Raw genomic sequence first — 71,769 nt, forward strand, 5'->3', positions numbered from 1 at the left:
CCGTAAGGCCCTATTCATTTATTCATTCTAACAAACTCGTTCCGTTCAAGAATTCAACAAGGTTTTATACCGATCCGATAGGAATGAAATCTCCTCAGAACTCTCCATTGATACCGAAGAAAATATAGATTAAACATAATCTCAACCAAATGGTATATAGATACAATCAAAATCAATGAAATTTCAATAAAAAGAAAATAGATTATACGGGCTAACGAGTAGATTTTAAATAAATTAAATGTTTCATTTTGAATATAAATTGATAGATTATATTATTTCAAAATTTTATTGATCAATTTGAGTTAGATTTGGCTAATCCCCATAAATGTTATATACGTATATATACGTTTTTCTCATGCTAAAACAAATAAGAAAATTACTCTAAAAAAAAAAAGCAAACAAGAAATTAGGATAAGAGGCGCTTCAATGAAATTGTAAGAGAACCCAGTAAATTGATAACAGGACCCAATCGCCATCCTCAGGCAAATTCAGAGTCGGCCCTCGATTTTCTCCTCCATCATCACCTCCACCCATCGCTATCTACGGATAATCAGGTAATTCTTTCAATCCTAATTCCATTTTCACTTCTTTTATTTTGTTTGTTGGACCACTGGTTAATAGAGTGGATTTCACCAACTTTATTTGCCTGCTTTTCATGTTTGTATGTTATGGCCCAGCATTTTCTTGCTGCAAATTGTGACCTTTTTGGCTTTTACTATCTTGAAGTAGATTTTTATAAAGTTCCAAATATTACTTGTTTGTTATACCATTTAATGTAGTATTTGGTTTCTTGATCGTGGCATACTAGAATAATAGAACAGTTTATACTGTTTTGATTAGAAATGGGAAGCTGCTCTTGTTTTGTGTATTTTGATGATGTTATGTTGAGGCATTGCGATTGAATGGGATACCTAGATTTCGTTACTTTCAAAATCGCTATCTCGGGGATAAATTCGGCGTGCGAGGCTGTTCTTTCTTGTTAGAAATTTTGTTGATGGACTCATGATTAGCTTAGCTGTGCTGTCCCAAGAACAGGCTCCATGTTAGCTTAAGATTACTAAGCGACTCCGCATTAAACTACCTGTCATTTTAGTAAATTATATTATTATGGAAAAACAATTCATTAAAATAATAACAATTGGAGGCTGACTGATAGTATATGATGTTGCTAGCAGATTAGGGAAGGGAATGGCTTTGGTTATGGAGCTATCAGTATGCTCTGCCCCAATTAAGTCAAATTCACCTTCCCCTTCCTTCCCCCTTTTGCAGCATGATTATCTCCAATCCACCTTAGCTACTCTTTTGTAATTAATCTACTTCATTTTATTTTGTTATTATCTTTGTTGTTGTTGTCAAAATGCTACTACGTCAATTCCCAGGCTTTTGTACCTGGAAAACATTTAATATTCACCCCCAATCAGCGGCATCCGGGAAGGAGTGATCCCTTAGCTAAGTGCCGTGAGTTTTGTGTTATGGCGTGTTTCTTCAATTCCAGTACCATTCAACCACCCATACTCAAGGTAAGCGCTATTCTTAATATCTTATCTTCTGTATCATTGTGGCGTATTTTCTGCTCGCAAGCGCACGGTTGTCAAGTTTTAATATAAGAGAGTAAAGTATCATTGTTGCATATTTCCTGCTCACAAGCGCACGGTTGTCAAGTTTTAATATAAGAGAGTAAAGTATCGTTCGTACGAGTAGTGTATATATAAAAGTATATCAGTGCTTGTAATTAAAATAATTAAGACTTTGTCTAGAAGAATCAATAAGAGGTTTAGTTTACTGAAAACGAATTAATTTGAAATGAATATTAATCGAATCACCGAATTGAGCAAATATCAACGAGAGAAAGTATGTAGAAGAATGATTTCACTTAATTTCCACGATAACTATTCCCAGTTGAATTTGTATTCAAGAACTCCGATCATTTAATAGCGAAGAACACTTAATTATTTTATTCCCCTTTCTCAAGTGACGAATAAAGTGTATCATTCAAACTTCGATTCAAATATTCCTAATAAAAATCTAAGTTCAAATGATATATGCAAACGATGATCTTATCTAAACCCCGCTAAAGTTATACGCCTTCCGAACGGTATAAACATTTAACGATGTGTCTTTAATGATCTATAATTCTAGTCCCTCTCCCGAGTTGTAGAATCAATATGATAACAATCAATTTATGACCAGTAAATTGAAGTCGATAAGAACTAGAGAACACAATTAAATCAACAAGAATTCAATCATATAAACAACTAAGTCAAAATTATCGTGTCAACGAAGCTACATCATCATCTAGATTTGAAAAGTTAGTGCATAACGAAATCTAAACAAAAACAAAGCATTTTTGAAGATTTAGACATCTCACGCAAGAAATTAAAGGCGGAAGATTAGATAACAAATCAGAAATGGCGTCTCTGTCCCCAGATTCGTCGTTCTTCGTCGTTGAGATCAATCATGGCGTTCCAATACCTTCTCCAATGTGTCCTCTTGTCTCTCACGTCTTTTTTCTCCCAAAAACGGCTTCCCCCTCTCTGAAACCCTATTCTTCTTTTTATCATTCTCCCGAGCCCGTAAACTAAAGCCCAATTGTCTTTCCGCGCAGGCATTAGCGCCGCGGCGCTGCTTGAGTAGCGCTTAGGCGCCCGTAAAATCCACGTGTAGCGTCGCGGCGCTAGTAATGTAGCTGCGGCGCTTCTTTTTCTCCTACACAATATTGGTGATCTTTTCTATCTAATGAACGGGGAGTCTGCTTTAAAATCATCCACTAGTCCATCAACAGTTCAACATCAAAAATACGTCTAATCGTCATCAATCATCCAATAGTTGTTCATCTCCTGCACGACACGAAAATAACAAATACCACGCATAATTCCGTCCGAAACTAACATAATTAAAATGGATTCTCATATAAAATAAGTGCAATTCTTGCACTTATCAATCATGTTTTGTGGTCACTTGTAATTTGGTATCTGTTATATGATTTTCATTTTTTTTCTCCCATTTCTTTTCTTTAGTGCATCTGAATTTCATTTCTTTAATACGTCTTGACAGGAATATCAAGTATTTATTTGGTTTCTTTTCAGCAGACTGAACCCTTGCGGCTTTTGTAGATTTTGATTTGTTGTAAAAGAGTTTCAGGCTTGTTAGAAACTTAGATCGCTCTGTCTTGCTCCAGATCCATTGCATTGAATTGAAGTTGAAGTGTATATATGAGTTTATTTATAGTAATTAGGTGGTCAGAATTTTTTCTCCAACTATGTTTCACGGATCTTTTTTAGCCCTATTCTTATGCCAATAGTTTCACCTTCGAGTAGGTTAACCAAAAAAATCTAGTCACTGGGCAGTTTTAACTTATATTTAAACCTCTCCTCGACGCTAGTTTGGTTGCATTGTGGGGGGGCTAAGTTTTGCAAAAGCACTTTGATATTGTTAAAAACACTTGTAAATAGAAACAAACATGATGTTACCTCTCTTTTAAAATATCAGAGATAATATATCAGTTGTATTTTTCAGTTACATAGGAAGGTAAAGTGCAATGCACCATATGTAGCATATAAAAAAGAACATAATTTAACTTTAGATATGTAATTTGAAAATTATTTTGGGTGTTGGTCATTGAATAGAGTAATGGACTTGCGTGTTCAGAAACACAATCCCTTGCTAAGTTTTTCTTGGTCTATTTCCATTTTTGGCACACGTTTGCTCACTGAACACCAACAAATGCAGATGCCTGCCACAGTTCGAGCTCCGGTATTTTTCTCCAAACAAAGGTTTTTTGAGAAAAAAATCGCAGACCTCGACAAATGCACAAACATCAACGAACTAAAACAACTCCATGCTCTCATTTACAAATATAATCTTCATATAGATCCCTTTGTGGCTCTGAAACTCGTCTCAGCTTTATCACTTTGCTGCCAAACGGGGTTGGCCATCAATGTGTTTGATCAAGTTCCTTGCCCAGATGCTCGTTTATGTAATACTTTAATCAAAGCTCATTTACGAAATTCTGATTCATTGAAAGCTTTTGATGTTTTCAGTGAAATGCTGAGATCTGGAATTTCTCCAGACAACTGGACTTATCTTTTTCTTCTGAAGGCATGTTCACGGTTTGAATGTGTGAGAATGATTCATGCCCATGTGGAAAAACTCAATCTTTATTTGGATTTATTTGTATGTAATTCATTGATTGATGCGTACTTGAAGTGTGGGATAGTGGGTATAAGAGCGGCCAGGAATGTGTTTGATGCGATGGATGAGAAGGATGTTGTTACCTATAATTCGATGATTAATGGGCTTGTGAGGACAGGTAAGTTGAGTGAAGCTAAGCATATGTTTGACGAAATGCCACAGAGAGATAAGGTGAGTTGGAACACGATATTGGATGGTTATGTGAAGGCTGGAAAGATGAGCGAGGCATTTGCACTGTTTGAGAGGATGCCATTGAGGGATGTAATCTCATGGTCTATTGTTATATCAGGCTATGCAAAACTGGGTGATATCGAAATGGCTAGGGTATTGTTTGATAAAATGCCAGTGAAAAATTTGGTTCCTTGGACAATAATCATATCTGGATATGCTGAAATGGGGCTTTTGAAGGAGGCAATAGAGTTGTATGATAAAATGGAGGAGGGAGGGTTCAATTTGGATGATGGAACTTTTGTTAGTATTTTATCTGCTAGTGCTGAATCTGGTTCAGTAGGTTTAGGGAAGAGAGTTCATCAGTCTATAATAAAGAGTAGACATAAGTGTAGTATCCTGGTGAGTAATGCCTTGATTGACATGTATGGAAAGTGTGGCATCTTGCACAAGGCATGGGGTGTTTTTAATGCGATGGAAAGAAAAGATGTAATAACCTGGAACGCCATGATCCATGGACTGGCAATGCATGGATATGAACGGAAGGCTCTTCAGCTTTTCGCTAGGATGAAACAAGAGGGCTGTACACCAGATAAAGTGACATTTGTCGGTGTCTTATCTGCTTGTAGTCACGCCGGTATGGTTAAGGAGGGGATTTGTTATTTTTATGGTATGGAAAAAGATTATGGGATTGTTCCTGAGATTCAGCATTATGGTTGCCTAATTGATCTTTTAGGTCGTGGTGGGTGTCTAAGGGAAGCTTTTCGGCTTGTGCATGACATGCCATTTGAACCAAATGTTGTTATTTGGGGTTCTCTGTTAGGTGCTTGTCGAATGCACAATGATGCATTCCTTGCTGAGAAGGTACTCAATCAATTAATGAAACTCGAGCCAGTTACTGCTGGAAATTTGTCGCTGTTGTCAAATATATATGCTGCGTCTGGAGATTGGGGAAATGTCTCAAACACAAGAATGCAGATGCGAAAGGCAGACGACAAAAATCCATCTGGAGTTAGTTCGATAGAGTTGGATGATGGATCTCATTAATTCACTATTATGTACGTGACTCATCATGAATCAAAGAGTATATATTAGTTGGTCAATGGGATGAGCCAGCATCTTAAAAAGATTGATTATGCAACAGATGCTTGTGTCTAAAAACTTTGTTATGTCCCAGATATCAAACGCTTGTAGAGCAGAAATCTGCAGATTTACTTGTTTCTACATCTTGTCATTTTTCTTGCAAAACCAGAGAATATAGGGCAAGATCATCCGACTAAGTCAATAACTTAAAAGTCTTGAATTGCTGATCTTTTTCCTCTAGAAACCTTGGCGGTCCCTAATATATATACTCTTGATGTGGATCTGAAAGTCCTCGCACACAGCCTTTTCAGTGCTTATTTGATCAGGTATGAATTTGCAGCTATGGAACATCCATATCGTGTTATTTTTTGTACAGATGGATGAAGTTTTGCACATGGCAAATATATATTCAAGTACTGAAAGTGTAAATCGAACTTCTGTAGATGTGCAAGTTATAAACGTATGCACTACGATCTACCATATTATAGTACTGATGGGGAGGCTTCATTTACTCGGCCCTTCATCCTGGACGTAACCTTCTCTTTTGGTATGAGAGTTATATCTCTTTGTACACCCTGTGGGGAGTGTGTCTCTTCAGTCACCCATTGTAGAATGTTGATATTCAAGTCCCAAACAACCGGTTAATTAAGTGATGAGTGGGCTTGAAGCATTTACCACATTTTGTTGATATAGATTCTATGATGTTCACATGTACAAGAGAGATGTTTTGTTTAGAAATGATCTTCTGGGAACGTTCGTTTGGCAATGATCTCTGGTTCAGGGTTCGGAATTTGTTGGGAATCAAGTTTTCTATGTTAACCAGTATGTTGAAGTGGATCGAAAACAACGTATCGTGGGATTATGGAACATTAGAGCTTGTATTCCAGGTACAACTTATAATGTCTGGGTCGCACGCAGCGCTATATTGTTTGATGGAATCGACCATCCCATTGCCATTACCTTTGGGAAAATTCGAGTTCATGTTCTAGGATTTTTGTACTTAATTGTATTCCTTAGATACTCATTTTGATTTACTGATTTAGGATGTATTTGCACCTATGATTTCTATCATGGATGTTCTGAGTGGTTGTATTTTATTTCTTTGTAGTACTTTTTCTTTGATCTGCAAATTTATTTATCAATAAGAAAGGGATTGCAAGATTAATTTACCTCTCAGAATTTCCTTGTGAGAAAGGGATATAATTTTCTTTTATGATTTTTGCATTCACCTTTAACGTATTTATAATATTTGATATTTACAAGGTCGATTTTAACCATTTTTGTGTCTGAGTCTAATTTTAAAAAATATCCATAAATCGTAACGTGTGTTAATATTTTTTTAGTTCCACAACTTTTTCGAATTAAATCAATATATTAAAGATAAAATAAAAAATCAAACAATACACAATAGTCAAAATATTTTTATTATAATTAAATAATAATATTAAACATGTTCAAAATAATCACTAAAAAATCGTTTTTATAGTTTTAAAACGGAAAATACTAATTCAGTCTATATAATCATGTTTTAATTAGTTTATTTTTCAATTGATAACATAGGCAATAAATTCAAATTTTCTTGTGATATGGATGATTGGAGAAAAGTTTCGATAAAATTTTAACTTTAAGAAACTTCGTTCTACATTTGCTATTGTAACCAGGATAGTTAACAAGATTTTATAAGTAATGTGAGAAACATACATACACTTTCTTAAGGTAATTCACTATATGTTAATGAGCACTTCAATAATGTCAACTCCGAAAATAAATCATTTTCATTAATATCATAACAACCTCGATGAGTCAACAAATAAGTTTTATATTTGCCAATTTATTGTTTTATATAATAAATTTAGAAAATAAAAAAAGATTTTTTTGTTTATACTTGGTTCAGAAAAAATAATTTTATATTAGAAAAAATTATAAAAGACCCAAATTTAATAAATTTTATAAATAAATCTATCAAGAGACTTATAAATAATAAAAAAAAAATTATATTTGAACTTGAAAAATAAAATTTTGTGATAAGTAAAGAAAATCTTGTTCTCTCACTAAATCTAATATTTACATTAAATTTTTATGGCACATTGTGATACAAATTTAAGAGTTTAGAACAAGCCATAAATCATACTACTTTTAATAATTATCAAATAATTAAAAAATAAATAAGGTAAAATATCATAAGATACACTTAACATATTGATCATGACTCTCGATCATCTTTGTATCATATAATGTTTTATATTATATATATAAAAAATAAAATCACATATTATCACCAAATCGTATATCTTAAAAAAATTTCACTAACCGTCATAATAAAAAAAATAAATCAATAAATTACATAAATAATTTTATTTAATATTCCAATTAATTTGTTAATAATTAAATTTATTGTAAAAGCATCTTTTTAACATATATAATTAAAATTTACATTCTAATTATTTATTTTATTAAAAAAATACATAATTTTATTAAAATTAAATTTCAAGGATAAATTTGTCAATTTTTCACAAAATATCAATTTAACCTAAAATATTTTATAAAATTATAAAATCGCACTCGTGACCAAATAATTCAAGTTCGTCGACTAAGACTGCTCGTGCACCGCCCCTTGCTCGAGGTCCACTGGCAGCTACGACGGGTAACCTATTCCTAGGGTAGAGGAGTGTACTGCCTAAAACTGATTTTAGCGCCACGCACGTGCGCTAACCAAAACTATTCAAGGCAGCCACACCCAGATTTCTTTTCAAAATCTGATTTTTAGGGCAGCTTATTTCTAGAATTTCTTAAGTGATTAGAAACAAAAGACTCAACACTATTCAAACAATAAACAATACGAATCATACAGACGAGAACTTAGGCTCTGATACCACTGTTGAAATACTGTTTTCTCACGCTCAAGACGTAGCAAAAGTTAATAAATTTATATCGAGTCAATTTGCATTACTATATAAATAGGGTTTTTCAAAATTATGGTCTCCTAAAAAAGGCAAAAACTTGTGTGAGACGGTCTCACGGGTCGTATTTGTGAGTCGGATCTCTTTTTTGTTTTATTTATGTAAAAGTATTACTTTTTATTGTGAATATGGATAAGGTTGACCCGTCTCACAAATTAAGATCCGTGAGACGGTCTCATGCTAAAAAAATGGGTGACAGTCGATGACTTTCATACCTCTTAATAGGAACGACCTCAGATGCTTACATTTATTATTAAGTACGAAAATACACCACATGAGATAGATAAATGTCAAATTCCTTAAATATCTCTATATATTTTCGTCATTTAAAACCATTTGAAATAATATAATTTATATATTTATACTTTTCATTGAAAAAATGAATAAATTGTTGTGCATATATTCAGATCCAAAAACCTCAAATATATCATTATAAGAGAAATTGAACATCTGCATACCTCGTATTTGCCCTTATTTCAAACTTGTCCGACTCATAACTAGACTACATCACTAAAAAAATTAATCAAGCTCGCGTATTTGATTGATCTCGTCGTTTTTTTAAAGGGTGAAATTCATCCATATAATATGATCAATTAATTGATATTGAATTTGTAAAATGAATTTTTATTAAAAAAAAATAAAAATAAAAGACTCATATGATCCAATAGTTTCAAATAAATGACTTAAACTCTTTAGAACAAATGAACACTTTTTATTTTCTTGTTTTTTCAGTATTTCTGGTCCATTTCTACATTTCAAACATAACACAAGACTTTGTATCCATTGTAAGAAGCCAGTATGAACTATGAATTATGGTGGTGAAAAAATTCCAATAAGTTAATCTATTTAAATTTGGTGATTTAATAATTTGTTTTTATTTTATTACATAGTTTGGTTGAAAATTATTTTTTAAGAAAAATATTTTATTATTTTAGTTTCAACCCCTCTTCTTAAAAATCATTATATATATTAATTGATTTTTCTAAACTATGTAATTATATAAGATATTTTAATTATTTAAGTTCAAAAATCTATTAAGCCAACCCAATAAATTAATTATAAATCTCAAAAAACCTCTATATACCGTCTCACAAGTCAATTTTGTGAAACGAATCTTCAACTCGATCCAATATGTAAAAATTATTATTTTTTATGCAAAAATTATTACTTTTCTATATGAACAAAGCCAATCTATCTCACGAATATAGATTTGTGAAACTATCTCACGTAAAACTTACCAATTCTAAATTGCCTTATATGTACAATTTAGAAATATAAATTGATCAATTATATTATTCTTAGTTGGATTTGGCCAATACTCATAGATTTAATATATTATTAATTCAAATATCAAATTTACTAAAATTAGAACACGTGAGAAAATGTGACGAGAAGTATAAGGATGACAATTTTTTTCACAGGTTTAGAATCCCGTGAGGAAAACGCGAAATGGAGACGGCGATCCCTGATTTTTCGGGTTGGAGTTCGGGTTCGATGATTTTTTAAAATCTCTAAAATAGTTTAGGACAGATATGAATATATTATCTTCATATCCGAATCTGCCATAAAATAATAATAACAATATTAAAATATTAATATTAATATTGATATTAATATTTTTAATAATAATAATAGATAATAATAATTTTTGGTTCAGAAAATCTCGAAACCAACTCGTATTCTATTTCATTAATATTTTTGAAACAGAAACGAACGTCAGACGAATATATGATGCTACGGACCCGTCCCCGCCCAGTACTATTGCCATCCTTAAAGAGACAATTCAATGAAATTAGCAAAGTACCCAAAAAATATACATAATTCTACCGGAACCCTTCAACTTTCTGTAATTAAGAACAATGGTACCCAAATCTTTCTTTCGCTGCAACCACGCAGCAAATTCCAAATCGGCCCACAATTTTTAGGGTTTTTCACTCCATCGCCCCCTTCCCCAAACCTCCACTCTCTCTACACATAATCAGGTAAAGTCTAAATTCCCAATTCAATTTTCCCTTTATTTATTTGTTTGCTTGTGCCGCTGATTGATATGGTGGATTCACAAACTTTGCCTGCCTGCATTTCATGTTTTTATGTTATTGCCCAGCGCATTTTCATGATGCAAATAGTAATCTGTTTGGCTTTTAATATCAAGAAGTAGAATTTAAAATGACCCTGATGTTGCTTTGAGTGATATGACTGAACTTAAACTAATGACTTGAGGAGAAGATTGCACCATAGAAAATGGAAATGTTGAAATTTATGTTGTATTTGTTTTGTCTGTGATGCCCATTCTGATTACAGAACTTTGTATAAATCTAAAAACAAGAAATCATTTCAGGACTGTGATAAATAAGATTGCCAATAGTTGATATCTAGAATATGAAATACACAACAAAATGAAGTTTTTGGAAGTAGCTACAAAAATAATGGTAACTTTTGAATGAGGACGATACTAAAAGTAGACTAGATAAAATTAATGTGGCATGGCGTTCCCCTTAACTTAAAACAGTTATGATCAAGGCTGAAATTATGGAAACTTTTACTCAATTTTGAAAGCATCTTCCCAGGTGGCGTCTTTAGGAAACGAATTAGACTAGTGATTGAGCCACTGAACAACTGGTTTATTGTTCTTTTTCTCCACCTGACTATCAACCACCGAAAGTCTTTGATATTCTTGGATCAAAGGAAAGTGTGATTGTTGAACATTAGATGGGAGCAACCGAGCAACTTCCATTTAGAGAAATAAACATGAATGCCGGGATGAGTTTTAGAATTACAAGGTAAGTCAAGTTGATAAGCCGCTTGGCCGATCTTTTGGATCACTTTGTAGGGACCATAAAATCAAAGAGAAAACTACCTATTGGAGGATTAGGCTACAAAAGTCTGTTTAAAAGGCTTTAACTTGAGATAGGTTCACATACATTCACCAATTTCAAAGTCTACTTTAGTCTAGGTTTTGTCAGCAGACATCTTCATTCTATTTCGAGCTTCTCACAATTGAGGAGACACGCTGTTGTATTTCTTTCATTCGAGACCCGATCTACTGGTCCCACTAATGTTTTTCTAACAATTAGCTGAGTAGGATAGGTGGATGCTAACCATAGAGAACTTCAACTGATGTGACCTTAGAAAAGAAATGCAACAAAATATTATACCACCATTTAGCTTGTGGCAACCATCTAGTCTCTGTCTCTTGGCTCGTCAGTGCACACAGATCTCAAGAACTGGTCCAAGCATTTATTTGATGTTTAAGTCTGACCTTCAATTTTGGGATGGTATGATGGATTGATCAAACCCAAATTAGTGAAAAGTTGCTACCAAACTGATTTTAAAAGCAAGAGCTGTATCACTCTAAAATGGATATTGGCTAGTCATGTAACTTGTAGATATTCTCAAAGAACAATTTAGAGACATCTTAGCTGTATGAGGGTGTGTCAATGCAAAAAAGAACGAGCACATTTGCTTAATCCATCCACTACAACCATAATAACTTCCTTACCATGCGACCTAGATGACCCCTTGACAAAATCCATAGAGATTTGAAACCATATTTTCTTAGGTAATGGTAATGGATGCAAAATGCCAGGAAAATCAGCATTTATAGTCTTGTTTCACTCACTAGAACAACATTCATTCACAAAATCTACTGATTTCCTTTTTCATATTTTTTCCAATAAAAAGATATATATTTTTTACATGAAACATTTATATCATGAAGATAAAAATTAAGAGGTACAAATACATTGGCCATGCCCATGAGATTTACAAGAACATTAACTCCTTGAACCGACAACTAACCACCTGACATGTAACATACACAAATTACTCAGAACCTCATACAACGATGAACAAAAATCTGTGTTTTCTGAAATATGTCATCAACTCTTTGTTCTTCATTTTTATATTGCTCAAATTCCACATTCGTATTAGTGGCGTGCTGGATAATTCTTGTAATCTTATTACTTGTTTGTCATACCAATTCTTTCAGCACCTGACTTTATCTTCCAACCCTTACTTTGTTCCGCCCTCTAATTCCTCCATCACGACTAGTTGCCAAGATCCTGCTTCAGCACCAATTCTAATGACCCAAGGAGAAGATTGCCAATGGAAAGGAAAATTCTAAAATATCTATTGATGTTTTTTCTGATTCCCATTGTGTTTACTAACTTAGTATAAGTAGAAAAACAAGAAACAACTCATTAAGGCAATAAATACCTTGGTAAAAATGAACAAACAAACAAATACCCTAGTCAATTGCTGATGTATAGACATTGGAACTACACCATAGTTATTTAAGATGCAAGGCGCATTAAAGTGCTAGGGTACCCTGGAGCCTGATATGGAAAGCGCAAGACAAAGCGCATGCTTTATTGAAGTAAAACGCATTTAACATAAATTTTAAAATTCAATATATATAAAGTGATTTATACTATAATATTACATAAATTAAATATTTTTCACAAAGATAACAAACATTATAAATAAAAATTCATTAATAGATAATATAATGTATATCATGACCAGAAAAAAAATTAAATTATCTAAAGTTCATTAGTAAATTATCAATTCATAGTATATTAAAAAAAACTTCAAATATCTAACTCATCAAATTCATCTCCAATGTCTGCAACTATATCGTCGTCGTCCAAAACAATGATGAGTCATGTGTGTAGAAGAAATTAGATTAAAAAGTTTGTATAAAGGATTACAGTATCATCTAAATCATCAAATTCTTCATCATCCCGCTCAATAATCATCGTCATTGTAACAGAAGGAAGATTAGAGTAAAAGTTTGAATAGAGGACTTATGAACTTTTTGTTAAAAAAGTCTTGCATATATGAGTGACAATAGGGTTTTTTAATCATTAAATAGCCACGGGCTTTGCTAATTGGGCTTCAAAATCGGTTGAGTTCGAGTAAATTTTTATTCACACACAAAATATCAGCCCACATCTTTAAAGCACACGCTGTTGCGCCTCTCAGAGCCTCGCGCCTAGGATGAAGCGCACGCTTTAAGCGCGCTGGTTTCAATTGCTTCGCTTGGGTAATAACCCAGGCGCAATGGGTGCGCCCGGCTGGGCCTGTCGCCTAGGCGCACGCTTTTAATAACTATGAACTACACAACAAACTTAATGGAAAATATAAAACTAAAAACAGATTAAAATAAAGATGCCATAACATTTATTATTTAGTTTAGTTGGTTGTTGATCTTGGCTATGGGGTTCTCTCACACAATCTCCCCCCTCCCTCAAACATAAAGTAATACTAAATTAACTGAAATATTTTTGTCATTTCAATTTTGCTGTTATGTCAAAGGCATTGTGATTGCATGAGCTACCTAAATTTCTTTACTTTCAAAATTACCATCCCAGGAATAAATTTGGTGTGCGCAATTCTTTCCTGTGGAATGATCGCGCAAGTTCTCATGATCAGCTTAGGGGCCAGAAATGTAGTTTATTTGTTATTTCATTTTGTTCATTGGCGTTATTGTCACCACTTCTGCTCGTTCTTCACTGCAGATACATGCCACACCATTTGGAATCGTAGTATACTACTTTTACTTGCCATCATCTGTAAGAAATTTTAAACGCGGTTCACTTTCTAGTTGATGAGAAACCTACTTTTCCTCATAGTGTTGCTACTATTATACTTTCCCTAACTTTTAATTTACACTTTCTCTATGCCCCTAAACAAAGAAAGCATGAAAGAGGGTTATTTTTTATTCAGTTCCTTGTTTTCTGTTGGCGGCAGGCCGTGTTACATGTGAAGAATTTTGAACTAATACGTAACATCGAATTTTTCATGCAGGGTTGTGTTTTCAACAACGGACGAGGCTGTACTCTATTTTTATCTTATACTTTGACTTTTTCAGGATACACATCATGGGAAAGGGAAAGCTTATACTGATATGTCAGTCTGGTGGTGAGTTAATAACTAATGGTGATGGCAACTTGTCATATGAAGGGGGAGAAGCAAATGCTGTAAATATCAGCCATGGAACTTTGTTTGATGATCTCAAATTAAAGCTAGCTGAAATGTCTAATTTAGATCATAAAACAATTTCTGTCAAGTATTTCCTCCCAGGAAACAAGAGAAATCTCATCACATTGAGAAATGACAAAGACCTAAAGAGAATGATTGACTTTCATGCGAATTCAGTTACCGCTGATATTTTTGTTGATGGAAAAGAAGGATTTGACCCCACTGTGATAAAAGCACACTCTAGCAGGCAAGTTATTGTAGTACATCTCATTTTCATATTCTTCAAAGTTCAAACATAGCATTCTGAAGTTTTCCCTATGATTCCCAAGTGTTACTATCAAACCACGCTAGTTGAAAATTGATTTTTGTTGATTTTTTACCATTTCTTTTATTCTCAGCATTTTTTAGTCTTTAGTTTCAATTCATGGACTCTGTGGCACTTGTCTTGTGTAGTTATTTTTTTAATTTTTTTGCGTATCACTGTGTGAATGATATCCACAGGGATATTGGTATGAAGCTGGCTGAAACAGTAAATCATGTTTCTACACCCTTGGTTGCTGCTAATACAGTTGTCCATGATGGTAAACCTTTGGATTCCCATGAGAACAGTGTACCTGAGGATGCTAACCGACTAGTTGATGTCCCGATCAATTCTGCAGCAAGTGCTGAAAAAAGCGTAGACAGCTCAAACCACAGTCAATCATGTCCAGTCTCACCCCTGTCTTCTGAAAATGAAGCTGACAATGATTCTGATTACAAGCCACGTCTAGTTGCTGCAGTTGATGGTGCCCAGAGTTCAGCTGGTTTTGAAATGGATAGCAGTCCAGCAGATACTGTAAAGAAACGGCGGCGCAATGCCTCATGGATGATTGGTGTCCATGGTCCGACTATTGTTGCAGTTAACGATACTGATAGGGGACAAAGACAGCTGAAGAAAAATATCAAAGATCATCGTACTTTAACTGTCAACGACAAGATGAAAGGCCAAGGAAATGCTATTCATGGAACTGATGGTGACAGTCTAGCTGCTGTTGCTTTATGTAATGATGATTTACCCGAAAAATTAGTTGCCTCATGGAAAGATTGCATAACTGGCGTGGGTCAGGATTTCAAAAGTGTGAAAGAGTTCCGGGAGGCACTGCAAAAGTATGCTGTAGCTCACCGCTTTGTTTATAAGCTAAAAAAGAACGACACTAATCGTGCAAGTGGCATGTGTGTTGATGAAGGCTGTTCTTGGACTGTACATGCATCTTGGGTTCCTGCTTCTCAGACATTTAGGATAAAAAAGTTCAACAATTTACATAATTGTGGAGGAGAGTCTTGGAAAAATGCTCATCCGGCAAAGAATTTGTTGGTAAGTGTCATAAAGGACAAGTTACGAGATTCCCCACATCACAAACCCAATGATATTGCTAAAAGCATTTCACAGGACTTAGGAATTGAACTGAAGTATACACAAGTAAGGCGTGGGATGGAGGACGCACGGGAGCAACTTCAGGGTTCATATAAAGAGTCATATGATCGGTTGCCTTGGTTCTGCGAAAAGTTTGTGGAGACAAATCCTGGTAGTTCTGTCAAGCTGGTGACTAATGATGAGAAACAACTGCAATGCCTTTTTGTTTCTTTTTATTCCTGTACACAGAGCTTCCTGAATTTTTGCCGTCCCATTCTTTTTCTCAATTCCACATCTTTGAATTCCAAGTACCAAGAAAGTTTGTTGACAGCTACTGCAGTTGATGCAGATGATGGATCCTTTCTAGTTGCACTGGCCATAGTTGCTGGAGAAAATGATAACAACTGGCTTTGGTTTCTGGAGCAACTGAAATCTGCGGTCTCAACATCCCCACCCATAACTTTTGTCTCAGAGAGGGAAAAGGAACTAAATAAGTTAGTGCAAGCGGTGTATGAGAATGCTCACCATGGTTATTCCATGTATCATCTTCTAGAAAGTTTCAAGAGGAACTTGAAGGGTCCATTTCATGGAGAAGGAAGAGGTGTTTTACCTGGAAAATTTTTGGCTGCAGCACGTGCACTTAGATCCAGCAGTTTCAAGAAGTTCACTGAGGAGATCAAACAGATTTCTTTGAATGCTTATGATTGGGTTATGCAGAGTGAGGCAGAGCATTTTACTAGTTTTTCATTTAAAGGGGAACCATACAACTATATTATTCACAATGTGGCAGAACCATACACTAAGCTGGTCGATGAAGTAAGAGAATCAACAATAATGCAGAAGATAGGAGCACTGATGGACATGATGGTAAAACTGATAAATGCTCGTCAAAAAGAGTCGAGTACATGGACGACGAGACTGACACCATCCAAAGAGAGAAGGTTACAAGAAGCAGCCTTAAGAGCTCATGGCCTTAGAGTGTTCATCTCCTCCAATACACTATTTGAAGTTCATGATGATTCTACTCACGTCGTCAATATTGAGAAATGGGAATGTACATGCTTAGAATGGATGCAAAGGGGGCTGCCTTGTCGCCATGCTATTGCTGTTTGCAACTCTGCCGGGATGATCATGTATGACTATTGTTCTAGGCACTTCACAGCTGAGAGTTACCGGATGACATATTCGAAATCCATAAATCCTATTCCTGACATTGGTGCACAAATGGTAAAAGAAGAGGGTGATTCAAGTTCTGCACAGGTGCTGCCTCCTGCGCAGTATCAACAGAATAAGGAACATATTAAAACATGGGATCCAGATAAAAGGACGGTCACTTGTTCGAGGTGCAAAGAACCTGGACACAATAGATCTTCTTGTAAGGCTACCCTCACCCTTTAGGCAGGCTTATTTTTGGAAATTTGCTGTTGTACATCTTGTATAATCAACCATAAGTTAGAGACAAACTCTTATAAAATATTGCTATTGATATGATACTGGATTTTGATTTCTGCAGTGATTGTTGATTCTTAGAATTGTCCATATAGTTAGTAGGTTCACCCTTCAGTTCTACGGAAAATTTTTAAAAAAAATAATCTAATTTGTTATAATAAATGGGTATTGAATATTTTATTCATACTAATGAACGTCGTTAATGCGATATATAAAATAATGATTATTATGAATATGAATCGTGATCATAATCATTAATAAATCGAGTTGATCACTAAAATTTTGTTATGGTTATGTAATTTGTAGATATAATATATGATTTTTTTTTTGAATTTTTAAAGTAAATTAAATATTGTAATTACAATTTATCTGAATGGATAGGATAATTTTTTAAAAATTAATTGATGAGGATCTCAACCGTTATATGTCATTGATAACAACTTAGAAGTTTAAGTTGTGTTTAACATGAATTTGAATTATTTCTTTCCAATTAATTGAAAGATATTTATGTCATCATATAACATGAGATGGATATCCGTTTTAGAATTGTATATTTAATAAAATAAAATAGTTGGCATAATGATAAATAAAATTAGAGCTTTAAAAAAAATGAATGAAATTACTGGTATCAAATATTTTGAATCCTAAAAAGCATATTATTTTGGATTAAAATATAAGATGTAAATAGATTTATTTTTCATAGCGAGGAAAATTGAATTAAAATTTAATATTGATAGGAAAATATATATTTTTTCTTTTATGTCTATTATTAGTAGGGATGGCAATTTCCTCCGAACCCGTTGGAGGATCCGATACTCGACCCGAATAGAAGAGGGTATGGAGGAATTTTTAGACCCGATTAAATAATTGGGTAATCGGGTATGGGGATTTTCGGGTTCGGGTATGGAGACGGGTTTAATATAATCCGACCCACACCCGACCCGAATACCTGTTTAAATTAATATATATATATATATATTAATTATATTTATTTATATTAAAGATTCATATAGTAATTATATTTATTTTTTCTATAAAATTTATTTTGAAAATTTTTATCATTAATAATTTTTCTTATTGTTTATTTAAATAATTTTTTAAATATTCATAACTTGAAACAATTTAAATTTGAAAAAATTCAATTATATATGATAATAGAGTATTTGGATAGGGTATGAGTATCCGATAATCCGATGGGTATGAGGATGTGGAAGAAATTCAATACCCGATGGGTATGGGATGGGTATGGGGATGAATTTAATAAATGGGTATGAGGATGGATGTATGAAATCCGACTCATACCCTACCCATCGTCATCCCTAATTATTAGGGGTGTAAAAATCAGACACGACCCACCAACCCGACACGGTTCAACCCGAAAAAAATCAGGTTTGGGTTTAAGTTTGGGGTTTTCAGGTTCGGGGTCAGATCGGATTGGACCCAATAACTGACTCGAAAAAATGATCGGGTTGGGTTAGGTTCGGGTCAACTCGAGTTAACCCGAAAATTTTAATTTTTTTAAAAAATATCATTAATAAATATTGCCTAAATTTTTATATATTGTATGTCTGAAAAAATATTTATTGTATATTTACATCATAAATTTTCATAATTTAATATTTATTTTCAACATTTTTTTATATTTTTTAAACAATTGTTTATTTGATTTAGTAAATATATTTTATTTTTATACCATTAGAATTTCAAATTCAAATCATATATACGAGAAAGATTTTTTTATTATATATTTGAATTAAAATATTATTATTATTTTTCTGATTTTTATTTAATTTTCTTTAAAAAAAATTTAAAAAATTCAAATCGAGTTGATTCGGATTCAGGTTCTTGTTGAGAGTTTTCGGATTGACTCGGGTTCGAATTGAACAATTTTTGAATAATACTATTGCTCAATCCGACTTAAGTCACCCGAATTGACACTTTTATGATTATTCTCTCTATTTTTTAATGAAAAATAATAAAAAAAATTAAATAAATAGAGAGAAATCGAGAGAGATCCACGCGCCCACCCTCACGTGATATCACGTGCTTTACCTACCGCCAAGGCTGAAGAAGCAAAACTAAAGCAAAAAACGGAAGTAGTTGGTTAGTTGGTCAAGGACAGCTCCGATGATGAACTCAACCACTTCGACGGCGGGAGGTGTTGCTGGGGGCGTGATCAGTTGCAAAGCAGCGGTGGCGTGGGCCGCCGGAGAGCCATTGGTGATTGAGGAAGTGCAGCTCAGCCCTCCTGGACCCTTGGAGATCCGCATTAAAGTCGTGTCCACTTCTCTCTGCCGCAGCGATCTCACTGCCTGGATCTCTGAGGTAATGCATTCGTTGATCCTTGTGATTAGTTGCTGCTTTATGCATTAGAAAATGTGGTGAATCATTCATCGCATCTGTTTCCACTTCCACTGTTGATACATGACATGCTGCTCATGGTAATCGGTGTTAATATCGTACTCACAATCTCGTGAAATTTAACTTAATTAATGTTTTTGCAGGCTCAACCTCAACTATTTCCACGAATATTTGGCCACGAAGCTTCAGGGTGAGTTCTAATTGTCTATTGCTGTTTGCCTGTTCATTTCTTAATACAGCTTGTATTGTGCCTGCAATATAAGCTAACTAGTTTCTGGTTCTCTAACATCTTTTACATTTGATGCATCTTTTTTATGTGAATTTCTTGGTCAATTTTTACTTGGATTCTCTTATATTTATTTCAGACTATTAGATTTCTATTTTTTTAAAATCTAACAGACATTTTTCGTACTCTGCCTATGCCGTGGTGCCTTTTGGGATCTGAACATTTTAGTCTAACTTGACTGTTGTCCTTGTCTCGCGGAATAGGATTAATGAAATTAATCCAACCTGAGTATTATTTTCTTGTAAAACCAATTGAGCTGCCTGCTATTTGATGCTCCAGTATCATGCCATATAGAAGTTCATATGGGATGTTACTTTCTGAAAATAGACTTTCCAAAGTTTTTCTTATCGGATAGACTTTCCATTATTATCTTGGGGGAAGATATGTAAAGATTTTGAAATGCGAAGTCTCTTACAAAATGCGCTTCTTTCATTCAAAATTCCAAGAACAATGCAAGACATGCTAAACTTTTCAGTATAACTTCTGCAGAGTTGTAGAGAGTGTAGGCCACGAGGTTACCGAATTTGAAGACGGTGACCATGTGCTCACTTTGTTTACTGGAGAATGCATGAGTTGCAGACACTGTACTTCAGGGAAAAGCAATATTTGCCAAGTGCTTGGGTTGGAGCGTCAAGGTCTAATGCACAGTGACAAGAAAACACGCTTCTCAGTGAAAGGAAAGCCCATTTATCATTATTGTGCTGTTTCAAGTTTCAGTGAATACACTGTTGTGCACTCTGGATGTGCTGTCAAGATTAGCTCAATTGCACCTCTGGAGAAAATATGCCTTCTTAGTTGTGGAGTTGCAGCAGGTACTTTTCTCACTTGAGTTTCAGGATCATCTCAAATTGAGCATAGATGTCATTATCGTTAGTTTTTATTTCTTCTAGTATGCGTGGTTGTTGGTGTTGGAGACGATTCTATTTAGTAAATCTAGTTCATAATATTTGTTTTTATAAAATTGTGGTTTTTTCATGTAATTGGATGCTTGAATATTTCCACGTGCATGTTGGTATTTTTCACTGGTAGTTTACTTGTGATATTTCCAGTCATAAGTTGTGCCCCTGTTTCCATACCCCCATGTTTCCATGAAACACGTGAATGCATTCTTGAAATTTTATTTACTGTCTTAAATAGAAGTGCAAATGAGCAGAGTCGAGCTCGAGTACCATATACTCGAGCTCGACTCGATTTAAAATTTGTCTACTCGAGCTCGATCAAGTAATCCATTTGAAGCTTGAGCTCTACTCGTGTATACGTGGAGTTACTCGAGCTCGAACTAGAATTTGGATATGGATCGACAAAAATTCCCTTATTTTTTATATTTCTAAAATATATATTTAGTACTCACAAATAATTGAAAATCGAACTCGACTAGAAAAATACTCGAGCTATTCGAACTCGGTCAAACTGAGCTCGAATCAGGTTTTGATCGAGTTGCTCACGAGCTACCATGAGTAACTTGACTCACTTACAAACCCTAGTCTTAAGATTGTGAAGTAATCACTAATTTGTGTCCCCAGCTAGATTATGATAGTTCTATATATCTATGAATGTTTGGTTCCAACCATCCTTTTCAAATTTCATTAGTAGAGATGAGAAAATCTGAATGAGCTCCATGACTAGGTCTAGGCGCAGCTTGGAAGGTTGCCAACATCTCTAAAGGATCAACCATTGTCATTTTTGGTCTGGGAACTGTAGGACTCTCTGTGAGTGAGAACTTTTCATCAGCACATATTACACCATCATTGATATCTTTTAGCAAAAATAAAGGTCTGGATTTGTATCGAGATTGGGAAGTTTTACTGTATCAATGATAGGTTGCTCAAGGTGCTAAGCTAAGGGGAGCATCTCACATAATTGGTGTCGACATAAATCCTGAGAAGAGCGAAAAAGGTACTGAATGGTTGAGCCATTGATGTCTAAGGAAGTGCATGATTTAATGCCATTGAATATGTTTTAAGATGTTGATTTAACTTTCTTGACACTACAGCTAAGGCTTTTGGAGTGACTGACTTTTTAAATCCAAATGACTACGATCAACCAATTCAGCAGGTTTGTTCTCATCTTTTGATTTACCAGCACCTGGCCTAAGTTCTCAAAGTCTATGCAAATATTATACGAATTAGAAAAATGGTACCATAAAATAATTCCAATAGATGCATTTGGTGTAGCGAGAAACATGTTTTTTTAAAAGCATTACCACGTTGTTGGTGTGCTAGAGTTCCAGTGCATAAATGCTATCCTTTTATCAAAAAGTAGCTTGCTTCCGAATGTCGCCACACCATTAGCAAAAAGCTTAATGGTAAAATATCCAACTTTTAAGTTTAGATATCATCAAACAAAACTTCATTCAAGTCCTTGGCCAAGATCCTTGTTTGGTAGGTTGAGTTTTGAGGAATAACCTGAAAGTAAACTGATGATACTCCAGCAAAAAAGCCAAAATCCACCAATACATCGAGAATGAAAGTAAATTGGTTTAATAAAATGATCACAATTTATGTTCACAAATTTATAAAAGTGAACTCGATTTCAGGTTATACACCAGATGACTGACGGTGGGGCAGACTACGCATTTGAGTGTGTAGGAGATACTGGATTGATTACCACTGCTTTGCAGTCTTGCTGCAGCGTAAATTCTGTATCATCTGACATCAAAACTTCTGATAATAGAAAATATTTTTAATCAACCTTACATTTATTAGGGATGGGGTTTGACTGTGACCCTTGGTGTGCCCAAAGAGAATCCAGAGATCGCGGCTCACTGTGGACTGTTTCTCAGCGGAAGAACCCTAACGGGGTCTCTTTTCGGTGGATGGAAACCGAAATCTGAACTTCCTTCACTGGTTGACAAGTACCTGCAGAAGGTAAGCAAAAACTTGATTGTCTCATCATATTTTAATTTGTACCAAGTTAATTACAGTTAACACGACTCCTGGTTTCTACACAATGTATTGGAAGGGTATATGATTTTAAATTACACCCTGACTTAACAATTGTGTAAGCATAACCTAAATTTGTTACTGATCTACATATTATTATGCTGTCTATTGTCCCATGCAGTATTAGTACTTTTAATTTTAAGCAATATGTGAGGCAAGTGTTCATTCCACTAAAAGGTTATCTCAAGATACCGAACAATCTTTTCTGTCGGTGTCATTGTGAAAAATGGCTAGCATAAGAATATAAAATATGTTTCCAAATTGTTGTATTTGATATCATCATCTTTCTACTCTTCCTTGGAGGAGGTTAGCCAGTACATACACAAAGAGAAAATGGCAGAAAAGTTTAGACGCTGTTATAAGATCTTAGGAAGGATTTTTCCTTGAACTAACAAGTGGAAAATTACTGATTTTTTGGTGATATCATATATATGTACCGATGTACGTATGCATGTGTGTATATATGGTTTGCGATACTGTGGTGTTACCTGTTTTATTTCCTTTCTCCTGCCTTTCAAAATTGTTACTGGTGTTATAGCTACATATCTCGACTTAGGAATGCAATATATATGTGTTTTGCAACTGAGATATGCAGATGTGAATAATTTTGAGATTGTATTTTGTAACTTCAGGAAATCAAGATTGATGAGTACATCACACACAACCTGATGTTTGAAGATATTAACAAAGCATTTGACTTGATGAGACAAGGGCAATGCTTGCGCTGTGTCATGCACATGCCTAAGTAGGGGAGATCAATTTTTCTTTTGTGTCCACAATCAATGAAACAGATGCAAATTCCACAGTAATTATGTTGTAGGCTACTGGAGTTTGCTCTAGTTAAGAACATTTTTGTGAGGTTGTGCCAAGATTTTAGTTTTTGCACTCATCAAGGAAATACAGTTTTGGCTCGCTATTCAAATCACAGTTTTTAATGATATGAGGGAAATGCACATATCCTGTCAAAAAGTATGTACTTCGTGTATCATTGTTGATCTCATTTTGAAAACGAATGTATGACAAGTACATTTCATTTAACTGTCTCATTTTCCGAATTAATGCATGCTCAAAAAAATGATGCAGTATGTAGCAATTTAGACACATCTTGGTGTAGCTATCCTATTAGACATTGAACTCCAAGAAGCAGTGATACTCATGCACACTTCAAAGTCTAGACCATAGGCTGTTGATCTCAGCTAGCTCTCAAATTTTATTCATGTAGCCTTGAATGATAACTTATTTGCTTGTAATAAGTAGAGACTTGTACATACCATTTTATTGAAGTTGAGTCATGCATGATGCATTATGTATTGTTAATTACAAATTTATTGAGTGCCCATTATTATATTGATGATGGAATAAAATGTTATCGAGTTTCCAGATTCATCTTCCTTGGTTGTTAATTATATATTATGATTATCTTGATCAGTACACATGACTTCCCTTAACCCTTCCTATGTTTATATTTCTATCACATATTTTGTAAAATAATTCATTGTTTTGCTTGCCTTTCTAATTTTTAAATTACCATTTTACTGATCATGTAAAAAATTAAAATATATAGTATCTTATTTCTTGATATATATTCTTTCATGCTTTAAATTAATACTCATTTTAATTTAAATACATGCAACTTATGTGCAACAATACTAATGACTAGGGATGTTCATCCATCGGTTCGGTTTTGGGTTTTTTATTTCGGTTTTAGAAATATATAATCCGATATCCGAACCATTTTCTTTCGGTTCGATTCAGTTTTCTACCAAAACGGTTCGATTATTTCGGTCGGTTAATTCGGTTTTGGTATAATTATTTAAATTAATAATATAAATATATTGTAAAATATAATATGTTAACTTTTTACATGATTTCTTTGTAAAATATTTAAATATAAGGTCTAAATTAATTAATTAAACAAACAAAAATCAACCTAAAATTATTCAAAATAGTTTTTCATTCACTAAATATCATATCAAAATATATAATATAAATAAAAATATAAACAAAATTATTAATATAATGAAATATCGGTTTTGACATATATAATCCGAAACCGAACCAAATAAACTTCGGNATTCAGTTTTCTACCAAGACGGTTCGGTTATTTCGGTCGGTTAATTCGATTTTGGTATAATTATTTAAATTAATAATATAAATATATTGTAAAATATAATATGTTAACTTTTTACATGATTTCTTTGTAAAATATTTAAATATAAGGTCTAAATTAATTAATTAAACAAACAAAAATCAACCTAAAATTATTCAAAATAGTTTTTCATTCACTAAATATCATATCAAAACTTATAATATAAATAAAAATATAAACAAAATTATTAATTTTAATTAAATATCGGTTTTGACATGTATAATCCGAAACCGAACTAAATAAACTTCGGTTTTAACATTTATATCCGAATTACAAAATTCGGCTTTCGGTTCGATGTTCAGTTTTTTCGATTTGGATTTTCGATTTTTTCGATTTTATCCAAAGTTTGAATACCCCTACTAATGACAAAAAAGATTGGATTATTAATTTTCACCACTAACATTAAAACTTGCTAGTGTGTTTCAGGTTAACAAACACACAGACCACAATGTGTGTTTGACTCTGAGGAACACGGTATTGATGAGTTCCCAAATTCCATTGCGACCTTCCTAGCAAGGTTTGACGTAGCAGTTCACTATATTAGGTGTCAAGAAAGGTGACCAACTTTTCCTAACCCACCAAAATTAGAAACATAAGTTAACCATACTCAATACCACTTGTCTCCATTCAACCAATATTTATTGCATTAAACAATTGGTAGAAGTAAGAGATTCATAAGCAGATGCTAGTATCACCATTTCAAAACCAGGAAATATTGATATTAGTGGTGCATACATACATGTGAATGGCAGACCAACAAAGAATTCATCCGGTCGCGGTACTACCTACACGTCCTCCTCAAGGTACGTTCCCATCGGTAAAGGTGGATCATCCATCAGGACATAATGCTCCAGTAGTGAAGAGGAAAAATTGTTGGTATAAATGCTTTTGTTGGATAATCACCACCTTCATCCTCCTACTCATCATAGTTGCAGCTGCTTTAGCAGTTCTTTACCTTGTGTTCCAACCCAAGCTTCCCAAATACTCTGTTGACAATCTCAGGATAACAGATTTGACACTTAATTTTGACTTGACGCTTTATGCGAGGTTCGATGTCAGCATCATAGCCAAAAATCCCAACAAAAAGATTGGAATATACTATGAGAAAGGTAGTCGTCTTAGTGTTTGGTATAAAGAAACTAACCTGTGCCAGGGATCAATCCCCAGATTCTACCAGGGTCACCAGAATACAACAGTGCTAGAAGTGGGGCTAACAGGCCAAAATCAATATGGAACAACTCTGCTTCAGGCGTTGCAAGAGCAGCAACAGACTGGAAGGATTCCTTTGGATCTTAAGATAGATGTGCCAGTCAGAATTAAATTAGGGAAGCTTAAGCTGATGAAAGTAAGGACATTAGGCAGCTGCAAGTTGATTGTAGATAGCCTGTCCACCAACAAGTTTATCAGCATCAAAGCCAGTAACTGTAATTTTGGACTCAAACTTTGACCACTACTTTTTTCTAATGGCTTTTTTTCCAACAATTCTCCTATCTTATTCTTTCTTTTGATATCTAAGGGTATATAATTCTTTAAGCATTTTATAGTAGTATTGTGATCTAATGGTGTTTGCTTCGTCAAGAAAGTTATTCGACAAGGTCTCTACATATTGTAATTCATAACAAAATCTTTTGGCATTCATACTATACAAGAGTGTGAAAGAAATTGGGCTTGTGGAAGTAACAGAAAATAATCATTCGCATAATGTTGTTCTATCTCATCAACCAACGCTTGTTTGCACTCAAAATATACAAATTAAAAGTTAAATTCTTTTCTATGTTGTACCTCCTGTATGGTCCGATTGATGCCACCAAACATTTTTATCTTGATAGTACCAATCCTAGCGATTTTCAAGACATGATGATTTCCCATGAATACAGATCCTCTAGAGACTGGTTCATACTGATCGAACCATTGTATCTGAGACGTTATGTGTCACGCCGCTCCTGAATGTTTAATCTATGTGTAACAAAATTTGTGTCTGCTTTCTGCAACTGTTGACGCCTTGATAAATAATATCTCACCACTACCTGAAGTGCATGCCACATTTCTTTGAGAACCCTTCTCGATAATCGTACACTCTTTGTTGAAGTGTCATTTACCGTCATATTTAAAGTAGTAAATATTTTTCTTCTTACTTCTTGACTTTGATTTACCTAGCTTTTGGTCCACTGGAGTCACGGTCCATAAATATACATCTTATCATTGGTAAAGCTTCTGTTTGCTTCGAAGTTACCGACCTATCTTCCTTATTCTTGTGTCGACTTTCTTCTCCGAGAACCGCAGTTAAGGCATCGTCAAATTTTAAAGATCTCATAAAGACATTGTTGGTTAAGTTGATGAAAAGTTTAACAAATGAATCTGATAGACTTTGAAGTATAAGTTTCACAAGTTCATTTTCCTCCATTTTATAACCCATAGAGGTGATAAGAGAAAATAGAGTATTTAGTGTGTTGATATAGTCATTCAGAGGAAAGGCAATGGGGCGGGCCGGGGCGGGGTAAATTGACAACAACATTATCATTCATCTCATTCCACATTCCATCATCCGTCATTTCCCTCGTTTAATCTCCAATAGCCAGCAAACAATTATCCTTTCTTAAAACTGTTTGTATCTTTATTTTTCACAGTATAAAATTACTTCATTTGAACTTTTTTTTATCTCACACTGTCCGCCATTATGTCTACAACAATTTAGTAAATTTGAGAAAATAATCTTGCCTTAATAAAAATCTCTAAAAAATATTTTCTGATGTGAAAGATTAGTTTATGATGCAACCACAGAACATATTTAGAATTTTAAGAAATTTTAAATCAAAGCTCTGATACCACTTATTGGTCTCAAGTGCGATATCTTTGGATAATAATATGAAAATAAAGTATAAAACTGAACAGCGAGATTTATATGGAAAAACCTTAAAAATTATCAAGGTAAAAACTACATAATATTAAAAGAATTTCACTATAAAATAATTATAGTGTACAACCACTCGTTGTATTTTCAAAAAAAATACTCTCTTAATATAAGAGAACAAACATCTCATAAATATTATAGAACTAAACTCTCAAATGTATGAGACGTGATAAATGAGCTTAGAATAAGATGTCCGAGATGCTTTGAATGATGAGAAGAAACACATATTTATAGGTGATTCTTCATGTCTGCAAAAAGTCCTCATGTCTTGGCCAAATTTGACAAACATCTTGCCAATTTTTTTTGAATAAATGACAGCCACCCACCATTCACAGTTAGGTCTAATTGTGGCACAAATTATCCCTTCCCTGAGTGCAACTAACCTTCTCATGGCATCTTCCACCGCAGAGGCGGCGGTTCCTCGCAGAGAAATCCAGATGGCTGAGGTTGGAAACAGATATACAATCTTGGCAAGATCTGTATTTGTCCGGCCCAAATTATATCGATAGTGTAATGGTCTAATATAATTAAGTTGGACCGAAAATAAGATTAGCCCATTTTAAAAAACCCATTATAATTGTCCAGACCAAAAAATATTGTAACCCAATGGGCGAATCAGGTGTAGCCCGTGGCGAATCATATACCTGATTAGGCCATCCGACTATACGGGCTGGAAAAATAAGGTTTTTAAAATGGGCTAATCTTAGTATTTGGGATCCAACTTATTATAAACTTTATTAGCACTTTGGGCTATCCATATTCCTCGGGCCGTCACAATACAATGTGTATTTTAAGATGGGCTTATACTTCAACTTGTGTATTTTTAATATGATTAGGGCCGAACAAATATTAAACCTATTTAGCCCATTGGTCTATCCATATAATTTGGGCTGGACAAATAAAATGAGTATTTTAATATGGCTAATACTTTGGGCCAGAAATACAACCTGAATATTTATAATAATATGATTAGGGTTGGACAAATAAAATGAGTATTTTAAAACCTGTTTAGCCCATTGGTTTGTCCAATGTAATTTGGACTAGACAAATAAAATGAGTATTTTAATATGGCTAATCCATATATACCTTGGGCCGGACCTGATTAGCCAGTTGGGCTATCCATATAATTTGAGCCGGACAAAGAACATGATGGGGCCTAATTAAGCGATATCCATCTTCTTCACTCTTCAGTTTGCAAAATTTCCCAGTCATAGCTGCAATCTAACTGAATGGCCGGAGGAGAGGAGGAATCGATTGAGGCGGCGGCGGCCTCGCGGCGGGAGAGGCTCAGAGCGCTTAAAGCCGCTCAGGAGCTCCTCAACACTCCCGATGACAATGCGTCTGTTGGTAAACCTTTACAATTTACTACAGATGGAGATCGCAACGATGAGGATACTCGTGAAATTGAACCTCAATCTGATGATGAAGAAGAAGATGCAGGAGAGGAGTAAGTTTCCGAATTTCCTCCTTTTTTTTTCCTAGGCAAAACGGGCATGGGTCTCAATCTGTAGGAATTAGGAAGTCTTTTTCTTCCTTTACGTTGAGCAATAGAATTAAGGTTCGCTACTTCGGCCAACTTTGATTTTGTGTTCAGTTCCACATTTTCATTATAAAGTTGATGTCGTACTTTCGGATGATGTTAAACCACTGGTGCTCAGCTCAGCGTGTAATTGTTTGATTCTTCTTACAGATTTACTTTTTAGGTTAAATGGTATTTATTGATTGCAGCAATGTCACTATGCAATTCCGAAACTACCTTCCTCATGACAAGCAGCTTCAAGAAGGCAAAGTCACCCCGCCTGTGTTACCGAAATTTGAAGACCCCGTCCTGGCAGCACCTCCACCGGAGGAGAAAACTGAGGTCTTTTATCATGTTTTGTTATCTCCTCCTGCTCCTCCGTCCCCCCTTCCAGCCCTCTCACTCTCCCCTGTATCACTCATGTGATTGGATGTGTTCCAAACAAATTGCAGGATCCATTTCTGAACATTGCACCAAAGAAACCGAATTGGGACCTGAGGAGAGATGTACAGAAGAAACTTGACAAGCTTGAGAGACGCACTCAGAAAGCAATGTTAATACTCATGGGTATTGTAGCTTCTTTCCCTTGAGAGTAGTTTACTCGATGCACGCATCCTCGCATTTGTTTTCTTTGTTTGGAAAAGAAATTTGTCCAATACATCCACACATAATATGCTTGGATCAAATGCATAATTAATCTTGCTATTGAACATTAATTTATTACCATGTAAAAAGATTGCTATAGTGCAAACTTTACATTTGTGTCTTGAAGTCAAGGTAGAAATCTTGAAAATATGATTCCCTTGCTTCTTGAGAAATATCTTCTTCTTGAGAAATATCTTAAGGAAATGCATTTTACGTCTACATTAAGGGATTAGTTATCCAACTGGTCTATTTTTTCATTTATTATTCTCTCAAAGATTAATTTTTTTCCCTAGTTTATGAAGAAACGAAAGTAGTGGAGCTCTTTTGATTTGTGAGCATAACTGAGACCCCTCGTGTTCATGCATAAAGCTCATTGTGTTTATCGTTGGGGGCTAGGAGCTAATGAGAACTCTCTCTATCTGTTAGCTCTATAAGAACTACTAGTTCGGAGAAATATTGGAGCCCTTTTTGATTATGTACATAACTGGTTTTTTTTTTGTCCTCGTCTCAATAGGCAGCCGTACATCAAAGTTTTATCGGTGCTATATTTCTAGCATGTAACATCCCCTTGATACATTAGCTAGGTTACTCGGCATCTTTTGACATACTCGTGATATACATTGCTTTTAAAGTTGCACGTCAATATTGAGCCTCGACTTAGAGTCTCTTGTGCAGAACGAGAAGAAGAAAAAAGGAGAGTTGTAGAAGACGACGGCACGGCATGAATGGAGGAGAAAGAAGGGAATTCAAATGAAAATGTCCTTAGGCCTTTAGATTTAAATTAGAGATTAAGAGGTTCATGTAATTTAGTTGGCGTCCTTTCAACATTTCCCATGAGTTTGATGTGAGAAATTTGTTTCTATTTCCTCCATTTTTGTTATGGATTGCTTTGCTTAGAATTTGTACAATCTCATGTACACAAATGCAAACAATTTACCCACATATCAACTTAGAAGTTTTCATACCGAAGATGGGTATGGAGGCGGCTAACGTACAAATTTGCAAAACTAAAATAGTAGTTGAATGAATATGCCTTTAAAATATGAAAGTAGCTAACCTTGGGAGCCTCGTTACTTCAATTAGTCAACACAAAAAAAAAGTCTACGCAATATTATGCTACCATGAACAAGATATAGATCACACATAGTTTATCTATTTCCACACAAATCTCAATCATACAAGGTATATTCGGCTGAAGAACAACTACATCTTTCGGTAGATGGAGCTTCGAAGTGACATGCAATTAACAGCAATAATTACAAGGAATGGGGACTAGACCCAAAAAATTTATGGACTTGTTTTTTACAACTATTCTGGAGGATCGATAGCCAGATATTTCAAATGTTCAAAAAAAAAAAAAAATTTAACCGAATCTTTGATTGGATAACTTACTCTTTAGAGGACACATTAGCTTCTTCATCATTCCAACAGGCGTCCACAAGAGGAAGCTGGTATTCATCAGGTTTCAGAGCCAAAGCAAAGTCTGGTAATGTAGGTGCTGTTTCCATAATTCTACACCCAAATATTGGAATATGCAAATGAGAATAACATATTCTGTATCAATTTGCTGGTACATAACTGGCAAACTATCTAAAAGATATTCACCCTAATTAGCAAACGTTGACTGATATGAACAATAGATGTCCGCTACGAGCTCCTAAGTAGAGAGTTAGAGACCAACGACTCAACACATCAAACTCGTGAATGAGCTAACTTATGCATTAAGTTCTGCTTATTAAGCTAATAAATAATGACGAACTCCGTGCAAGAAAATAATCAGATGCTTAGATCTGTCCGTCAGTACTTACTTTTCGGACGTGTACAGATCCTTGTTGATTCGCACCTTGCTTGAAGTGTCCTTGGGAATCTTTTCAGACAGATACTTCATGGTTCCCCAAAGTGGCGTGTTCCTGCACCAAAAATTGGAATTTAGTATTCCCATCTACGTCATATAGCAGTGCAATGATGTGCATTATTCTATAGGAACTGGCTCCAAAAACATAAGGCAGGTAGAGAAATAGAAGACAAAGAACACCCCACAAAAGAAGTGTTAAAGGCTTAAACCATGACAATTTCTTCTGAAAGGATGAAATCTTTACGAATTAACATGCACATTATATCTCATTGCCTACTGAAAAAATTAAATGGTGACCTTTCAAAACAATTTTGTACCCTAATCACTAAAAGACACCCAGCGTTTGATCACTAGGACTGAAGGAAGATATGTGAGGCCCATTCAAAGCATGCTGTTATCACAATAGGAAACTGAACTGAAAAGAGGAGAGGTGGGGAACAGGACAAAAGCTTCAGAACTTTAGAATAGATGAGAGTAGATTTCCATATCGAGGTGAACGAAGATTGAAGAAGAAAATTTCCTTGGCCCAGTGATAAAATTTCAGAATTTCTGAAATCCGAGTGTTGGAAGAGTGGAAGTACATTTCCATGAAATTTAAGTTGTAAAGTATCTGGATAGAGAGCGAACCAGAATCCTCACGTATATAAGATAATTTGGAAGTTTAATTGTACATATTCCTCATAAACGTAAACAAGAGATAAAGTGGGTACCAAGATTACCTAGAGACAGGAACTGATGCATTAAAAGCTTCACCAGCCTTCTTGCTCTCTTTGAGATATTCGTCTGCTGCTTGTAGAGCAGCAACAGCCATCCCATGGGACTTCTCTGTATTCCCCTCGTCGAGAATTAAACCATGGTAGTAGTATGCTGCAGCCTATGATAATATCAAAATCTTCTGTTAACACAACTTAGATATTATGAAAGGGGTTTTGAAAACTAAATTATCATGACAAAGGACATCCAGTTTTAACAGCATATTGATACCAAAATATCAAAATAGAGTGATAATTTTGTAAAATAATGTGGAAAAATATGCTCTTTATCATCTATTGTGACAGGATCAATTGGAACAGTCACATCCCATCAATTCTACTTCATTGTTATGCAGCAACCCCAACATACCTTGTTTCAGACTGAGAGATATATCCCAAATAATAAATCAATTGGTTAGCATACATATCGTAATCAGAATTTCCACTTGACCGATCATTGAGGCACTTCAAATTTCAAAACAGTAGAAATAACTCCAGTGTCAAGAGGTTAAGGTGTTGATGGGCAGAGGAAGTAAGTGTATGACATTTCAAGTTGCCTCATAGTAATTGCTATTGGATAGTTTGATAAAAGTAGGCCGGATCTTGCAGTACAACATAAAGATAATGGCAATTTTAAGACATACCTTAGCCTCAATGTGTTTCCACTTCACGAATAGAGAATGCTTTTCTCCCCAACCATTTGCCAGTGGAAGGTTCATGATGTTATCTTGGGCCTGCAAAGTTACAATCTCACGAACTTAAGTCCTCCTAAAATCATAAAAAGGAGTTATAATCATGGAGCTAATGAAGGAAACAAAGATGAACTATGTTCAACCTTTGGTATGAACAAACAAAAAGCAATTGAAAAGGTTCGATTCAACTGCACTACTATAATGAATTGATTATTCTTTAAAACCCATCAATCAAAGTCAGCAAAGGATTAAACAAGTGAACGAAATATCGAGGATGTATGCTTGCAAAAACCAGAAGTGATGAGTTTGAAGCCCCCTTTGTTCTCTAATTAGTTTATGCTAATGGTACATATGTTACAACTATCTAAAAGAACTTGACTAATTATTCTCCACAAAAGTTAACTAGAAAAACTGCACAATGAGGTATGGCACAATATATTGTCTTGAGGAAATATAAAAACCCAAGAGTTATAATACTAGTACAATTGACCGCTAACAATCCAAATCATAGATACCAAACAATTTGAAATGTTTATTGACAGTGGATAAAAAGGAAAACAAAATCCATTAATACCTGCTGCCAGTATTTTACCATCTCACAAGCAAGTCTTCTTTTCACAGCTAAGGTGGCCTTGGCACTATCGATTGCAAGTCCCAGCTGAATATCAACACACTATTCCAAGGAGATGCAAGGCTCAGAGAAATATAACTTGATATAACTTAAACAAGCATCATAAATTTATTAAATAGCACGAACAAAGTAGACATATAGAAATGATAACTAACTTGCAGGAATTATGTCTTAGCCAGACTATAAAGCAAACAAAAACAAAGCACCCATATTTAGAAGCTATATTCATGCAATCATGCATCAACAAACAGTTCCAGGACAACTACAGGACAAAACATAATTATGGGTCTTAACAGCTTCATGTAAATTCAACAGAACAAAAACTTCAATAATGGGGATATATGAAATCTACAGCAAAATTCTTGAAGAAAACCCAACCTGCATAATGTGCACAACAACTTGTGCTTTTCCATGTGGCTGTAAGGCAAATATCAAGTGCTAACATGAACGAGAAACATAAATGACTATAACTAACAAACAGTAACTGCTTGATAGCCCAGTAAGGCCATAACATTTATTTACGAAAACAAACCCACATGGTCTAGGTAAAATAGGGGATCTTATGTGAAATGTGACCGAGCTCTATTAGCAATGGCATCAAATATTATACACATAACAAAAGATAGCTTTCTGAAGTTTTAAACCATCAAAATACTATCATGCTTACCCTATGAAAAGCGTATTCTCAATTAGAGAAAGTTATTTATTTCCTAACGACCACATGAGCATTCATACCCTTCAAATCTCCAATATTAGTTAAGTTATACGCATCAACTTGCTTCAACCACAATGGCGATGCAAGAGAGAAGGGGCATGAAATGACAGCAGATTATCAGAAACATGCATAATATGCTACATTTTAAAGACGTTCAATATTTACTAATTAGTAATTTTAATAGACCACAACAATGAAGAAACCTTAATTTTAGAATAACAGTAAAAAAATAATCCATCTCAGCAAGGTCAGGTTTTTATGATTGAACACACCTTGCTAACTGTTGGTACGAGGTGCGAGATGTCACCTTTTGGGCAATAAACTATTGATTTACTTATAACTTGTTAGGTTTACAAGTTTTCTCGGACTCAAAACAGTGTATAAAGATAGAGCTGGATATGACATAAGCTTCAAACATCAGGCAATATCATTAATAAATTTGTCAAAGAGTCTTGCAAAATATTTATGACCTCTGATGCCATTAGTCACATCCAAATTGTTACCAATTATCTTATGAAACTTGTGAGAAAATGATTGCTTCCCTGGTCATATACGCAGCTGCTCTTCAAAAAATGTCCCTACTAAAGCATGATTCTTAATGGAAATCAAACAATTTCACACAATTGCTCTCCCCTTGGCTCTTAAGATAGTATACATCACATCCAATTGGAATCCATTCATGAGGAAAATGCGAAGAATGTTCCATTATATCAAGTTTAAAAATTTTGTTGAAATTTCTATAAACTAAATGAAGTCTAAGATGTTTCATAGCTCAGAACCCATCTTCACCATGATCATGAATTTCATCGATCATGCAGCTTCAAGGGCCAAAACTTTGCAACACTATCTGACTAACAAAACCAATAAATGTAAAATTGCAGCATTTTTCAATATCTAAGTAAGTTTCAATAGCGGCATCGTAATATGGTGTAAGGTGGTAACTTCGTGAACCACAATACCTGCCCTAGTGCTTGGAGGCAAAGTGCTCGCAGAACTCCTTCAGCAAGATCCACGGGAAGCTTTCTCCTATAGAAATAAGTTAATTAGGGGAAAAGGTGAATCCATATCGCATAATGTTCTTCAAATTGATCATTCTACAGCCCTTAACAAGATACCTTAGTTCATTGGGAACCTGCGGGAGAACATGTCGGACAGCACAATCAAGGTAACCGGCAGCCTTCAAGAAAACATCAACAGAAGATCGTCGATTCTCTGTTGTAAACGTAGAAAGCACATTAGGAGTAAGAAATTTACTACAAGCAAAAAAAGGAAACATGCTGTACATCCACTAAACAACTTGGAAGTTCAATGAGACAAAGGTGGAATTTGTTTTTTTATTCTATCGTGTTTGTTCAAGACCGTGTACAGTTAACTTCCAGCTGGATGCATGATTGTGTTAGTTATATTTACTATTTCATTGAAATAATTGACTGTTCATTCAAGGATACATACTGCTTATAACTATCTCATCTAAAAAATTAATTCATTAAAGATGTGTAGAATTATTTTTTAAGATTTCTGCACGCCCCTTTTAAGACTTGCAAGTGAAACTATTTTCTATTAATGGGTGCAAAGAGACTGTCCTCACTCATGTACCCATGGGGTTAGAAGCTCTGATTCATGCTGAATGGCAAACTTATTGTAATAAAAATTGTAAGCTACTAGAGATGACATTTGATACTTATGATATCCAACGTATATGTAAACAAATAGACATAAGCATTCAGCATTCACCAAATAGGAAAGAAATCATAAGATTGGGGCCTCATCTCCTGCTGATCGAAGCGCCTTCCCCTGCTCCACAGTTACTTGACTGAGTGCTTCTCTTTTTTATTATTGACTAAGAAGCAATTAAACCGGTTTTATCACTTCAAATTACGTGTGGCTCATTGTCATTTGCGCAAAGCATCCAGTCAGTGATGATTGTTTGTGCATTGTATCATCGTTAGACAGGTAAATGAACAAGGTCTAATTTCTATTGAAACAGCATCTTATATCATTCCTGACTGCAAGCATGCCCACAATTCTCTCTCAAAATTCTCAGGTTTTCTAAGGCCAATTAATGCAACTTAATTAGAGCGTGAAATCTCTTCTTCATTTATACAAAATCTCATTTAAACTCAATCCCAATTAACAACTGAGTATCTCAGTAAGAAAAAGATTGAGTTAACCTAATTTGGTTATGGCCATAGCATCTATCATTGATGACTTACTAGCATGCTCACAATTGAGTAACAAGCACATTCCGGATCTTTTATCATATATGCCGACAAAATATACATATATTCACCTAACGAAAAACAATATCATAATTTTCTCTAATTGAGGTGTCTGAAAATATGAAAATTGTCTGATGATCTACAGACAAATGAGTGAGAAAGATTGTATATAATGAAAACTGACTAGGTACTAAAATTATATAGAATTGGAGTTAGCTTGAGTACCTTCCGATAACTTTGGCTGATAGCCATCAATGGATGTTCTTGGAAGAAGTAATAGATTGGCTTGTGTTAATGATAGCATGGCCATCAAGTGCAAAACGGATAATATTTCATACCAAGCGCTAAACATTTCTGTTTCCTGGAGATAATGATAACGATGATGAGATTAACAGTGCTTTCAATGCAAGAGAACAGGTGAAAGAAAGTTATGGATTTGAAGGCAAAATTTAAGCGGGACCTCTGCTTCGTCCTCTTGATTAACCCAAACAAACTGTAATTTGTGTTGCAACGGACTCCCTGCACAACACAAAGGGGTGTCTCTCAAAAGTATGATTTTCATGGAAAGTTTTGGTACCTGGATTGGCGTTGGAAATGCTTACCATTTTTAACCAATCCCAAAAGAACTGGCAAATAGTCTTCTAGAGCCTGAAGAAGATCACTCACAGCTGAACCTATTGCAAGAAACAGATTATCAAACATCCATATCAGCAATTTTAGATAGCATGAAATTTTTAGGTCATCTCTGCGACCAACCATGTTGAGTAGCACTTTTCCGTCTTGTTCTTGTAATTGTCGGAGCTTCATGTGCTGCCATAACTACTATTCTGGTTCTGAGAGCAGAAAGGCGTTCAACTAAGCTTTTAGAGATGTGATCACCTAATGACTGAGAGAAATCAACAGGCTTGGGGATCCGTAAACCTGGGACAAATACAGAAACCTCCCCAATATTTGATGGCCTCCTCCTGTTTCCACCTGTATCATTAGGAGTTGATACTAGGCATCCCATGTCCTATATTTTTTTGATCTGCCAACAGAAGCACAATTCACAAGTACAATTTAGGAGATCGACCACAAAAGGTCATCAAAAAGGCAGTTTGACAGTTTTATGATGTACAAATGTACACCGAGACTTGGTTTCTTGTTATACCACCCAGAGGTTAAAATGATGCACAAAACATTCACAGGAAACTAAGAAAACAGAGTAGAGGTGGAGAATAAAGAGGTGAGGTCATTGAACTACACAACTAACAAAGTAATTGGCAACTCACGGGTGGTGGCAAGATTACGTCAAACTGTATAAATGCTGAGTGGTAAATGTGCTTACCAGGCGTCTTTAGTTATCAGAAGATAGATGGGTAAAATTTTTCCAGTACTTTCTGCAACAGAATAATAAGAAATGAAATTCAGATCAAAATTAAAATGGAAGCAGAAAATCCAAGAAAAAACTGGTTACATCAATGTCACAAGAAAGGCATGACACATTGACAACTCGTGCTTCCTTTTCTAATGCTAGTAGCCCTTAATGTTCTCTCATTTATTCAGTTAAACAAAAAAAAACTCACATTTCCTGTTTTTCCCTTATAGAAACTTTAGAATTGGGGAGCAATCAAGATCAGACTGCAGCTAGATACTGAAAAACACGATAAAAAATAATTTTAATCTTCACAACAGTAAAAAACCAAAAAAAACCCAAAAAGGGAAAACAAAAAAGAAAGAGACCCTCTTCAATTTGCCGCAAGCCCATCAAGCACGGGAACATGAACGACCGGACAAATGACAAAGATGCGATCTTAAAGGTTTGTGGAATCAATTCTCTTGTGGGTTTCGGTCAAAAGCGAGGAAACTATAACAAAGTCAATATATACTGAGATTTTCAGTCAAAAAAAATTCAACATGAACATCAATTGCTGGAAAATGGACAATTCAATGGAAAGGCGATATGAAAATATATGAATCAATTGGGAATTTGGAGCTTGGACGTGGAGTGAAAATGTTGATGAGCAAACGTAGCAAGTAAACAAGAGAAGAGAAGGAAAGGAAAATCTATAAGTTTGTTTTCGTTCTAATCATGATCACTTTGGAGAACGAGAATTGAAGTTGGAAGCTCATCTGAGCTGAAACTCTTTATTTAATCATATATTTGTAACGGACCTAAGTTGATGTATCAAATAATTACAATCTTAATAGTAAATAAATAAATACAATCAAATATATATACTATATAGATGAAAAAAATGATTTTATGTTATATCGAGAGTAATATTTTTCGGTTTTTATAAGATGTTCATATGAATATCTCATTTCAAAACCAAAATTATGGAGTATATTAATATGTTTTTATTTTGTAGTGAGATGTTTACGCAAACATCTTATAAAAACACATAGAACTCTAGGTGTATCATAAATTGACTCTAAAAATATATATGTGTCTCTATATCGACTTTATGACTTATAAATCATCTTATATCAAGGTCTCAAGTTTAGGATGAGACGTCGAGGTTGAGACTCGAATACAATCAAATCTATATAGACATATTTTGGAATTTATGAATTTCAAAGTTTAACAAACAAAGTCGTAAGAGAAATGAAGAACCAAGCTGAACTGACGCAACTGAAAGTTCGTAATTGATCGTTAAACCAAATAAGACTTATCGGACTTAAATGGATTAAGAACTGAAGTAAATAGACTAAAGTTCTTATAAGTATAAATAAGTCATAAAACTGATGATTCGAAGTTCGTTGAACAAATCAAAGATCAGAAATGAAGACTTCGCAAAACTGAACTGAAATGACCTAACTCAACTGTTCAAACTAAGAAGACATCAGTTAGAATTGATGTAGTCCAGCTGAACTGATCAGTCGACCAGGTTGACTTCTGATCAGTTAGCCACGTCATCAACTGCAATTTGAAATCTCATCAGACAAACTAACAGTACGTACCAAAGCATAACAGATGAAGCAGAGGAAGTATAATACATCATACCACTGTAAGAAAAAGTCATCTACATTGATTAGAAGACAATTCAATGAATATAAATCATTAAATACATTCAATGTGACCTTTGGAATCGAAGACTATTTATAGCTGATGAGTTCAGTTGTAGAAAGGCTATGAAAGGATAACCGAACAAAAACAACATCCATGAATAACTATCAGTTATCTGCGATTTACTTTCAAGTTTATTCAATTTACAAGTCGCACAATTTAGCTCACACATCATTGTTTTATTCATAGCATGCAGGCTACTTGTTAGAATTATTCAGTTATCAAACTGATAAGTAAAAAGATAAGCTAAGAGTTTCAGTTTGACATTTTATAAGTGCAACTGAAGTGGGTTATTACAAATCTTTGTAGTCAATCAAAGTATTTTAGTGAAATCTTATCCTTGAGATAGAAGGTGTGACGTAAGAGCAGTTGAAGACTATGAACATCTATAAATTCTTTGTATTTATCATTCTATTCGTTATGTTTTCAATACGTTATCCAAATATATTCAATCTATCTTTCAGTTTATTTCCGCACTATAATCATTAGTTAACCGATTGATATCGACACATAAGATTTCTGAATCAGTTCCTTAAAGAACTGATTTATTCCCGAAAAGATTACAAAAACTGAAGTGTTTATTCAACCCTCCTTCTAAACACATCATCATCATCATTAACCGATCCTAACAAGTGGTATCAGAGCTATTAAAATCTTGTCTTGAATATTTCATACGCTCAAATCTGATAATCATGTCTTCATTCAACAAAATCCATATGTTTTCCAAAGAGGAGTTCAATGACTGAAAAATCAGAATGCAGGCTTATTTAGCTGCACAAGACGATGAATGTGGTACGTCATAACTGACGGTCCCATGAAAATTATGAAAGCTAACACAACTGTTGCTCTAACTGACAGAGCACCTTATCGTATCGAAAAACCACGCGATGAGTGGGCCACAGAAGATAAAAAGAAGGCAAACTTGGACAATTTTGCCAAGGACATTCTGTACAAGATGCTGGATAAAAACACGTTCAACAAGATGAAATGTGTAAATCAGCCCAAGAAATTTGGGAGAAACTGATTTAGTTGTGTGAAGGCAACGAATATACTAAGGAGAATAAACTTTCAGTTGCCGTACAAAAGTTCGACAATGTCAAGATGAAAATTGGAGAGTCAATGAATGAGTTTGATGAAAGAGTGAGTTGCATCATAAATGAATTGAATGCATTAGGAAGAGTTCATTCAAACAAAAAGATTGCTCTAATGGTGATGTGTGGCCTTCCCAAAGAATTAGATGTTAAAACTACGGCCATGAAAGAATCAAAAGACCTAAACAAGGTGGAACTACATGACTTGTTTGCATATTTAAAAGCTTATGAATTCGATATGCAAACAAGATAGGGCGAACCAATAGTCCCATAGTTACAACTCCCCTCAGCGCGCTGAAAAATGAGCCAACAGTTTCAGTTGGGAAGACAACTGAACAGCTGAGTAATGACGTGATGTCATTGTTCGTCAGGATATTCGGAAGAATCAAGGTTCTTTCCAAAGAAATTGTCACAGAAATGAATCAAAAGAGGAACCGAATGCGTGCTTTAACTGCGGAAAGACTGGTCACTTCATCGCAGACTGTCCAAAATCGAAGAAAGGCAACTAGAGATCAGTTGAAAAGGGTAAGAAGTCCTTCGAGCATAGGAGAAGATCCAAAAATGAGAAAAAATCATCCAGAAGAAAGCACGAAGCCCTAGTAGCTGAAGAGAACAAATCAAAATGGGAAGAAAATGATAGCGAAACATCAGAAACTGAGAGCTCAAGTAGCTCCAGCGATGAAGAGGAGGTGAAATGCATCGTGGCTTATGATGCAGAGCTGGAATCTAGCAGCGATCAAGTATTTGATTTTAGCTCTACTGACTTTATACGAGAAGAACTCATTTCTACATTACACGATATGGTCAATGAGTACCGCAAGCTGGCTATCTCCTTTGAGGAAGCTAAGTCTAAGCAAACTGATCCTTCAAATTACAAAACTGATAGTTCAAAATTAGTTGAAAATTTAAATGTCAAAGAGGAGATTGCTAAGATAATAGCTGAAAAGGATGAAAGTCGGTCTTTGATTCAGCAATTGAGATCAGAAAACTCTAGACTGACTGACGTGATTCAAGCTTGGTTTGATTTGGTTATAAATTATTCATGGTTTGGTTTGGTTCGAAATTTTATAAAACTGATTAAATATGATTTGGTTTGAATTTTTATATGAACCCGAGTCAAACCATAGTTGAACACCCCTACAATCATCAAAACTTCTACCTCGTGCAATCAGTAATGTATCATCTTTTTTTATTTATTGAATAAATTAGATGTGTTAAAAATATGTATACAAATAATATGAAATTATATTAATATTAGACATATACTCGAAAAATTAATATTTTTCTTGTTCGCACCGTACCCTTATTTTAGGTTTATTGTATAAATTAGATTTGATGATGATGATGATAAATTATTATTATTATTATTATTATTATTATTATTATTATTATTAAAGCGTGAATGATTAGGATTTTTAAAAAAAGTAGTGTTAAAATATTTTTTTATCCTAAGTTTTTGTGATTGAAAAAATAACATTATCAAGCTGTTTCAAAAAACATGCTGCCATATTATATGTATTTCAGGTTTTCGAACGCTGATACAAAGTCCAGCCGCTCCAATGTATCATTATTGACTAGTGGTAGATCATCTAAGTTCTAACCGGGCATATTAAATAAGATCGTTACTATCCAACACTCGATAAGAAATAAGCAAATCAATAAGGATACATTACTTCTAATCGTTCTGAAGATTACCGGTTTTAGCATGAAGAATACTAATTCACCAATTCCTGATGTGACAGAAGTTTTCCCAAGTGACATAAGTCAAAATAATTTCCAGAGGCTATTCGATCCAAAGCTGAAAAAGCTAATGGGACATTTAATTACATTTATTAAAGTATACGATGTTGATATAGACAAGGTCATTCTGTCTGAGACAAGTACAGATGATCATTGAAAAGCATTATATATTATATATATTATAATTTTCACTATCACAAGATTTCTGTACACACTTAAAGATCACATTTTCAAGATGATCACTTAGCACTAGTTTATCAGAACCTATCATATCATTCAAGTATCTTTCAGTGCTACTTCACCAATTCAAGTCGTTACAAGCTAACTGTTGGTTATTTGTTTAGTTATCTGGTGAACCAGAGGTTCTTAAACAGCAAGATTTGTAAAGTGGTCATTAAGAGTTTCAACTTAAACATTTGATAAGTATTGGTTGAAATGAGTTGTTACAAACAATTGTCAAACCAAAATATTTTAGTAAAATTCTTCTTAAGTGGAAGAAGGCATGACGTATGAGTGTTTATCTACGAACATTTATATAAAAAAATTTATTTACTCTATCGCAATCTATCTTTCCAACCGTTGTTTAATATTTGTTGTTTTATTTAAATATATTTTATCACTACCCTAATTGGACCATTTACGCACTTGTTTATTATTTAGTGGTCTACTAAAGTCAGCCGTTCAAGCATATTAGTTTTAATTGCCTAAAACCTGTTAAAACAGCTAAAAAATTATTTAAAAGAGTTTATTCACCTCCTCTAAACTCTGTTTCGATCCCAAAAAATGGTATCAGAGTGGGTTTTCCTTAAACTATGATAACTATATATTCGATATGACATCTTTTAATAAGATCCTAATGTTCTCAAAAAAAGCACTGGTGAGAATAGACAACCGATGACAAAAAGAAAACTAACATTGACAACGTAGCTAAAGACATTCTTTACAAGACCCTTGATAAGAATATGTTTAGCAAGATATATAAATTTTCCACGGCAAAAGAGATATGAGAGAATCTGACCCAACTTTGTGAAGGCAACGATCAAACCAAAGAAAACAAGCTGACCATTGCAATCCAAAATTTCGGCAATGCAAAGATAAAGCTCGGAGAGACTCTCAATGAGTTTGATGAACAATTTAGCATTATTATTATTGAACTAGCATCACTTGGTAAATAATACTATAACCGCGAACTTTCTTAGAAGGTGATGAGAGAACTTTTCAAGATCTTAGCAAGCTCGAGCTGCATGACCTATTTGCTATTCTCAAAGCATACGAGTTCGGGCTATAGATTTGGAAAGAAGAAGAGCCATCAATTCCTCTCTCTACCAAAGCTCTAGCCTCCACAACACCAACTCCAACCACCAATGAAGAAGCTTCCAGCAAGAAATGTGCTAACTAGATAAGTAATGAATTAAAATCTTTATTTGTTAAGAATTTTGGTAAATTCATGAGAAAACGTTAGTTTAAATTTAAACCTTATCATAAAAAGGATCAAGGTGGTGATAATCAAGCTTGTGTTAACTGTGAAAAGAATGATTATTTCATTGTAGATTGTAATAATCCCAAGAAATATGATAAGAAATCCTTTGAGAGGCGATGGTTCGAAGATGAGAAGAAATCTTACAAGAATAAAAGTGACCAAAAAGTTCTAGTTGCTGGGGAAAGAAAGAGCAGGAGGGCTGATTCAGACTTGAAACAATCAAGCTCAGAGACATCTACAAGCTAGAATGATGATGAGAAAGTCCATTGTCTCATGATAGATTTTGAGCCAAAGGCTTCAGATGCTGAGCTGGAAACTGTTGTTGACATGGTATTTTACTTTGACTCGGATAAATTTATACTAGGCAATTTTGTCACGGCACTGCATAGCATGGTAGATGAGTATAAAAAAAACTTTGCAATTGTTCGAGGAAGCCAAAATATAAAGCAAAAACCTACAAGAGAAGTCAAGCAACTCCAGTTATTTACAACAAAAGGAACTTGCAACTCAAAACTGTAGTTTTGTTTTGAATTCTTTTCATGGCAGTTGACATCATATCTGCAATTGAATTTGACAAAACTGGTGATCACCTGGCTACTAGCGACCGCGGTGGAAGGGTGGTCTTATTTGAAAGGACTGATGTGAGAGAGGTAAGGTCAACATCTGATGGTTTTATTTAATTGTGGACATATTCATCTTGAAAATTTATCTTCTATTAACAAGTTTAAATTGCAGCATGGGGAAAATCGTAGAGATTTAGAGATGATGGACTATCCAACTAGACATCCGGAGTTTCGTTACAAAACTGAATTTCAGAGCCATGAACCAGAGGTATTTATTAAAATTCTACATGTAGATGGATCCATCGACTTTTTGAGGATAAGAAAGTCACAATTAACTATCTGAATTCAATAAAAAAGAACATGCTTATGTCATGATAAAAGGTTTTATGTTATGTTTTGAGGAAAAGGAAAAAGTGAGGTTTATGTTATGCATGTCAAGAAAATTTTATTTTTACGTAAAAGTATTTTCACTGTTGCTTGTGGTTTTATACGTATTATTTGTTATAAAGATTATGGTGTGTTGAGTCTTTAGACTCACTAGGTATGATGGATGCAGGTGAGTTTGATGGAGGTCTTGATGGTTGACTTGACTGGACTGAAGGTGCACACGACCCGAGGACCAGCGCTTCTACTTTTCCGCACTTATGATTTATGATTAAGATTTACGTTAAAAGATTTTTAAGACTAATTATTTATGCTTTTGAGTGGTTTTGAGAGGATGATACTTTTCACATTTATTTCTTTTTAGGTTTGGTAAAACATTTGACGATTTCATGTTTTGACTGTTTCCTTTGGATTTTCAAATACTAGTGGTTGTTTTATTTAAAATGGTGCAAAATATTTTATAAAAATATTTTCATGAATTATTGAGGGTTCGGCCGTTTCATGTTGAATGGAAAAAAAACATTTCTAGTACTTTTAAGCAATAAAAAGGACAGACGTTTCAGACATTGTTAGCAAGCCACTTTTGGCTAAGTCATGAGTTTTCGACAAGATTACCGCCAATAAATTTTTGGCCATGGCAACCATTGCCTCGAAGATCAATGTAAATTGGTCTGATATCATTTTCAAGATCTTCACATCCATGATGAAGAAAGCAGCTCAATCTCTAGGGCTTCCCATCCCATTGTGTTATTTCTTAGAGCAACTCAAAATCAAGTTGGTGGATTCATCTAAGCTCCACGAGGTCAAGCTTTTGGATTGGAATATAATGGAGGCTTATATCAAGAAGAATATTCCAACTGGTGCGGAATTTCTCGTCGTTAAAATTGAAAAAGGCGAAGAACAAAAAAAAGAATCGAAAAAGCCAACCGATGAGGATAAGGAACCGGTCAAAGAAACCAAAAAGAAATTGGATCTCTCATCTGATTCTGAGGACGACAGAGAGAAGATCCCACTTACTCAAGTTTTTAATGTGAGTAAGAAAGTTGTGGAGCCTAAGGAAAGAGGCCGTCAAACAAAAGGAGAAGACTGAAAAGCCCAACATAAAGAAGATCAAGTTGATCGAACATGTTCATGAACCAATCCGACCAACTCCAATTCCAGTCGTACTAGTTTCCAGTCCAAAGGGCATATCTATAACTGAACCAGAAGAGACTTTCTACCAGTCTGACCTGCCTCTTATTGGCCTGAAGGCCAAAGGAAAGGAATTCCTTGTGGTGGAACCCAAAATGTCCGACATTCAAGCCACCATTAATCTCACAATGGAGCAAGTGAACCAGAGTTCAAAAGATAAGATGGTTAAGTTTGACTGATTGATGGATTTTTTTATTGTTGTCCATTTTGTGCTGAGAAAGGAAAAACAAGTGAAGCAAGTGGCTTATGTTATTATACTTAATTCAATGAAAGAGGGATAATTTTGTGGCTCATAGTCTAACTGCCAAGGATGGTGCGACCGTGATCAGTCGCTCGAAATGGATGCATTTTCCATTTCCCTCAAAGTTAAATTCATGATGGAGGACTGTGAACTTCCGGCCATTGAGGACACAACGGTTGGACCAATATTTGATTTTGGAAAAATCCAATGCGGTCCAGAGACTGAGATGAAAGAATTTGAAGAGCATATTCCTCAGGGCACCAACGATGAAATGCCCAGCGACTTGACCACTTCGTTCACAAAGATTAGGGGAATCTGGGAGACCTTCCGACTGTGATGGTTTTGGAGAAGGGGTCGGATCTTTTTCATTCATTGTTTCAGACATGTCCACCTGACCACCGGCGTGATCCTCAGATTCTTTAGGAATTTCATTTTTAGGGAGTTCTTCCACATGAGTGGGTATCACGACCTCTAGTGCTACAGAAACGAATGATTTTTCCTCTTTGTCAAGCATTACAATCTCAGTGTGGTGATGCCAAAAAAGAGGAAGTGGTGGACTACAAGCAGATTGAAGAACACAATCGGCGAGTTGAGATGGCCAAATACGAAGAATCTAAGATAGCTGAAGAAAGAAGAAAGGAAGAATATAGAAGGAAAATAGGAGATGACAGCAACAGTTCGAGTTATAGATGTTAGATTTTATATTTTCTCTGCATGTGTATTAGGTATTACTTTCTTCACTTGTACAATGAAATTTCATTTCCTTAATGAATTCATTTTTTTAAACTTATTATTTTTATTATTCTTGCAATCTTAGTATAGACTTGCAACTTGATTTTGTTATCACTAAAAAGGGAGAAATTGTCATAATATTCTTTTATCTTAATTTTTGGTGATTGACAAAATAACAAAATCAAGCTGTTTCAGGTAGGGGTGGGCAATCAGATCGGGTTTTTCGGGTTCCACCCGACCCAAACCCGATCGGGTGCAATTGTCGGGTAAAATCGGGTAATTACCCGAACCCGATTATATTTTTGTCGGATCGGATTCGGGTATAGAATTGCTACCCGAATTACCCGATCGGGTACCCGATTGTTTTTTTAAAAATAAAAAAATATGGGCATATAATTGGACCGGTCCAGTTTAATAAATTATAAAACCATTGTGCAAAAACATATGGGCTTATAATTGGAAGATTTGTGTGATGTTGAAATGATTGACAAAGGTATTTTAATTTTATTTTATTTACTTTAGATATATCTCAACATTTCGAAGTACTAAAATTTTATTTTCTTTCTTTATTTTGAAGAGTTGACAAAATTGGGTGTTGATACATCTATTATTGATGTTTGATTATCATAACTATTTCAATGATAAAGGTGAAAAAAAAATGTAATCAATTCAAGGTTGGAAGTTTATGCATGTGAATCTTATTATTATTTATTTTATGGATTTTGTTTCCTGCATTGATGAAACACATGAATTATTTATACACTTTATTTTTGTTTCATGATGTTCATTTTTTTTGTTAATAAATTTACATCTTTATGCAGGTGATGAAACATTCCAGATGATATTTTGAAAGTCAAACAAGAAGTTGATTCTGATTTTTTTGGTGAAGATCTAAGTTGGATTTCAAGATTAGACTTGTTAATTTCTTATATATGCATCTAAATAGTTTATGCTCTATTTTTTTGGGTTTAACTTTTGTAGACATTCACGAGACAATATTATTTTGATAAGCCTATTTCCTCGTCACATATTATTTGATAGGCACAAAATGATAAAATGTTATTTTGTCAAAAATAAAAAACCCGAACCCGAACTTATCGGGTACCCGAAAAAGCGGGTATTTTCCAAAATCGGATCGGGTTCGGGTTATGAAAATGCTACCCGAAAAAATCAGGTACCCGATCCGAACTACCCGAAACCCGAAAAACCCGACCCGTGCCCACCCCTAGTTTCAGGAAACCAGCCGTTATAATATATGTATTTCAAGTTTCCGAATGTTGATGCAAAGTCTAGCCGCTCCACTATAACATTCTTTACAAGTGACAGATCATCTAAATTCTGATCGGGGCGTATTAAATGAAGACCGTTACTATCCGAACATTGATCAGAATTGAGCAAACAAATGAGGATATATTAATTCCAACCATTCTGAAGACTACCAGTTTTAGCATGAAAACACTACTTCACCACTTCATGATGTGACAAATTTTTTCCCAAAGTGACATGATTCAAAATACTTTTAAGAGGTTATTCGAGTTAAAGCCGAAAAATTCAATGGGACATTTAATGACATTTGTACGATGTTGATAGAGACAAAGTCATTCTGTCAGAGACAAGTGCAAATGATTTTTGAAAAACAAATCCGATCGTTGGAGCTTTTTAACTATATAAAATTCAGATTCAGGTTAAGAAGAAGAACTCTCGTGCATCTTTCAATTTGCACTATCAAAAGATTTCTGAGCACAAATAAGCGATCATATTTTCAAGATGTTCACTTAGCACTCGCCTATCAGATCATTCAATGATCTTTCAATGCTACTTCACCAACTCAAGCCGTTGCAAGCTAACCATTGGTTATTGCTTAGTTTTCTGGTGAACGTGGGCTCTTAAATAGCCAGATTTGTAAAATGATCAATAAGAGTTTCAACTTAAACATCTGATAAGTCCTGATAGAAGCGGATTGTTACAAAAAGTTGTAAAATCAAAGTCTTTTAATAGAATTCTTCCTAAGTGAAAGAATGAGTGACATATGAGTATTTATCTCCAAACATCCATAAAAAATTTGTTATTTACTTTATCGTACTCTATCTTTCCGGACGTTGCTTATTATTTGTTGTCTTATTTTAACATATATTTTATCACTAGCTCAACCATACCCTTTTTGCACTTTTTTAGTTTTTAGTGGTCCAGTGAAGTCAGCTCTTCGAGGATATTAGTCGTAACAGCCTAAAAAATGTTAAAACAACTCATCTTTAAGAAAATATTTTAAAAGTTTATTCGCCGCCTCTAATCTCTATTCTGATCCCAACAATTAGGATATTGTTTTAATACATTTGCTGACATAAAAAAAGACTTATTGACACATTGAATAGTGCATAAAATGGAATGCCTTTGTGTATAATGTAAATTTTTTTTGAATGACAAAGACATACATGCATGCATGGAGGACTGATGTTTGCATGAGAAATCATGCTAAATCTATAGATCATTGGACATCCCACACACATTCAAATTAAAACTATATAAATTTTTTAAATTGGAAGAAAAATTTGTTACAATCGATCTCGAACTCGAGATCTCGTTCTAAATTTGAAATTTTCCAGATGGGTTGTATACAAAATTACAAATATTATCAAGATAATTTATGGCACGATCGTCATCAGTCATTTGGTAAGTGGCATGCTATAGTTCGAGACTTCTCATTTTCCCAATACTAAAAAAAAATATGGCATGGGATCTATGTTGCATTGGATGGTTAACGATATATTATCAAGAAATATTTAATGGCTAAATTTTATTTTTATTTTTCATATAAAAACAAATGAACATTTAAACCATATATAAATCACGTTGAAAACAACTATTATATATGTGAAACTTCAATATGGTAAGAGACATTTGTCCGACATAGTTTTTTTCTAAATGATATAGATTTTTTTTAACTATAAACTTTTTCTTTTTGTGAAAATTATTATAAAATAATAAAATATATATTATATCTTACACACCAAAAAATATTATTTATGCTTTTACCGATATGGTTTTGAAAACCCATTAGTGACAAAAAAAAAATTATTTATTTATGCCAAGCCTCTTCATTTTGTCAATGATTATTCATATTTCAATAATTATTATACATACGTACAACATTTATAACCTCACAATCCTAATTTTAAGCATATAATTTTTTTTAATGAATTGATTCATTAAAAACGGATAAAAGTAAGTACAAAACAACTACACTAGGCATTCCCAGGAACAATAACAACATATAATTGATCTATACGTTCTATGGATGTCAACTAATATTCATATATTTGTTTCTGAAATTTAACTCAAAATATTCATATAATTCTATCGATAGTTATATTTATTTTATGATAAAGATAATTTTATAATAATTAATACAATATCAATACTGATATTTTATTTTTTAAAAAATAATATAATANGCAACATTTAAAATTAAAGTCGATAGTTATATTATTTTATGATAAAGATAATTTTATAATAATTAATATAATGTCAATACTGATAATTTTATTTTTTTTAAAGAACATAAATATAATAATAATAAGTATTTATTATTTTGAAATTTGATTAAAAAATTATTTGACAATTAAAATTAGTTTTATTCTATTCTTGTTTTATTTTTCTGATATCATTTGAATGGAATAAACGTAGCATTAAATTCATATTATTATTCTATTCCAAAGTGGATTCAATTCCTACGTTTATTCCATTCTAATAAATCAATCATGACTTTATTATATTAACTTGCATTTTTTATTATAATTTTTATCTTTTTTGCCCAAAATTGAAATCGGTCATTGGAAATTGTTTAATTGGCCATCATGTATGTTAAGTTGGAAAATAAATTTGAGATTTGGTTTTTGGTGGGAAAATAACCTCTCAGGTTTTTTTTTTATAAAAAAAATCACTTAAGCAAATACATTTTAAAAAAACAAATTTCCACATGATCTTAAAAATAAAATTAACAAAAAAATAATAAAATATTCACACTTTTAACCAAAGTTTGAAATCTGCATCTTTTCGATGGAGTTTTGTTTTTGTTTTTTGATTTTTTTGCTTATATGAAATTAAAAAAATAAAGCTAGTTAGACTGATTTTCCAGTAAAATCCAAAAGTTCTTCTAGCTTAGTTTTTTTTTTTTTTTTTTTTTTTTTTTTTTTTTTTTTTTNCTAATTAGTAATTCTCAAAAAATGTAAATATCGTTCATTGAAAACTTTAGTCAAAAGTTATTTTATACATAGGGAAATAATATAATTACCTCATTGTGAGCTAATTGTTCGTACCCACAAATGATATAAATACTATCGTTGTCGCAAAATGGATGACTTGGCATAAGTTATCGGGGAACCCTAACCCCAAGCGATGTGAGTGAGAGAGACTCTCTTCTCAATAATTATACTATTTTTGTAATTCATAATAATCAAACACGTAATATTAGATCGACTAACAATGGTTAGAGTCAAATGTTACCATTAGACCAATAATTATAATTTTTTGATAAAATGACGAGCAATTGTACCAACACATGACAAAATATCCAACGAATTTTGGGATAAACAATCGTTACAAACCTCCGGATAAACACCAGTTATAAACCTAAGCTAATTAGAAATATATTCATACAAATGGGTAATATTTGATAAATAAGTGATTCTAATTCTAACATACTATCATTTTTGGATAATCAAAATCACTATATGACCAACTTTTGAATTTCAATTAAATTAAGCAGAACCTAACTGTTGATGTGCAATAACTGTCTATGTTGGGTAGAGCGATCGAACCATGGTGTTTGGGCTGATATGCAGTTTAAAAAAATTGAGTTGAACTATTACCATTATTTATAAATTATGGTAAAGCAGCAAGCGCTCGATCCTATAATTGGTATCAGAGTCAAGGTCATGAGTTCGATTCTCATTTATTGCAAGGAGTGCGATTATTGCGAGAGAGGTTATTGGGGTGCAATAATTGTCTCTGCTCGGTAGAACGATATATCGAATCATGATGCTTGAGCTGATATGCAGTTTAAAAGATTTGAGTTGCATCATTATCCCTAATTATAGCTTTTGGTAAACCGAAAAGTGCTCGATCCTACATTAACGCATAATTTGAGTTAATAAACATACAGAATTGATTTTTTAACCCAAAATCTGATAATATTTTTTTATTGATTGCGAACTCTTAATAAGTCAAGCTGATTGGGCAATCAGCAAATCCAAATTGAAAACTAGGAGTCTTCAATAATACTGAATATATTGCTATTTAATCTATAAAGTTAAACTACAGTAATATCTAAATCTCAAGCTTGTAAAAAAATTGAGGTCAATCAATTTAAATCATATCGAATTTATGTAACAACTCAGCTCAATCTTGTGATATTAAGTCGATGACTAATAGTCCATCATATACCAATTTTTCATATTTAAGATGAAATCTTCAATTTAAGATTAAATTTTAATAAATATCTCGTACAGATTAAAGAAAACTTTGTGATACTAATATCAAAATAAGATTCAATAATAATATATAAAACTTTGTTGTCTCAGAAAAGGAAAATTGTTGTAGATTTCAGGCTTTTTTTTTTAAAAATAATATAACAAAATAAAATAATTATAAATATATCACAAAATGAAGAGTTCTGTAAAATTATTACAATCTGTAGCATCCGCACCAGCATTTCTCGGATTTGATATTGATTGAATAATTTTTATTTTTTATTTAAAAAATTATTTTTTATTAACAAATTCCAAAATTTGGAGCAAACGAGTTAGACCACTCCACTTACGCTCGAATTTATTTCACTGACGTGCAAAATTCAACACATTTTGTACTATAAAAATCCATCGCAACATCCTTCATCACTCATTCATCCTTCACATATGTTTTCATTCAAAAATTACATTAGTAATGATAATGACACTAATTTAAATATTTTTATTTATAGTTATTAAAAATATTTAAATTTAGATAATAATGATAATAACAGTATTAATTGTGTACTAATTTTTGCATCCACGCTTAAACAAATTTAGAATTCAACGGAGAATATTAATGTATTATGATATTAATGATTTCACTAAATATTTGAATTTAGATTAATAATGGTCTTAAATCATAGTCGTTTTAAATAATAACAATAGTAATAATAATAACTATAATTATTGTAATTAAAATGTGTTGAACTTTACATATCTGTGAAATAAACTCACCGGTAAGTAGAGTGGTCTAACTCGTTTACCACAAATTTTGAAATTTTTTTAATGAAAAATAATATTTTTTAAAAAAAATTATTTTTAATAAAAAATAAAATTTATTCAATCAGTAGAATCCGCAGCAGCATTCTACATGTTGTAATAATTTTACAAAAATTTTCGACTTGTGATATTTTTATAATTATTTTATTATTTTATATTATTTTTTTTAAAAAGCCTTAGATTTCAAGGACTGGAAATATCGAGTAGTCCTGTGGGCGAGTAGTCATTGAGTGCCACGTACCTTTTTCAACAGTTGACCAACCGAAAAATAGGTACTGTGGCAATAAATGAGTGGCTAATACTGGAAGAGTAGAACAAGTATTTTTAATTAATACTACTCTATATTAATTTTTTATTTGATAATTTTTATATAAAAAAATATATTTTTTTATAAGCATAATATTCTTATATATTAATAATTACATAAAATTTATTGAGATAATTTGAATTTTTAGATATATTAAAGATAAATTGAAGAAAAAATAGAAAAAAATAAAGAGANAATGACCCAAATAAAATATTCGTCTCATAAAATACGATTCGTGAGACCATTTCATATACGTTTTTATTTAAGATAAAAATTATGCCGCAGATTTATTATGATGCGTGTCACGTATTGTCCAAAAATAATCCATTTTTTCCCACCCCTACGTGTCTGCAACACCTTTTATTGTATTTATTATAAATATATAAATCAATAAAATTAAAATTAAACATATATTTTGTGAGCAATAATAACGATAACATCCACAAAATTACAAGTATTAGAAATAATATATATTATTTATTGAATATAAATTTATTTATTTATTATTTTCATCTACATTTATTAAAATATTATCTCAAGAAAATGAAGAAAAAGCTTGTAAAGTGTATCCCCTTTCAAGGAATCACAACGTATTATTAAGTATAAACGTGTCAAATGAAGAGGGCTGTGTTTCTTTTAAATATTAATAATTAATTAAATGATGATATGATATAATAATCGTCTTTATTCGAAAAATGATTGAAACGTGTTGTTTAAGTTACTTTGTTAATATAGATGTCAAAATGAGCTGACAAGACAGAACGACCTATGATTTTGACGCTACTAACTTATTTTAAGTGCGGAAAGAGTTGCCCTGACAAACTTGGACAAATTTATGTATAATTTTGTGTAGTTCCGGGGTTCGCTCGGAACCGTAACTTGTCGTAACTCACCATTAGACGGGTAGATACAACTTACCTCGGAAAAAGACGAATATTTGATCCTACAAAGTACAAACTATGTTTGAGTGTTAATGATTTTCTATTTCATTTTATTGTGTAAACGTAAAAAAATAAAATTGAATTATATGTGGAGGGCATACATTTATAGGGACACGTGGAAATTGGGACTTGAATAGACGGCTACAATTCTCCTCCCTGTCTGGTTCCTTAAATTGGGCACAACAAATAAGATATTTTGAGGATCGAATCTCCTCGAACATAATATCGATTAAATCGAAATAGGTGGGGCTTTTATCAAAAAATAATATAATATTTAAAATTTTATATATAGTTTTGGCAAAAACTTATGTGAGACAGATCTCTTATTTGGGTCATCCATGAAAAAATATTACTTTTTATGCTAAGAATATTACTTTTTATTGTGAATATCGGTAGGATTGACCCGTCTCACAGCTAAAATTCGTGAGATCGTCTTACAAGATACCTACTCTATTGCTTTTGAGTATTTTCAGGTGAGATTATAACATGAAGTGACTCGACCTATATTTATGAGAAAAAGTGATTATTTTTTGTACAAAATGTAAATTTTTTTTTTTAAAAAAAAAACCCAGCTAAAAAAATTAATTTAACTCATCGTTCAAATATATGTTAGCCTAATGTGTATACTTATTTGCATTTTTGGGGAAAAAAAAATCATAACCACTTATTTCTAATGGCCATTTTTTTAGAAGAACTTGCAATTATTGTCTTTTGGGTGTACATTAGGTAAATATCAGATATCTATATTATCATGTAAATCACATATACTAGGTGAACCTAAGAAGACTACGGGTAGGCTCAAATATAAGAAGATTTTTGTGGACTTGGAACTTCAAATCTTGACACAAAAGGACTTAGTTTAATTTAGCTTTGTGTTTCTAACGCGAGCCCCAACTATTTCGAATGTCAGGCGATAATAACTATTCTTGTATATTTATACGAGTTTCAATTGAAGAGTTACATTGGGTTACTCTAACTCTTGTTAGAGTTTGATTAAACGCTCTAGCACACAAAGTTTAAACTCATGCATAGAATATGAACAAAACACTCCAGAACACATTCAAAACTCTTGCATAATGTTTTGAATAACCAAGACAAGTTAATTAATCAAATACTTAATGATCGCGTATTCATCATAATCCCGATTGACGATTTGTTATCTCCAATGTGACGAATATACAAAACTCGTTATTATGATGAAGAATGAAAATTTCGAATACCAGAATTTTCTACTAAATCATTTATGGCGCCTGCCTATTTTGGAAACCATTTTTACTAAATTAGGCAGTTGCACTATCCTCAAAAAATTAGCAGTCATGCTAACTTTTACAACTTCAAAAAATGGAACACACTAATAAAAACTTTTATATGCAATGTATTTGATTTCCATCAAACTAAAGTCGTCAAATTCAACTATATCAACGGGAACACATTATCCAATATTTGTGTGACCCTCAATGGTTCAGTGATACAACTAGTTGTGAGTTCACAACTTCATGTGATTTAGGACAACGTTTGTTTTTATTCGAGCTTGCCTTAATTATCTCCATTCTTTTCATCAACTCCATGATCAAGAACATCAGAGCTCAAGGCAGATTGCACCAATTAGATCATGATAAGAACATTTAGTAAGATTGTTCCATGATCTCCTAGGTATCATTCACGATCTACATTATGAGAAAGATCTCATGGTACTTCATTTTATATTCAAGGGCATTATCTGTCCAGCTTGCATGTGTATATAGATAAATTAAATGTCATAATTGAACAAAATCGTAAAATTTTATTAAAATAAAGATCATTTTTATATAAAGTCAATACAGCTCAAGTCATAAGTTGACTTGCTAAACACCTACTCTAATAATATCTCACTTTCCCTATAGCCAACAACCCATAGATCTCAAACACATTGGTTCATGATGTTCTCAAACAATGGTCCTAGAAGGGGCTTCGTAAATAGATCAACAATGTTATCTGTACAGACGACTCTTCTACTGATATGTCTTATATTTTCACAATATTCCAGATTATGTGGAATTTTCTCAGTATATGTTTAGATCGCTAATGAGACCTTGACTCTTTTGTTTGCGCAACATCACCGATTTTGTCGTAGTACATCGCGACTGGATCAAATCTGTTAGGAATGATGCCCAAATTTTGGACGAAATTCTTCATTTAAATTGCCTCTTTTGCTCATGTTGATACAACTATGTATTCGGTATCAGTTTTTGAATCCGCCGTGGTGTTTTTTTTTGAACTTTTCCAAACGACAACGTCACCATTGAGCTTGAATACAAATCCAGAGGTTGATTTCAAATTATCCACATCTGATTGGAAGCTAGAGTCATTGTAGCCTTTCAATTTTTAATTATCCCTCATCATATACAATGAACATATTCTAAGTCTTTCTCAAGTACTTAAGAATATCTTTCACGTATTTCCAATATATTGGACTTTGGGTCGCCTGATATCATCTTGCAACACTCAATGCAAAATCTATAACATGTCGAATATATATCATATCATACATAATACTACCAATTGCAGACACATATGGAATGCGAGTCATGATATCTATTAGGGATGACAACTTTCCCCACGGGTTTAGGGCCCCACGGGGAAAACCCGAAATGGAAATGGGGATCCCCGATTTTTTCGGGTTCGGGGATTTTTTTAAATCCCCGATGTAGTTCGAGACGGGTATGAGATTATTATCTCCATCCCCGAAATCCCCGAACCCGCTCCGAAAATAATGTCAATAATAAGATAATAGTATTNGCGGGGATGGGAAGTTGATCCTTGAAGTTTCGGGTTTGGGGATTCCCCGAACCCGAAAAAGCGGGGATTGGGGCGAGTATGAGGGTTGAGATGGAATTCGGGGATGGGGATGGGGATGGCAAACCCGCTCCCGTCCCGGTCCATTGTCATCCATAGTTTCTATTTACTCACCAGTCTTAGGGCACATAGACTTGGATAGAGTGACATCATGATACATTGATAGACATATTCTCTTGAACTCCTCCATAGAGAATCTCTTCAATATGATATCGATATAATTAGATTGGTGAGCCCTAGCATTCTCTTTGATCTATCCTTATAGATCTGTATTCCTAAACTATAATGTTTCACCCATATCTTTCATGAAAAATTTACTAATTAACCATACTTTAGTTGATTGCAACATTCCTACATCATTTCCAATGAGTAGTATTTCATTGACATAAAGTACTAGAAATTTCATTCCATTCCCACTAACTTTCTTGTACACGCAAGGTTCCTCGAGATTCTTACAAAATCAAACTCTTTAATTGTGTTATTGAATATGAGATTTCAACTCCTTGATGCCCTTTTGAGACCATAAATGGATCTTTAAAGTTTGCATAGCTCATGTTAACTTCCCACAGATGTAAATCCTTCAGGCGGAGACATCTAAATATCTTCCTTAATATCACTTTTAAAGAACATTGTCTTCATATCTATATGTCGTAACTCATATTTCATAGTCAAAACATGCTGCTATGTCTAGAAGTATCCTAATTAACTCGAACATTGAAACTGGAGAAAATGTTTTGTCATAGTCAATTTTTTGTATTTGAATATATCGTTTTGCTACTAATCTAGCCTTGAAGGTCACCAAATTCTCATCTGCCTCAAAGCCCCATTCATTTCATCAATCCATTGATCAAGAACGTCATATATCAAGTCTGATTGCACCTATCAGATCATAGTAAGAATCTCTAGTAGCTTCGCTCATGATCCCCTAGGTATCATTGATAGTGCATGCAAGAACCAATAAGTTATAATTAGCATCCAGTACTGTCTCTTCAACATATATATCATGATCGAATCTGCAACAATAGTTTATCGAGAGTTGCAAATGAATTCGATGTGTGCAACTAGAGAACCATTTTTCTCTAAAGCACATTTATTGTTCTAGCCAGAGATATCTTGTACTATTAACTTATCAGATCACATAGAATATCCACACCCGTGTGTAAGCAATGAATGACCGAATACAATTCATAAGCTCCTATGTATTTCAGAGCTGCACTCAATCTCGCTATCTGATGACCCTCTTAGAGTCGGTAATGAGTCAAAGTGCAATTCTAGTATGTAGAACCTCCATATTGTCCCGGGTCTAAAAACTAATAGTGTACAACCATAATCATAGACTTATCCACTCTATAAGTGATAATCACTTGGAAAGTTTGTGGGAAAGTTGTTCAGTGACTTATCCGGTGAGCATTCATCTGTATGAATTAACATCTCCATGTCATTAACAATGAAGTGTGATATTTACATAACAGACGATAGTCTCGAGCTCGAGTGATATTTATCCTTATTTTAAGCTCCTGAATCGACTAAGAATTAATTAAGAATATACAGTATACTTCCTAATGAATTTAATGATATACGTTAAGAGACAAACATCATGATACTTCACTTTATATTCAAGGATTTTATCTATGTAGCTTGCATGAGTATAGATACAAAGTAAATGTCATAATTAAATAAAATCGTAAAATATTACTAAAATAAAGATTTTTTTTTACATAAAAGTCAATAAAGCTTAAACCACAAGTTAACTTACTTGACACCTAATCTAACATATTGTGAAGTGGTATGTACTTCATTCATCAAATCAAATGCGGAAAAGGAGATGTATCATAAAACTGATGGAAAAGCTGGTAAATACTTACTTTATCAAAATAATTCAATTTTGTTAGAATTTGAAATANGACCGTAAACTTCAATTTACATCTTACATATTTATATAACATTTCATGTTAATATGAATGGATTTCAAGTTCGCCGAATAATGATATCATTTGAAATTCATTCTTATTTGTACTACTAATGTGTAAATAAATAAAATGTGAATGTAATATTTGATCTATTGTTTCATTGTAAATAATAAAACTAATCGAAACTCATATATTTCAAATTCATGTCCCAAGTGCACCTTAATTTTATATCATGAATTTCAAATAATCTGATTTTAATTACTTGATTTGAAATGCAGTCTGGTAGAAATTTTTTTCTCACCCTACCTATCCTCGACATCATCTTAAAATAAAATTAGTGTGTGAAAAAACATATTACATGCAGGTGTAAAAAAATATAATTTATTTAAACAAATATTTACATATAAATTTGTGGGTGGAAACGTTCATTTTCTAGCAACATTTTATATATATGCGTACATAAATGTTTTAATTTTATATTTAAACTCGAATTTATTTTTTAAATGTTGTATTTGAAGTTTTAAATTTTTTTTTATCTAAATCTAAATAAATTGAAAACAATTTTTCACAAATAAAATAAAAAAATAAATAGAAGTTAAACATATTTAATTTTTAATATTAAGTTTCATATTTTTAATTAAATTTCATATAATATAAATTTGAAGTTTCTAAAAAATGATTAAACGAATAGAATTGACTCGAATGTAAAAAAATTTTAAGAGTCGAATTCGCTTCATATTAAATATATTCGAGTTCGAGTTGTCACGCCTCGAGCCCGAGCCCGTGGCTGCGTGACTGTACAATGAGCTCCTATAATAACTACTTCGTATTCGTTCTCGTTTTACGAAAATGATTAACCCAATTTGCTATAGAAGTATATTGTAAGCCCATTATAAACCCATTTTAAATTTTTAATTTTTCAGATGTGGGACAAGAGTATCACACGAGTAGTCATGCTGGAGCTCACCTTGAGTTAGATCTCAAGTTCAAGTTTGAATCAGATTCGATAATATCAAATATGAATCAAATATTTTCTCGGGTCGATTATGATTAATTTGCACTAATAGTTTCAAATATATTTTTAATTGCTCACTATTTATTACAAGGCCCGATCACAAAATCAGCCGTTGCCAAGTTCGGAGCAGCCCATATTTCGAAACACTTGTTTGTTTCTTTCCCTCCCTCGCACCTACGTTTACGAAACCGACGAAAAAACTCTAAATCCCCCAATTCCGTTTACCATTCAAATTTCAAATTAACTCGATTTCTGTAACAGGTAGAAATCGACTAATTGCTACTGAATCATTCATTATCTTTTCATTTTAATTGCACAATATTTTTGCACAAGTTTGATGCTTTAATGAAACCATGAACCACAAATTGCAATGAGTTATTATATCTTGTTGTATTAATCAAAGTAATTTATAAAAACATATCATTGAGATAGAAGGGGAGACGTAGAATCATTTGAAGTCTCCGAACATCCAGAAAAGTCCTTGTATTCATTTTTCTTATTCACTATTTCAAATCTTCAGTTTTTACAGTATCCTAACTAAAATATTCAAATATATATCTCGGTTTATTTTCATACTGTTTTTAGTTAACTGATTGATATTTATATACAATATTTTGAGATCAAATTCCTCAAAGAACCGACTCACATTCGAAAAAAAGCTCAACAAGTCAAAGTACTTATTCAACGTCCTTTTTCTAATAAAGTTGTTATGCAATACATGTTTCTTTATAATTATTTGTCGGTATAATATCAATGGATTTATTCATGTAAACCTACAATGTATTTTTTTACTTGTAGTGTGCATTAGTGTTCGATAATAACATACATGTATGAAAGAAATAACATATAATACATAAATTGAATGATGTATTAAATATATAAAATATCGTTACTTTCCAAAAAAATAATATGTTTGATTGATAACATATGTTTGATAATAGCCCAATAATATGACGTCATTTCTCTTCTCGTATTGAGCTCGAAGTCATAAGATCCCTTAATAATATGATCCGAAGTCATGAAAGTTTCACTTAATTCATATTAACTATGTCAGAGAAATCACATATTTCCGTCATTCAAACCTCCCCAATAATATGAGTCAGATATTGATTGCATGCTGCGTTCTTCATGCAATCACTGATGATTGAAGACAAGAAAATATTGAACACTTTTAATTTTTCTTTTATGGACTTGATATAAATTTCAAATCTTCTTCAAAATGAGAGATTTTAATTTTGAAAATTTTTCTCATCATTTAATTTTAAAACTGTGTCATGTTTGTTTGTATGTTTGACAGATTCATGCAACTCTTGTTATAATAATAATAATACACATATTGATTATTTATAACATATCACATGGATAATTAATAATAAAAGATGATCGATAATCGAGAACTATTTGATATATGAGAGCCATACAATGATCCAAGGTCCAACACCTAGGTAAATGAAGGGATGCAAATGAAATATTACAAAAAATTTCATTATTTTACATATCTTCGATAATCAAAACTCTCAAGGATTTAAGCTCACCGTATTCAAATCTTGATCAACCACTAAATCTAATATTTACATTAAATTTTCATGGCACATTAGTATACAAATTTAAGAGGTGGAAACGGACAACAAAGACATACTTTTATAATTATCAAATAATTAAAAAAAGAATGTAAAATATCCTACCATATACCTATCACTTTGGTCATGACTCTTGATCATCATTTTACCATATAATAATATCACATATTATATAAAACCACATAATATCATATATTATCAATATTTTATCATATATTATCACTGAATCATGTATATTGTAAATTCTTAACTAACCGTCATAATTAAAAATAAATTAACAAATTAAATAAATACTTTTATTTAATGATCTAATTAATTTATTGTAAAACACATTTGACCGTAAATAATAAATATTATATTTTAATTATTTATTTTATAAGAAAATTTCATGGTTTTCTTCCAAATTATTTTGAAGGGTAAATTTGTCAAATTTTCACAAAATATCATTTGACCCATAATTTTCAAAAATTCATAAAATCGCACTTGGGTCCAAACAATTAGGGTCTATGGGCTAGGGTTACCCGAAACCATCTCAGGCACCCTACCTGTGCATTGGCTATTGCTTGAATTTCTCGGATATCTGTAGGTGGGCAACTATTGATTCCGACAGGGCAGTACAATACTCTCAATGTTTCAGGGATATAACTAGCGATATGTTCACAACTTCATGTGATTCAAGATAACATTTGCCCTAATTCGAGCTTATCCTAATTAACTACATTCTTTTCGTCAACCCCTTCATCATGAACGTCAGAACTTAAGTCTGATTACATGCATCACATAATGGTAAAAACGTCTAGTAGTATTACCCTATGATCTCTTAGGTATCACTGATAGTGCCTGCAAGAACCAGTATGTTATGGTTACCGTACAACATGATCCCTTCAGCATATATATCTTGATCGAATATGCAACTATTGTTATATCGAGAGTTACAAATGAATTCAATAACAATGTAATGCATTTTTTTATAATTATGGTGGCATCATATGTATAACTAAGAAAAAACCTTTTCAATGCCTTATCCAATGATAACTTATCTATATGAATGAACATCTTCATGTCTTTACCAATAAAATGTGAAATTAAATCACATATGCTAGTCTCGAGCTCGAACGACCTCTATTCTTGTTTTATGCTGCTCAATCGATTAGGAACGAATTTAGAATTTATATTAAACTTCATAATGAATTTCATGATTTATGTTGATAGACCTCACAGTGCTATATTATATTAAAGAACTTTATCTATATGGATTTCATGAGTATACAAATAAATTAAATATCATAATTGGATAAAATTGCAAAATATTATTAAAATAAATATTATTTATTATAGAAGAGTTAATAAAACTCAATCTACAAGTTGGTTCGTTGGACATATACTGTATGATTTACACGCAGTAATTNAACAAAATAGCCAATGAAATCACCAAAAAAGAAAATAATAAAGGTGTGAATAATTGATAACCAAGAAATATAATAATTGAGATAAAATATAATGAGAAGATATTAGTAACTAAAATAACAAGACAAATAATAAATAAAATGATAGGATGATGCATGTGAACCAGGTGTCAAGAACTCAATGTATGTAGAATTAACAGATATAAGAGGAAAGGATATGATGGAAATTGGGAGTTGGTTGTACCTGTTGTAGAATCAAGGAGGCAGTCGAGCTTAACCGCTGGTGAACCAACAAATATATAAAGGGTTGCCAAAGATTAAGAAAAAAACTCAAGCCATTAGTGATAATTAGAAGAAGTGGGAATCAAGATTACCGAGATGTTAACAAATTTCAAGAGTGCTTTTCTGTGATTGAGAGAAAGCAAGAGTGAATTTGTGAGATTCATCTTCTTGAGTGTATTGATGTGTTCAATTGTATATGTAAACTTCAACAAGAGCAGTGAAGTCTCCGAACCACCTAAAATCTGTGTGCACTTTTCATTCTTGTTCTGCTTTTATTCTGTCAATTGCATGTGATTAATATATATATTTCTTGGCATTCAAATTCGTGAAGTCAAAGATTACTACAGTTCCTGGGCATCTAATCATGATCAGAGATTGATTATGTGAGTGATATGTTGGATCTCGGTTTTAATTCTCGTGTCCAAAACGCAGCGGAAGTTTAAAAATTTTTTATTTTATTTTGACAATCAAAATATATTTGGACACTCGTATGATTTTTAATTAAACATACATAGGATGTTTAAAACTTTTACCTTTGGTGATTAAATCACTTGGCTCCAACTAATCCGGTATTGACGGATCTAGCTCTTGATGAATCCCTACGAACTTTCTTCAAGGACTCATTTCTTCTAATCAGGTCCACGACTAGATGATTTGTTCCTCTTCTAATTCGTACTAGAAAAATTAGAAGAAGTTTTACGTTGGAGATCAAAGTTTGAGAGATGGCTCAAAACTTCTTTTTCGAAGAGAGGGCCGAAAATGGAGAGCCTTTGGGAGAGGGGATTTTCGAAAAATCTCAAGGAGATGGAGGATAGGGTTTTTCGAAAAATTGTGAATGAATTATTTTTAACCTTAAGCATAATACACATATATATAAGCTTATGGCCCATTAATAAAATTAAAAACTTAATGGACTTAATCAATTAATTATTCTAGTCCAACTAGTTTAATTAATTAATTAATCTTTTAAAGTCCAATTAAAAACCTTAATAATATGTATGTTGGTCTTGTACTCCTACAAGCCCATTATACATATACTCATTACATTTAATTTAAATCGCTTATAAATTCAACATTTGAATTTAATATTTAAATTATAAATTCAACTCCTTGAATTTATTACCTCCAAAATTTAATATTTAATAAACTAACTTTTGAGCTTAATAAATTAAATCCATCATAAATTCAAAATTTGAATTTAATATTTAAATTATAAATTCAACTCCTTGAATTTATCACCTCCAAAATTTAATATTTAATAAACTCAACATTTGAGTTTAATAAATTAAATTCTCAAATTTTATAAGTTCAACTCCTTGAATTTATTCTCTCCAAATTTCATAAATTCAACTTCTTGAATTTACTATCTCATAAATTCAAAATTTATTCTCTCAACGGGAACAAACGATCCAGTGCTTGTGTGACCCTCAATGGTTCAGGGATACAGCAGCTGTGGGTTCACAACTCCTTGTGATTCAGGAAATAATCCTTTATTCGGGCTTACCCTTATTTGCCACATTCTATGTATCAACAATTGATCATGAGAATGTCAGAAATCATATTTCTGATTAATTCCATCGAATCATGGTAAGAGTATCTTGTAGCATCGCCCCATGATTTCCTAGGTATCACTGATAGTGCCTGCAAGAACCAGTTGATTATGATTAAAGTACAGTACGGTCCCTTCATCTCATATATCCCGATTGAATTTGCAACCATTGGTTCATCGAGGGTTGCATAATAATTCGATAACTATGTGATACATATAAATAGTGGCATCGCATGTACTATTGGAGAACTTCTTCTTCAACGTACATCTCATACTCTGGCCAGAGATTCCACGTACTATTATTTTATCAGATCACATAGGATATCCACACCCGTAGGTGAGCGGTGAATCCCCGACTACAATGTACTGGCTCCTATATGTGTCACAACTGTACCCAACCTCGCCACCTGATGATTCTCCTGGAGCCGGTAAACGAGTCAAAGCACAGCCCTAGCATATAGAGCCTCGGTGTTGTCCCGGGTCGTAAGGACTAATGGTGTACAATCATAACCACGGACTTATCCTATCGATGAATGATAACCACTTGAAAAGTCCGAGGGAGGGTTGTTCGGTATAATCATCATATGATTACTCATCTGCATGTTTGGACATCTCTATGCCCTTACCAAGAAACGCAGCACACAACATCACAGATGCTAGTCTTGAGCTCAAGCGACTTTTATCCATGTTTTAGGCGGCTGAATCGACTATGAACGAATTTAGAATATGCAGTGTTTACAAATGAGTTTCAACATCGAATTACGATTCATTTGTGTTAAAGCATAGTCAATGACTTTATCTATGCTGATCGCATGGGTATACAGATAAAGTGAAACGAAACCATTAAAAGTTAAATTATATTAAAATAAAGATTGTTTATTTCAACTGAGTCAATAAAATCCCTAGCCAACAGTTGGCTTGCAGGGCATCTACTCTAACAATATCATCACATAACTACTGGTACCAGTACCAGGTTTCTTGAATCACTCAAATCTCATACTCATGGCTCACATAACTGAGGTTCATAGGTTCTATGGGACTGGAAATTTTGGATTATGGAGGTGTTGCATGTATGCGATTCTTGTTCAACAGAAGGTCGTGAAAGCTCTTGGAGGATTGAAGTGTTTACCAGAAACACTATCCGATGAAGAGAAGTATGAAAAAATGGAATTGGCTTTCAGTACATTCATTTTGCATTTGGATGACACAGTGTTGTGTGAAGTCTTATCAGAAACTACAGCAGCCGGTCTTTGGAAGAAACTGGAGCAGTTATACGACCAAATCCCTTCAAGATCGAATTTATCTAAAGTGGAAATTGTTTGGATTCAAAATGATAGAATCCTCATCCATAAGAGAAAATCTTGATGAGTTCAATAAATTGTTTCTTGATCTTGAGAATATAGAGGCCAAGATTGATGATGAAGACAAGGCGATCATTATATTGAATTCATTTCCTAATGGCAGAAAATCTCTTTCATTCCAGACCATTCAACAAGCACTTAAGTCAAAAGAATTTGAAGATTATAAGGAAGTTCATGTTCAAAGTTTTGGTGATAGTTTAATTGCACGAGGTAGGACTGAAAAAAAGGATGAAAGAGGGAATGTCAAGAAGCAGATCACGCTCGAAAGGCAAGAAAAGAAAATGTTTTCATTGCCATAATCCTGGGAACTTTCGTAGAAATTTTCCAGAAAGAAAGAAAACACGTGTGAAAGAAGAAATCAAGTAGAAACAGATGTTGCAGAAGGGGGATATGAGAATGGTGAAGTACTTTGCACCACAAACACCGAAGTTGATCAGGATTGGATTCTTGATAGTGGATGCACCTTTCACATGACCCAAAATAGGAGCTGGTTTGAATCATTTGAATAACTTGATGGTGGATAAGTACTCTTTGGAAATGATAAAGCCTGCAGGGTACTTGGAAAGGGAGCTAATAGGTTCAGAATGTTCAATGGAGTTGAAAGAGTACTACGAGATGTTAGATGTGTTCCTCAAATAAAGAAAAATCTCTCTCTTTAGACGCTCTTGATCTTTCTAGATGCTATTTCAAAGAAGAAAATGGGAAATTGGTAGTGGCCAAAGGATCTCTGATCCTCATCAAAGGCTTAAGATCCAATGGTCTGTATTTTCTAGATGGAAGAACTATTATTGGTTCAGTGGCTTTGGTTGAAAGAGATACTACAAGGCTGTGGTATCTTAGACTTGCCCACATAAGTGAAAAGGGCCTTACAGAACTGCATAAACAAGGTGTGCTAGGAAACAAACCCCTATATCTTGGACTTATGTAAAGATTGCATTAGAGGAAAGTCCACCAGAGTAAAGTTTGGAAAGGCCCTTCATGTAACAAAGGCACCCCTTGAATATATTCTTTCTAATCTCCGGGGACCTTCAAAAACAGCCTCTAATGGCAATGCAAGGTACTTTATGAGCATCATAGATGACTATACTAGGAGAGTTTGGGTGTTTCTTTTAAAACACAAGAACGAAACTCTGGAAACCTTTAAAACTTGGAATAATCTAATCCAAAATCAGACAGACAGAGAGCCAAAAAGCTGAGAATAGACAATCGTCTTGAATTCTTCTCAAAAAAATTTGATGATTATAGCAAAAAGGTTGGGATAGCTAGACTTCTCACTGTGTTAGCAACTCCTCAACTTGTTGAATGAATGATTAGGACTTTACTTGAGAGAGTGAGAAGTATGTTGTCATAGTCAGGTTTGCCAAAATCTTTTTGGGCAGAGGCTGTCACAACACAACTTATTTGATTAATATATATCTATCGGTGCCAATAGGTTTTAAGATACCTATGGAGATGTGGACAGAAAGAGTTCCAAGCTTTGATAAATTAAGGGTATTCGGATGTGCTGCATTTTCTCATACAAAACAAGACAAGTAGGACTTGAGAATAATCAAAGGTGTGTTCCTTGGATATCCAGAGGGTGTCAAGGGACATAAATCGTGGAATATTGAGTATGCAGAAAACCATTATTAGCGGAGATATATCCTTTAATGAAGATGAATTCCCATGAAGAAAAATTTTATTTCAACATCACCATATACTGAATCAGATTTGAAAAGGGGTATTTTAATCGAGGTGGAGTTCCAACAGCTCCTACTCATCCTCAAGGGAAAGAAAGTGATGAAATATCAAGGTCAGTTGACATTTTCTCATGACCCTCCGATTATAAGACTGTGCAATGCGGTTTTTATAAGCTTCCATGTGAATGCTTGCAGCCTCCCTCTTTTCTTCCAAAAGATCAAGGTCAGTTGCCCCGTCTCGCCGCATTATCTTCATCATAAAACATTACTCTGGCCGATTCCAACCCAATCTCAGCCGGGAGTACTGCTTCATTACCGTAGACCAAACTAAAAGGAGTTTCTTTGGTTCCTTCTCTCGGAGTGGTTCGGTATGCCCATAAGACACTTGGTAGTTCATCCACCCAATTGCCCTTAGCTTTGCCAAGTCGAACCTTCAGACCCTGCACCAACGTCCGATTAGTCACCTCTACCTGCCCATTACTCTGCGGGTAAGCTACCGATGTAAAGACTTGTTAGATCTTCATCTCTTTACACCAAGCTTGGATCCTGGCCCCTTGGAACTGTCTCCCATTATCGGATATCAGTCTCCTAGGTACCCCATATCTGTATACTATACTCTTCCATAAGAACTTCAGGACGTCATTCTCAGTGATTCTGGCCAACGGCACGGCTCGGCTTCCACCCGTTTCAAAAAATAGTCAACTGCCACCAGTAAGAACTTCTTCTGAGCAGGAGCTATAGGGAAAGGCCCCACAATATCAATTCTCCACTGATCAAAAGGACATGCAACCGTGATAGCCTTCATCATCGCAGCAGGCTGGTGATGTAATCGGGCGTGACTTTGACAACTATCACATGACATTACTAACTCTTGGGCATCATGCAGCAATGAGGGCCAACAATAACCGGCAAGCATCACCTTCCTAGCCAACGCATAAGCCTCCAAATGATTTTTACAACGTCCCTCGTGAACTTCTCGGAGCACATAATCAGCCTCTTGATAACTCAAGCATCGAAGCAGCGGCCCTGCGAAAGACCTTCGATACAACACTTCTCCGACTATCATATAGTGTGAACACTTTATCTGCAACTTACGAGCCTCCCTAGGGTCAACAGAGAGCTTTCCCTCCTTCAAGTAATCAGTTATAGCAGTTCTCCAATCCTCTTCTTCTTGCTCAACTGCAGGTGAACTCGTGTGAGGTGTGAGTTCGACTTGAAAGACCACATCTCTAGTCTTCCAACTTCCCATTTTCCCAGCCATTTTGGTTAGAATGTCTGCCTTCTCATATTCTTTTCTGGGAATCTATTCAAACGTGACCTCGGTGAATTTTTCTCCAACTCTATTCACCTCTTGAGCATACTCAATAAGATTTTCATCTTTCACATCATACAATCTCATCTGCTACGCTACCAACTGTGAATCAGAAAAAACATGTACTCGGGTAGCTTCCATATTTCTGGCTGCTTGCAGTCCTACCAACACAGCCTCATATTCTGCCTCATTGTTGGATGTTCGAAAATCCAACCTAACCGCTAACTTCACCTCCTCTCCAGCTGGCGAAATCAATACTACCCCCACCCCACTTCCATCCTTAGAAGATGAACCACCAACATACACTTTCCAAGGGTCTTCATTTTTATGATGCACGGTCTCAGCCAGAAAATCGGCTAATTCTTGTGCTTTAATAGCTGTTCTCGGCTCATACTGGATGTCATACTCTCTTAGCTCAGTAGTCCACTTAATCAAACGGCCAGGCATATCCGAATGAGTTAGGATTCTGCCCAATGGACTGTTGGTGAGCACCACAATTGGATGAGATAGGAAGTAGGGCCTCAAGCGCCTCGCTGTCATCACCAAAGCCAAAGCCAAATTTTCCAACCCTGAGTATCTGATCTCTGCCCCTCTGAGTGCATGCGAAAAATAGTAAACCGGTTGTTGAACTGATCTCTTTGGCTTGACAAGGACCGAACTCACAGCCCCTTTAGTGGCAGATAGACATGTCAAAACTGGCTGGCGGGGCGGCTAATGGGCCTCTAAATGGTCAACCCAGCCCAACCCATCATGGGCCCGCTTATTTTTTTTAAGAAAAAAATGATAAACATTATCGCAGTAAACATAGAAGAAAAATATATTTCAGTCAAATAGTTTCATAAAATACTTTAAAATATTGAAATAAGAAATTAAGAAATCATACAACATAATCCATAAAAAGTAAAGTGTTTAAACCAAACATAAAGATCGAGACATGGAAGAGAACATAAAGTTGAGGAAAGAGACGGTTGTAAATTTTAAAAAATATTATGTCTTCAACAACACACATAATTACAAAAATATTATGTCTTCAAAAATATTATGTCTTCAACAATACACATAATTAAAAAATATCATGTTTTCAACAATACACATAGTCCACAAAATTTCACTGCAACTCGTCGGACTTCAAACGAAACCGCTATTGGGTTCACAAACAACTTTAATGCTTAAAAATTATTTTAAGATTCATGAATAAAATTTACAGGAATTTCTTCTCTTTTGTTTTCTTTATGTATATTTGTAAATTTCTCTATTTTTATTTTTTATATATATATTTGTTCTAAGAGTAAATTATCAATATATTTGTTCTAAGACATGGAGGCAAATGAAACTTATTCCAATTTTTATATTAAATTAAAAAATATAAAATTTTATCCTAATTTAGCGGGCCAGCCCGCCCCGTTTGGGCTCGACCCGTCTTGACCCGCAACCCAAACGGGCTCAACCCATTTGGCCCGCCTCCAAACGAGCTGCTATTTTATCAACCCAACCCGTTCAATTTTTATAGCGGGGCGGGCCGGCCCGACGGGCCTAACCCAATTTGACAAGTATAGTGGCAGATAAATATACCCACAAAGGCTCACCTGCTGTCGGTTTGGCCAGGACAGGAAGCTCAGCAAGGTATTCCTTTGATTTTGTGAAAGCCTTCTCGCAATCCGGACCCCATTCAAATTTTTTCGCCTTATGCAAGGTCTGAAAGAATGGTAAGCTTCTGTGGGCGTACCTCGAGATAAAACGTGCCAGCGCAGCAATCCTCCCTGTCAACTGCTGAACATCTTTGGATCCCTGAGGAGAGACCATATCTTGGATAGCTTGAACTTTCTCGGGGTTGGCCTCAATCCCCCTCTCTGTCACCATATAACCCAGGAACTTCCCACTCATCACCCCAAAAATACACTTCTGAGGGCTCAACTTCAGCCCGTAAAACC

General features: G+C 33.8%; 7 protein-coding genes across 16 annotated transcripts; 5 read left to right on the top strand and 2 right to left on the bottom strand.

Annotated features, from left to right (window-relative positions):
- Positions 1–376: 376 nt before the first annotated feature.
- On the top strand, positions 377–5,671 carry LOC140975436 (pentatricopeptide repeat-containing protein At3g29230-like). Of its 5 annotated transcripts, none has more exons than XM_073439147.1 (3): positions 377–1,520; positions 3,730–3,926; positions 4,041–5,671. In XM_073439147.1, exons 1-3 carry the CDS (start codon positions 1,473–1,475, stop codon positions 5,404–5,406), a joined length of 1,611 nt encoding a protein of 536 aa, XP_073295248.1. In that variant the 5' UTR covers positions 377–1,472; the 3' UTR covers positions 5,407–5,671. The 5 variants fall into 5 exon arrangements, with proteins under 5 accessions (XP_073295248.1, XP_073295249.1, XP_073295246.1 ...); XM_073439148.1 differs by lacking the exon at positions 3,730–3,926 and having other exon boundaries at positions 377–554; positions 1,380–1,520; XM_073439145.1 differs by having other exon boundaries at positions 3,730–5,671.
- A 4,575-nt stretch (positions 5,672–10,246) lies between these two features.
- LOC140975437 (uncharacterized) lies at positions 10,247–17,285 on the top strand. Of its 5 annotated transcripts, none has more exons than XM_073439152.1 (4): positions 10,247–10,384; positions 13,922–13,975; positions 14,211–14,631; positions 14,886–17,285. In XM_073439152.1, the coding sequence occupies exons 3-4, from the start codon at positions 14,285–14,287 to the stop codon at positions 17,173–17,175; spliced, it is 2,637 nt and encodes an 878-aa protein (XP_073295253.1). In that variant the 5' UTR covers positions 10,247–10,384; positions 13,922–13,975; positions 14,211–14,284; the 3' UTR covers positions 17,176–17,285. The 5 variants fall into 5 exon arrangements, with proteins under 5 accessions (XP_073295253.1, XP_073295254.1, XP_073295252.1 ...); XM_073439153.1 differs by having other exon boundaries at positions 14,275–14,631; XM_073439151.1 differs by lacking the exon at positions 13,922–13,975 and having other exon boundaries at positions 10,257–10,384.
- A 2,002-nt stretch (positions 17,286–19,287) lies between these two features.
- Positions 19,288–24,472, top strand: LOC140975439 (alcohol dehydrogenase-like 6). The gene is made up of 9 exons (XM_073439155.1): positions 19,288–19,551; positions 19,731–19,777; positions 20,363–20,685; positions 21,500–21,582; positions 21,694–21,769; positions 21,867–21,928; positions 22,410–22,505; positions 22,579–22,740; positions 23,448–24,472. The coding sequence occupies exons 1-9, from the start codon at positions 19,354–19,356 to the stop codon at positions 23,562–23,564; spliced, it is 1,164 nt and encodes a 387-aa protein (XP_073295256.1). The 5' UTR covers positions 19,288–19,353; the 3' UTR covers positions 23,565–24,472.
- Positions 24,473–25,346: 874 nt separating this feature from the next.
- Positions 25,347–26,446, top strand: LOC140975440 (NDR1/HIN1-like protein 6). The gene is made up of 2 exons (XM_073439156.1): positions 25,347–25,520; positions 25,626–26,446. The coding sequence occupies exon 2, from the start codon at positions 25,710–25,712 to the stop codon at positions 26,409–26,411; it is 702 nt and encodes a 233-aa protein (XP_073295257.1). The 5' UTR covers positions 25,347–25,520; positions 25,626–25,709; the 3' UTR covers positions 26,412–26,446.
- Positions 26,447–29,043: 2,597 nt separating this feature from the next.
- On the top strand, positions 29,044–30,981 carry LOC140975442 (uncharacterized). The gene is made up of 4 exons (XM_073439159.1): positions 29,044–29,322; positions 29,604–29,736; positions 29,847–29,961; positions 30,715–30,981. The coding sequence occupies exons 1-4, from the start codon at positions 29,105–29,107 to the stop codon at positions 30,762–30,764; spliced, it is 516 nt and encodes a 171-aa protein (XP_073295260.1). The 5' UTR covers positions 29,044–29,104; the 3' UTR covers positions 30,765–30,981.
- A 227-nt stretch (positions 30,982–31,208) lies between these two features.
- Positions 31,209–39,016, bottom strand: LOC140975441 (uncharacterized). 2 transcript variants are annotated; one of them, XM_073439157.1, is made up of 14 exons: positions 38,626–39,016; positions 38,469–38,536; positions 38,231–38,282; positions 37,660–37,930; positions 37,506–37,577; positions 37,364–37,422; positions 37,129–37,264; positions 35,800–35,896; positions 35,644–35,710; positions 33,913–34,011; positions 33,291–33,380; positions 32,614–32,768; positions 31,848–31,949; positions 31,209–31,551 (listed from the first exon to the last, which is right to left on the bottom strand). In XM_073439157.1, exons 4-14 carry the CDS (start codon positions 37,910–37,912, stop codon positions 31,428–31,430), a joined length of 1,254 nt encoding a protein of 417 aa, XP_073295258.1. In that variant the 5' UTR covers positions 37,913–37,930; positions 38,231–38,282; positions 38,469–38,536; positions 38,626–39,016; the 3' UTR covers positions 31,209–31,427. The 2 variants fall into 2 exon arrangements, with proteins under 2 accessions (XP_073295258.1, XP_073295259.1); XM_073439158.1 differs by lacking the exons at positions 38,231–38,282; positions 38,469–38,536; positions 38,626–39,016 and having other exon boundaries at positions 37,660–37,736; positions 37,825–37,930.
- Positions 39,017–69,157: 30,141 nt separating this feature from the next.
- On the bottom strand, positions 69,158–69,787 carry LOC140974982 (uncharacterized). Its single transcript, XM_073438476.1, has one exon. It carries the CDS (start codon positions 69,785–69,787, stop codon positions 69,158–69,160), a length of 630 nt encoding a protein of 209 aa, XP_073294577.1.
- Between the last annotated feature and the right edge of the window lie 1,982 nt (positions 69,788–71,769).

This window comes from Primulina huaijiensis, chromosome 4 (assembly GCF_012295235.1).
Source record: "Primulina huaijiensis isolate GDHJ02 chromosome 4, ASM1229523v2, whole genome shotgun sequence".
Lineage (NCBI taxonomy): Eukaryota > Viridiplantae > Streptophyta > Magnoliopsida > Lamiales > Gesneriaceae > Primulina > Primulina huaijiensis.

Bases quoted from the DNA above. Each gene is read 5' to 3' on its own strand.
- LOC140975436 (XM_073439145.1), top strand. From the start codon at position 1,473: ATGGCGTGTTTCTTCAATTCCAGTACCATTCAACCACCCATACTCAAG. The intron at 1,521-3,729 runs GTAAGCGCTATT...CAACAAATGCAG, and splicing joins TTCAACCACCCATACTCAAG to ATGCCTGCCACAGTTCGAGC.
- LOC140975437 (XM_073439150.1), top strand. From the start codon at position 13,810: ATGATCGCGCAAGTTCTCATGATCAGCTTAGGGGCCAGAAATGTAGTT. The intron at 13,976-14,210 runs GTAAGAAATTTT...TTTTTCATGCAG, and splicing joins ACTTTTACTTGCCATCATCT to GGTTGTGTTTTCAACAACGG. The intron at 14,632-14,885 runs GCAAGTTATTGT...TGATATCCACAG, and splicing joins ATAAAAGCACACTCTAGCAG to GGATATTGGTATGAAGCTGG.
- LOC140975439 (XM_073439155.1), top strand. From the start codon at position 19,354: ATGATGAACTCAACCACTTCGACGGCGGGAGGTGTTGCTGGGGGCGTG. The intron at 20,686-21,499 runs GTACTTTTCTCA...CTCCATGACTAG, and splicing joins TAGTTGTGGAGTTGCAGCAG to GTCTAGGCGCAGCTTGGAAG. The intron at 21,583-21,693 runs GTGAGTGAGAAC...TATCAATGATAG, and splicing joins TGGGAACTGTAGGACTCTCT to GTTGCTCAAGGTGCTAAGCT.
- LOC140975440 (XM_073439156.1), top strand. From the start codon at position 25,710: ATGGCAGACCAACAAAGAATTCATCCGGTCGCGGTACTACCTACACGT.
- LOC140975442 (XM_073439159.1), top strand. From the start codon at position 29,105: ATGGCCGGAGGAGAGGAGGAATCGATTGAGGCGGCGGCGGCCTCGCGG. The intron at 29,323-29,603 runs GTAAGTTTCCGA...TATTGATTGCAG, and splicing joins GAAGAAGATGCAGGAGAGGA to CAATGTCACTATGCAATTCC. The intron at 29,962-30,714 runs GTATTGTAGCTT...TCTCTTGTGCAG, and splicing joins AGCAATGTTAATACTCATGG to AACGAGAAGAAGAAAAAAGG.
- LOC140975441 (XM_073439157.1), bottom strand. From the start codon at position 37,912: ATGGGATGCCTAGTATCAACTCCTAATGATACAGGTGGAAACAGGAGG. The intron at 37,265-37,363 runs GTCCCGCTTAAA...CATTATCTCCAG, and splicing joins ATCAAGAGGACGAAGCAGAG to GAAACAGAAATGTTTAGCGC. The intron at 32,769-33,290 runs GTATGTCTTAAA...ATATTATCATAG, and splicing joins GGAAACACATTGAGGCTAAG to GCTGCAGCATACTACTACCA.
- LOC140974982 (XM_073438476.1), bottom strand. From the start codon at position 69,787: ATGGCTGGGAAAATGGGAAGTTGGAAGACTAGAGATGTGGTCTTTCAA.